Here is a 62,551-nt window from a genome sequence, read left to right as displayed (position 1 = left end):
TGAGAGGCTGGCTATTTCCTGGTTGCTTAGAGTTATTGGCTCTGGGGCTTTGAGTTCTTCTTGAGCCATATTTTGGACGTATCAGGAGCGGAGCCCTAAGTGTTCACCAGAGCACGGCAACTCAGTCACTGGGTTGTGATGCTGTACATGGGGGCAGGTCAAAGAGGAGAGATGGTGGTCTCATCTGCCGCCTCCCGCCGCTGCCGCCACAGCTGCCACCGTCACTGTGGCCTGCGCATGTTCCATCCCACTGTGTGCGAATGTGCGACCACGGTCTGTCTGCCCTGCACCCCAACTGGGTCCGCGCTGCCTTTGTGCCTGGGTCAGGGGATCTTTCCTGCCCAACCCTGCTTCGCTGCTGACTCTGCCCCTCTTACCAGTCCGGGTTGAACGGTTTGTTGTTGGACTTCCGTATAGTTCAATTCTTGGTTCTTTGGCTGTGTCTTTGTTTACTAAACCTTTGTTGCATTCAAACTTGGTTGTGGGAGAAGGTACAGTGTTTCCACCTATGCCTCCATCTTGGCGGAAGTCTTATTGTTCTTTTTTGATGTAAACACCCCATTTCCTTATGTTTCGTTACTGTACAATCTTCTTCTCAATTTCTATGTATAGATTTTCAGGGAACAATTTTAAAGGTTGCTGTTTTACCAGATATTATTCAAGTCTAATTCTAACTATTCATAAATATTTTTGCATTGGATTAACCTCATCTAAAAATTTCATATAAGGAGTAAAGGTAACTAAAATAAAAATTTGCTTACATCTATTATTTTTTATTTTGAATCTATTGTTTAAAGATAGGAATATGAAAATTACAAGTGTTGGAGGCAAAAACTGCCCAATGATCTAAAACAATTCTAGATCATTATGAAGTTACTTTCAGAACAAATGCATGTAGCTTACTTATTTCCAATGGGTCAGAGGCTAACAGTATAAGTGGAAATTCTCCAAATTAACTTCCATGTAGTATGCAAAACTATTAAAGGATTAATGATGAAAACATGCTAATTAGAAGTGAATATATTCATTTCTAAAACCCAACAGGTGATGGAAATGTTCTAAATTTAGATTATGGTAATGACTGTGCAACACTGTAAATATACTAAAATCTAAAGAATTGTATACTTTAAATGTGAATTTTAGAGTAGGTGAATTATATCACAATAAAGGCATAAAGAAAGAACCTCAAGAATAACTACAGGAATAATTTAGAACTTAAATCTATGAACAGTTTTGGGGTAGGAGTATTTTATCACCAACATTGTTTAGAAATTACTGGCAGTTTTATATTATTCTTAATTCTTTCCAGTGAGCCACATATAGTTTATAACCAGGGCGAACAGCATCCTTGGCTCTCCACTGGATCAATTTGTGTGTCCATAATTCTATACAATGTAATTGTGATTAAGTTTTACTCCTTTAGGGTCTAAACTCAGGGGCAGCTACATTATGACTACCCAGATGCTAAACCACACAGTAATCCAGGGGACTGTGAAATCTAGCATTAAATTGCATTTTCAGGGGTGGTATCTTTACAGTTTCCCTGACTCTAATACTGAATTTTCTGTGTTATATTTCCTACTCTCTCTCCCTCTCCCATTTCCTTCCTTAGCATTCTGTGTTAGAAATATCTGCAAATTATTCCAAGAGGCTTAATGTTCTTAAATCTGCCAGTTGCCTGAGACTTTTTTAAACACTAGCAGAATAAGGTGAGTTTTCTTTTTTAAGGTATGAAGTCTACAGCAGCTGTATAGCTACAACACCTACATTCACACTAATTCTATCTTGTTTTCCGGTTAAGGCAAGAGAAACTTCAATCCAGACACCCAAATTTGCTTTGTTTTGAGGTGCGTGGGATGTTAATGTTAAGATGTGACTCAGTTGCTTCCCATTGCCACCAGGGTGCTGGGATGCAGAGACTTAAGGATTTCACAGTGTATCAGCCACTTATGTAAGTGTACCGTTTATGGGATGTTTTTGTCAAAACCTAGAAACCGTGGCTTTCTTTACCTTTTCTATTCACTTGCCTTCTCCCTATTTCCCAACAGCACGGTTATCACCTAGCAAAAGGCCTCTGCCCAAAGTCTCATGCTATTTTTCCTGGTCAAAAACATACTTTCTCTTCACAGTTTCCCAGGTGGCTGTACTCATTTTACTTTCAAGTTTTACGAAGGGGACTGACCCCCTCATTTTCCCTCTCTTCTCGATTGTATTTCTGGGTCATCTAAAAGTATGTCCTTTTCCCCCAGGACACAGTGGATGGAGTTCTTTGACAAATGAAAGTCAGAAAGACAGGTGTATGAAGAGACTGGCTCAGAGTTGACAGTTCAAGGTCAACTGTATTTCCTTTTCCAGTGCTTTTTAGTTGTTGTTTTTTTTAATCTTTAGAGAGAGAGGAAGGGAGGGAAAGAAGGAGAGAAACATCTATGTGTGGTGATCTCTCTGGCGCCCCCTACTGAAGACCTGGCCCACAACCCAGGCACCTGCCCTGACTGGCAATCAACAAGTGACCCTTTGGATTAGAGTCTGGTGCTCAATCTACTGGGCTACACTAACCAGTGTATTTCCTTAATTGAAGGGCAGACAATTTTGCATTTTAATGTTTATGAATGTAGGATATTTAACAACTCGTGCAGTTTTGTATCATATGTATACTGGTACCTGCCTCTGAGGATGGTTAGGGGGATGAAAGGTGATCCTGTGTAAATTGCACTTCACTGGTGGGAATTCTTTCCTGATACACATTTTCCTTCGAGAAGGTAGAGGAGGCCGTTGGACTCTGTGGGAACATGAGACATTATTTTTGTTTTGGTTAGACGTGGGTTTGTGTAAGTGTGTGGATGTCTTTTACTCACGGAGCTCAGCGGCAATAGCTCGCCTCTGCAAGAGGCCTTTGCCCTGTTAGCGAGAATAGGGTGGGCGTCCGCGGTGGAAACTGCTTCCAAGATGGCTCACGTATGTGGGGTATAGCATCGTTTTTAGTGTGTATTTTACTGACGTATATCTTACCTACTACAAATTCACCAATTAAAACGTACGTTTCAAACATTTGTCATGAATTTATCAAGTGCAACCATCAGTACCATCCAGTTTTAGCATCTTTTCATCACTCCCCAAAAGTTCATTTGTGCTTATTCACAATTAATCCTTAGTTGTGTCCCCAAGTCTGAGCAACTACTGACCTGCTATATTATGGTCTGTATGAATTTACCTTTGTTTGACATTCTACATAAATGGAGCCCTGGCTGGTGTAGCTCAGTGGATTGAGTGCGGGCCTGAGAACTAGAGGATCGCGGTACGATTCCCAGTCAGGGCACATGCCTGGCACATGCCAGGGTACATGCCAGGGCACATGCCAGGCCAGTTCCCAGCAGGGGAACCATGAGAGGCAACCATACATTCATATTTCTTTCCTCTCCTTCCCTTCCTCTCTAAAAGATAAATAAATAAAGTATTTTAAAAAATAAATGGAATAGTATAATATGCAGGTCTTTTGCATCTAGCTTTTTTCACTGATTATGTTTTTGAAGTTCAGCCATGTCGCAGCATGTGTCAGTAGTTTGTTCCTTCATATTGCTTTAATGTTTTATTGTATGGGCATACCACATTCTGTTTATTCACCATAGATGGACGTTTAGGTTGTGTCCAATTTTTAATCATTATGAATAATTGCTGCATCATATGGCGAAGTTTATGTTTTTGTTAAGAAACCATCAAAATATTTTTCCAAAGTGGCTATACCATTTCACATTCTCACCAGCTGTGTGTAAGACTTGTGGTTTGTCCACATCCTCTCCCACACTTGTTTGTCTTTAATAAGCCATGTGTTTTTAAAATTGTCATGTAAAAAAACCCACGTAAAATTTAGCATCTTAACTATCCCTAAGTGTGCAGTTCAGCAGTGCCGAGTGCCCTGACATTGCACAATCCGTCTCCAGAACGCTCTCATCTTGCAAAACTGAAACTCTATCTGCATCAAACAACTCCCCTCCCCCCACCCCTAACAACCATCATTCTACCTTCCGTTTCTATGACTTTGACTGCTCTAGTTACCTCAGATAAGGGGAACCATACTGTATATGTCTTTTTGTGACTGGTTTACTTCATTTCATGTAATGTCCTGGGATTCATGCATCTTGTAGCATGTATCTGAATTTTCTTCTTTTTTTAAGATTGAAGACATACAGGTTTGCTAAAGTAATTGTGGTGTTAGATAGAAATATATTAGCCCCAGGAGCTAATGAGATGGTCCATTCTATCCTAATACAGTGTAACAAAAAGTTGAAGGCATGGATTTTTGTAGGCTAAGGAATGCTGTGTTTATCATCCTTAGAGTTAAACAAAGTCCCCCTTGCAGGTACAGGGGAGGGAAAGAAAAAGAAAAAAGAAAAAGGAAAGAAAAGAGGAGAATAACGTTGAAGAGGAAAGGTTTTTAAAAAGGAGAAAGACATACAGATATGGAACTAGGAATACACACTTTATTTTATTTGCCCTTTGGCAGTCAGAAGTAACTGCTTGCCTTTTCACAAGATGCACACACACATGCACACATACACACATACATACATGTGTGCACATACACATATACACAATATAGATCTATATATAGGTCTATATTGTATATATGCGTGTATAGTTCTATATGTATATTTACCTATATGCATCCATTCATGCATGCATATATATATATATTGGTGTATAGACATTCAGATATGTATATATACATATAACCTGTATGTGTGTGTGCGTGTGTGTGTGTGTGTGTGTGTATGGATCCTCCTTTGAAGACTGGATTTTAGAGTCCGTGGCATTCTTAAAAGGTTATAGAGTTGGTTCTGCATTTACCACCTGTAATTAGATCCTGTTAGGCTTTGCAGAAAAGCACATCCAGCCATGATTCAGGGCACTTGAAATAAGTTTGTTAAAGGACTGTATCATGTAGATGTGTTTAACACCTTTTAGAGCATTAACATGCTCAATATTGTTTAAACTGGGGGGGGTAAAGTTACACACATCTCTCTTTCTCATTAAATTGTCATATATTGTCCTGGATTATTTAGAGAATTACTTAGAGAGTCAGGTACTCATTTGTTGCCTTTAAGAATAGTCATTATGATAACATGGCAATATCTGTTGACCAAAAAGGCCATTTAGATGTTTTTGTAAAATGAAAGGCACATTTTTCATTTTCACCAATAACTTTATTGACGTGGATATTTTGAGCATGTCGGCTGTCTCTCGCTATTGGCTTCCAGTGGGTTGAGGTCAGGAGTGCTACTAAACATCTTCCTATGTGTAAGACACCCCCATAGCAAAGAATCATTTGGCCAAAATGTCAGTAGTACCAAGAAACTTGGCAAAACGTTTTTGACATGCTCCATCAGTCACAGCACCTTCTCCATACACTGCACAAATCTTTTGTTTGCATTTAGTTGTGTTTTTTACCTTTCTTGAAATAATAAAGCATAAGATGCCAAAATGTTGCATATCTTTTCCATCTTCAATATTAAAATTGCTACACAAAAACTTACCAATTTTGATAAGTTTTTTAAAAATGCACGCTGTTACAACAGCTGTCACAATACAATCTAACAAAATTGTTTCAAATGAAGTTAAAGACAACTAAGCACTGCTAGAGGCACCTTATGGAATAATCCGAATGAACTTTTTGGCCTGCCCAATATTTTACAACAGTTGCAGAATTTCAGAATTGCAACTGAGAATTGCTCAGAATGCTCAGAGCAATAAAGTGTGGGGGTGAAGTTTCAAGGCTTCACCCAAAATATTTATATCATAGCCTAATATGAAAATTCATATCAAAGGACAAAAGGACAAAATTCTGAAAATACTTATGGAGAGGAAAGAGATTCCCCAGTGTCAGAGAAAATTGTTAAATGAAATTAATAACAAGAGAGAGAGAGAGATAGGTAGCTACCTACCTGAGAAGGAAGAACTCTGCAAAGTAGAACACATCTAATTAAGCAATAAAATTCTCTCTACATACAGCTTTCTGCTTTAGGACTATCACTGCCTTAATCTTTTTCACATTAAAAATTTGCAATCAGTTGATTTGGGACATTTTCCCATGGAAACATTCCTCAATTTAGAGAAGAAATTTGAGAGGTGAGGGAAAGCGGGGCTCTGCTACATTGTCATTGCTGCTTCTTTAAAAAAATTATACAGCCCTGCCTGGTGTGGCTCAGTGGATTGAGTGCCAGCCTGCAAACCAAAGGTCGCTGGTTCAATTCCCAGTCAGGGCACGTGCCTGGGGTGTGGGCCAGGCCCCTAGTTAGAGGAGTGCACAAGGCAACCAACTGATGTTTCTCTCACACGTTGTTTCTTTCCCTCTCTGTCTCCCTCCCTTCTGCTCTCTATAAAAGTAAATTTTAAAAAATCTTTGACAATTACACAAATGAGCCCTGGCTGGTGTGGCTCAGTGGAATGAGCACCAGCCAGCGAATCAAAGGGTTGTTGGTTCATTCCCAGCCTGAGCACATGCCTGGGTTGCAGGCCAGGTTCCCTGGTGTGGGGCACATGACAGGCAACCACACATTGATGTTTCTCTCCCTTTCTTCCTCCCTCCCTTCCTCTCTGTCTATAAATAAATAAATAAAATGTTTTTAAAAAATTACGCAAATGAATTCATCTAGCCCCAGCCAGGTAGTTCAGTTGGTTAGAGTGTTGTCCCAATATACCAAGGTTAGATCTTCCAGGGAGGTTTCTTCCTCGGCTTACTGGCAATGAGCTACCAGCAACTAGTGCTTCCCCATAAAGGCATTCTCTGAACACGATTTCTGACGTGATATTCAAACAACTACCAGCTTGGGAAGGCAACTCCCCATAGCAGCTGGTGCCCAAGCCCAGACTATTTATCTCCTATTTACAAGGACACTCTTATGCTTTCCCCATGAAAAGGAAGAACAATGTAGAGGTTGGATCCCACTTTCTGGAGCACAAAATCAGTGCATAAAGCTAGCCTCTCTACAGAATAAGGCCTTGTGGGGTGTTTCAGAAGCCTCTTCACCCCAAAGTACTTCAAACTTCCTAAAGCTGATTGGACCCTGGGTGGCCACCTTAATCCAAGGGTCGTCTATCTATACTTTGTTCACTAGTGACAATTTATACCTTGGTGTAAAACAATGAGTTGCCTCAGTGAGAGTCTTCCTTTTAGGGAGATGAAATGGGGGTACCAAAAAGTGTGGCCATTTTAGCAGCAGAAGCAGTTGCTGGGAGATTGTCAAAAAGAGGAGTAAGGATGGTGCAAACTCAAACCTTGTGTAGGAGGAGCTAAGGGAGCACTGGGAGAAGGATGTCAAGCCAATCAGCAGAGAGAATTGAGACCCTGTAATAAGGAAAGTAAGAAAGTAGCCAGGCTCTAGACTTATCAGAGTCATCTTCTTCTTCTCCTTTTCTTTCTTCTTTATTATTATTACTATTATTATTATTATTATTATTATTTGGCAGAGGGAGAGTGAGACTTCCAAATTAAGTTTTAGATCTCATTGATTATTTCTATCATTTTTCACTATCCAATTCCCCTGTACATTTCTTTTTAACTTACTTGAGTGGATTTTTTTTTGTTTGTTTCTTGCTCTTTGTAAGCCGTTACAGTAGTAGCTACTGTTTGAGTTTCCTGGAAAGCTTTCCTCCACCAGGAGAAAAAGCCACCATGTAGTAATGGACTGGCTTTCCTAGAAGAAAGGTGACCATGTCCAGTAAGGTTTTGGAAATATAAGGCTGAAATAGAGGTGAGAGTTTTGTCTGGAAAGAGATTTTAAAGTCATCATCACATAGACAACAAATAAGGAAATGATTTTTATAGAGCACTTTCAACATATTAGGTACTATGTTTGGCACATTATATATATTAATGACAGTTAATTTTTACAATAATATATCTAGAGATTATTATCTCTACTGACAGGTGATGAAATTGAGGCTTAGAGAGTTTAAGTGGCTAGGCGAAAGTCAGCTGGTGGGTGTTCAGAGCTGGGATTCCATCTCAGGGTACTGGTCAGTCTACAAAACCCACGTTCCTCCGACTGCCCTGGGTGGCCTCCCAGTTTATAGCAGGGCGCAGGGTCTTTTAGGAAGACGTGGATGTTGAGAAACCAGTGTTTGGAATTCTGGGGCACCCTTAAAAAGAGGAGCTAGTGACAGAAAACGGAAACTCAGGGAAGTAGAAGACCCAGCTAACATGGTCCTGTGGAAGCCAGAGGTGGTGAGTGTTAGGAAAAGTATACAGGTGGCCCACAATCAAACAGTTCAGAAACGTCGCAGAGGGTAAGTAGCGCATTGGATTCGGTAATTAGAAAAACTCAAGCGTGACATTGGTGAAACCCGATTCTGCTTGTGCTGAGAGCAGAAGCCAAGTTTTAATGAGCACACAAGTTCACAAGAATTAAGGGATTTAGGAGTGTGAGTTGACTTCCCTGGGCACGTACCGTCAGCGGAAGGGAAGGAGGCAACGGTGAAGGCGAAGCTCAGAATTCAGAATTCTAAGCGAAGCAGACAGGCGAGATTAGCATTGCATAAAGGAGGCGCCTTTTGCAATAGGAACTAGGTAGGTATGAGACTGTGCACGCGTGGAGGGTGAGAAATTCATGTATTTGAGTGAAATCTGTAAAAATAACAAGATCAGCTATAGCACATTAGAAATTCCTGTAAGCGCTTTACAAACTAATTTATTGCCCCCACTGCCCAGAGCGGGACCGCCAGGTGCAGTAACTGGATCCAGATCAAACTGCGGAGACCCAGCGCAGCCCCAGGCAGCGGTGAGTCACCCGGCCGCGCCCGGGCCGGCGCAGAGGCTGGGCTCGAACTACACTTCCCGGCATGCCCGGAGGGGCGGGGCGGGGCGCGGGCGGGGAGAGCGCAAGCGCCTTCCCAGAAGTAAAAGCGGAAACAAAAGAGTCTGCCGGTGTCCCCACCCGCACAGTCGCGCACACTCGCGCTCGGGCGCACACGGAACAGGCACAAGCTCCCGGAGCGAGCCAGCGAGCGGCGAGCCGGGACCCACCGGGCTGAGCCCGCCGAAGGATCAGCGAGCCGTGCCCGCAACGACCCCCGCGCCCCCGAACCCCGCAGCCGTCCCCTGCCAGCCGGTGTCCCCGTGTCCTCCCTGACCCATGGCGCTGAAGCGGATTCAGAAAGTGAGTGCTGGGGGCAGGCCTGGGGTGCTGGGGTGGCTTCGGTCCCTACCCGCACTGACTCGGGCGGTGTTCCCCAGCGACTCACCGGGAGGGCACGGGATGCGAGGGCGAGCAGGGGCGGGTACCCGCGGCCGTAGGCGCGGCCCGGGCCAGCGGCACCGGGCAGGTGATGTGGGAGCAGGAGTCGTCCCGGGTGGCTGGAGGTGCTTGGACCCCGGTGCTCGCGCTGGACCTGTGCCCTGAGCCCCTGTCGGGAGACCATCCTACTCGGTCTCCAGATCTGAAGCTTCAGATATGAAGCTCCCGAAATCGGGGCTTCATAGTCACCGCTGGATTTTTGCCCTACACTGGGCTAGTTTTGGCCTCTGTCATGCTGTGTTTTCTTTTTGCTGTTTATTAATCCCATTCTCTTTTATGTTTTTGCTTCCCCGGCCTCCCGATGAGGTCAGGGAAGGCGTGGTGGGCCTGCAGCCCTTTTCCTCGGAGCTGTTGGGTTTGTTCTTTCTCTCCTTTGCGGTTGGCTCTTGCTCAGATACCCGAATGGGCTGGAAAAGCCGATTTGGGGCCCAGAAGCCAGAGAAGCCTCCTGCTCCTTCTATTTTGGTGCCTCTCTTGCTGCCACTTTAGGTCACATAGCTGTAGTGAAAACATAGTTGCTGGTACACAAGATGACCTCCTGGCTGTGATTCACAGTGAGGCAGCCAAACAGGCTTTTTTCCTCCCTTTCATGATAAACTTACGTGTAAAGTTTGAGACACAACAGAAACTGGCGCAATTAAATTGTTTGATGCTTTGACACATGGGTTTAGAATGAGGAAGAAATGTATATATTCATTCAAGAAATATCTGTTCCAACTGTAAGGAATTATCTTGTGCATAATATTTATTGCTACTGTATCAGATGTGAACATCTTACAATATTGGGGTTGGGGCATTTTCCTTCTGTTCAGTTTTACTTGTTGTTGAGTTAGTGGTCTGTTCAGTAATACCAGTTTTAGGTTTTACAGTTATAGTTCACGTTCATGAGGAGAACATTGAGAATTTGTTGTTGAAATCAGGAGTGAGTTCAGCAAGTTAAGCCAAGAAGGGACTGCCTGTTTTATAAGTGATTGCAGAAGAAATCAGTGCCTACCAAAATTTTTATTAACATGTTATCAAGAGAGCAATGATAGAGATGTATACATTATATTCTTAGTCACCACTGGTGACATCTTCTGTTACAGAGGACAGCAACTTTCAGACCTACCCAATTTTTTTGTTTGTTTCAAATCTATGAGTCACTGTTATTTTTTGTGCCTTTAAGGCTTCTCTTACTATAAAGCATATCTAATTAGCATTTATTAATATGTTTTCTGGTTTGGAAATAATGCAGTCACACTTTTTTTTTTACATACAGGCAACCTATTTTTTAAACCCCAGCCAGAATCTTTGCCATACCTTATGTACTTATTAATGATAATGTAATATTGGCTGACACTTAAATAATACACCTTTTCCAAGAATATTGTAAAATTCTATTTCCTCCTTCCTAGCTATGATCATTTTTCATGAGACTTTGCATATACAATGGCTTTTAAATAGTGTAGAATTTGTCCACAGTAAGTAGGACATCAAAGAAAATGGATACTATTTGTAAATACCATACTGGGCAATTGTCATTCACCATGCTGAACTAATGAGTTTGACTTACATTTATAAAGTGACATACACACAAACCATATTTTTATAGTTACAGTTATTTTTAGTTTACAGGAGGGTTGACTGATTAAAAAAATGACTTAGAATTGATGTCAGACTTTCAAAAGCTGATATTTGGGAGAAGAAATTGGAGATCATATAACATCACATCTCCACATGTCAATCTTTGGCTTTCCTTTCCTGTTATCAGAAGACTTCACTTGCACAAATTGCCTTTCCACTAATCACATGTTCAGACCATTCCCTCAAACTTTAGGGGGCATTATTTTGTTTGATTTCCCACTTTTCCTCCTCCTTTAGCCACTTGATTGGAAGCCAGTTCCAGGTAAGATGTACTGGTTGTCGTATATACAGCTATGAAGCTCTCCTTGATAGCGTCAGTAGACAGGTTCTTATTTGTGTCTTGCATATTCCCACTGCAGAAGATGCACATTAACATTTAGCCCTTCTTTTTGAGCATTTCAGAGTAACACTGTTGTCCCTTGTCAGGTAGCTTGTTTGGTTGGACATCGGCATGATATACCAGGTGGCAGGTTTGATCCTCAGTTGGGGCACATGCAGGAATCACCTGACGGAAGCATGGAGGAGTGTAACAGCAATTCGATGCTGGTCTCTCAGTCTTTCTCTTTCTCTGTCTCTCTCTCTCCTTGCCTCCCTCCCTCTCTCTCTAAAATTCAATAAAAATAAATTAATTAATTAACACTATCAGATACCTTCTAGTCTCATGGGGTTGTGATTTTTCTGTATGTAAAGTAGCAGCAGACTTGAGAGCTGTGTATGGCCCCAGAGAACTCTGAAGTAGTGAAGTGGAGCCGAGCAAAGGGCAGGGGCGTACCAGAATCCCTTGTGGGATATTTTCAGACTGTCCCCTCTGCAGTAAATGGAGAGCTGGGGTGGAAAGGTTGAGAATCAGTGAAGTTCTACCCACATTGTTCAAAGGCCTGGGGTAGAGAAGTACTCCGTCCAAGTTAATTTGTTAAGAAGTTATTTGACATATTTGGGAATGTTAAAAAGTTTATGACCTTATGTTTTTCACTTCATTTGGAAATACTAAATATGCTTGAATTAAAATTGTATATACAGTATATACAAAGCATGTGGGTATAAATGCTTAAAAACATTTTTATACTAGAGTATGTTAAATGATTTAGTACTTTAATGTAGGCATCTAGTGCCAGTTTTGCATGTCAGCTCATAAATTTACACAGACATGCCCTATTTTTAGATGCAGTGGAAGATGTTATCAGTCACCTAAATCACTAAAGGGAAAAAGTTCAAACAAAGTCTGGGGAAAGATACCTAAAACATGTCTGAAAAAAGAGGGCAGTGTGCAGCTGGGCATATGTTATTGCCTGAATTAATTTCTAAGTGTTTTTTCTGTCAATATTTTCAAATCTTGATAAACTTGATTGGAAATCATTTGAAAAATTACTTTATATCATAATACTGAAAGCATTGAAAACCAGAAGAAAGGAAATCAGAGTACAGACATTATGATCATCCTCGTATGTAGGTGACTCTTGAACAACGTGTTCGAACTGTATGGGTCTCCTTGAATGTGGGTTTTTTTTTTTCCAGTAAATACCTGTACTGTTTTTGATCCACAGTTGGGAGTTTGTGGGTGTGCAGGGCCAACTGTGTACCAGTTTATATCCTGGACTTGAGCATCAATGGATATTGGTATTGTGGGGGATTCTAGAATCAATCCTCTGTGGATAAGGGACAGCTCAAGTTTTGAGGAAGTAAAAAGTTATGTGTGGATTTGGTTTTCAGATGTGTGAGGTTTGGTGCCCCTAACCCCTGCATTGTTCAAGGGTTAACAGTATTTCTTCTAGATTGTTATTTTGTCTGATAAAGAAGTTGAAGCAATTAACATATGATATGATATGATAGGCTTGTTGCCTTTTTGATCTGTATTTTGAAAAGTGAAATAGAGGTTTTGATTTGCAGATAATAGCAACACAGATAACTGTTTCTTAATGTATAGTTCTGTCCCCAAAGTGGAAAATTTATTTTTTAACAACATAAATATATAAACATAGATTACAATATAACTTTATCAATGTTTCAAGCTGCTGCATTTTTTAATTTGTGTAATTCTGTATTAAACCATTTATATTAGTCTAGAAAACTTTAGGACACTTAAAAATAACAACAAACCCATCTTTCTGTGGATGGAGCTTCAAATGGCAGAAGAAGATCTGTTTTGTATTCCTGGCTCTGTGACTCACTAGCTTGTTTCCCTGTCCTTACAATGATGCTGCTGATAAGTACAATTAGAGTGTATAATATATAGTGGTTACTTTGTGCTGGACACTATTTTAAGTGCTTGACATATATTAATTAATTTAATCCTTAGTGGGCCAAAGAGGTAGACATGATTATTATCCCCATTTTTTCGATGATGAAACTGAGGCAGAGTTGTTGAGTAATGTACTCAGAATCACATCTAGTAAGTGGCGATGCTAGGAGTTCAAACCAGACACTTGGCCCGAGATTCCCTGCCTTAACCATTTTAGTACATAGCTTCTCTTATCCAGATGGACTTATATCTCATATCTATTGTGCTTAAATTGAAGGATGTATAGAATCAAATGAGTTTATGGATGTAAGGGCTTTGTCAACTGTTCTAGTCCAATGTAAGTGGCATTATAATTAAGACCTGGGCATATTCAATCACTTTCACTGTTGCATCACTCAGGGTGTTGATTACACATTGTGAATAAATCTCTGCTTTGAAGTGATGTGTGCTGGATCTTTTAACGTGTGAGTCAATAATGTAACTTTGTTCTGTCACTTAAAAGTTTTCTCCCCCTAAGCTTTCAGAAGAGTTGTTCTGTCAAAAGTGTCATTTCTTTGTGGAGTTTTCATTTGAGCAAGCAGTTTATGAATTGATGTAGCTGTTTAGTTCCTCTGGGGGCTTTGGAGAGAGTCAGCTGTTCAGGTTGCAGGTGTATGTTAGTAGGGCTTTCAGATTACAAGGTTGGATCTCAGTCTCCAGGGTCTTTCAATAGAGAAGCATGTAACTTCAAAAAAATTTTAAAGGATTAAAATAAAACAGTATTTATGCTTCTTGGTCAATAAATGGCTTGCTTTGAGATAAGAGGAAGGAAGTGTTCTTTTTTAAAAAGCCACTGTGTGAATTTTTCTGAGTCTTTGTAATTAAGCTCAGTCTTCTTTTTGCCTCTGGTACCAGGTAGTTTTCTTCCTTCATCCCTAAAAGGTGTAAAAAGATGAGGTAGCCTATTAATAGTTAAGGAGTTCTGAAGTTCCTTCTCTGTGGAAATAAATACCATAGCTCTAAATAAGGCTGTTTATGCTTATTTTAGGAGGCCAGGCACATATTAGAAAAACCAAACCTAGCAGGATGTGGGTTTACCTCCAGAAAAAGCAGAGTAGAGTCCTTACTTGCTGTAGTTCCCTGGAAAACACAGAAAACATTCAATGAATGCCACTAATCAAAATGAGAAGCCTTATACCTTCCATCAGACTGAGGTAGTGGTTGTCTACAATGTATTAGCTCCTCTTTTCCCCGCCTCCTTTTTAACAGCGGATGAATTGATGTTTTATTTCATTAAGAACAGGTATTGAGATACTGTCCTCTCTCTTAACCGCCTGATGCCGGACGAAAAGGTACTAGGATATATAATGTAACTCAGGAGTCCGGAATTGGCAGGGTCCTCAGGCCACCTCAGAATATCTGCCTGAGGGCAAAACAGGTTTTACTTCTGGCCTGCCTTAGTTTAGATGGCCTCTAAGAAGCTGAGGTTTTTCTGCCTTTGATTTGGTTCTGGGATGAATCTGTGAGGCTCCAGCTCCACATATTAGGCAGTAGTAAGAGTAAGAGGCACTTGTTCCAGGCCTTGTCATCAGTATGGGGAGGAAGCCTGGTCCTGCAGGAGGACGCCTGCAGTCTGGTGCTGCCCATCAGATCACCGCCGTGCTCTAGCTTCCTGTCTTGCCTCTTTCCGGATGTTTCCACTGCTGTTCTCTGTGCAGACTATCCTGTTTATGTGGCTTTTCTCCTTTGGTGAGCAGGTTGCTTATTAGAGTCCTAGTCTACTTTCAGACTTAGGAAAGCCTTTCCAACAGGGATAAGGTGAGGGATTGGTTCTTCCATCTTAAACTTGTGTAATAGTAAAAAGAATCGATGGTTTTTCACTCCAAGTGGCCAGCCTCCTTATGGGAGCAGTTTGGGTGGTTCTAGAGGGGACCATGCAGACCTGGTGGTGGGGCTTGTTCTCCTCTAAACCAGTAAAACTCTGGCCTGCGTTTTTGCTTCCTCGAATTTTAATGTGTTGTATTTTAATTTTCATTTAATTAAAAATACTTTCTCTTTCACTTTTGACTTCTTGTTCAGCCCTTGAGTTGTTTCCCAAATATGTGGGCTTTTACAGATAATATTCTGTTATTGATTTTTAATTTAATTCCATTGTTATCAGAGAAGATGTGTTATGAACTCCTTTTAAATTTTTGAAACTTGTTTTATGGCCCAGAATGTGGTCTGTATTTTTTACTTAATAATGCCCTTCAGGTGGTCAGCATAGCTTTTGAATGAACAGTATTAAATAATTTTTAGGCCTCATTTTGGCTGTGTCTGATTGTCATCTGTAGAACCTCGGTCATTCCCAAAAATTGAATGCCAAACTCAGGTGTATACCTTCCCACCGCCTTTTTACACTCTTATGAGCTTGCAGAAGAGGGTGATAAAATCAGTTTTATGGATCACAAACAGCATTCTAAAAAATGGAATGGAAAATGTTAATGCTTTGGCTATGGTGAGGGCGGTGTTGTTTCACGAAACTTGTGTATTATGTGTGCATGTTCCTGTGTGTGTCTGTGTGCGTACAAGAGGGGACTCCCCCAAAACCTGGAATTATCTTCCGGAGGGCAGGCCCCTTGTAGTGCAGACTTCCCCCTGCTAGATGAGTGTTCTAGGAACCCATCTGTATCAGTGTACCAGCCGGCATTGTTGTGAGAGGCTGCATTTGGCTTCAGTGAATTTTTTTTTGAAGACTCAGTGCATTTGCCCATTTCATGATGGGTGATTTACGAGCACACCTGCCCACCCTGTGCTAAGTGTTCATCTCTTTTCATCCCAAAACAGCATGAACCCCTGTGCCCTACCTTCCTCCCTATTCATCTGATCTCTGGGTTTGTTTTTTTTTTCCTGGAAAAAAGTCCTCAAAGGTAAACGTTTTGCCAGTATGGAAGAAGCAAAACAAAAAATGGCAGAAGCACTAAAAGGCATCAAAATCAATGAGTGAAAAAAACATCTTGATAGGTATATCGCATTAAACAGAGTATTTTGAAGGTGACTGAAGTTTAAACATGTAAGAATAAATACACAATTTTTTATAAATAAATTTCAGTTTTGAGGGGGAGGTATCCCCTTGTATGTGATATGTATACAAGGTTGTCATGTATTTCTTATTATGAATTGCTATAAGGAGGGTTTGAAAAAAAATCACTGTATCACTTGTTCCATAGCATAAGATTCTTAGGTAGAATCAGTATTCTCAAAAACACATTTCATGTATTTATACGTTATGTATATATAGAAAGAGCAAATGAAGTATACACATACAAATGCACATACACATCTACTTATACAAGTATATACAAATAATGTAAAGTGTTCTAGCCTTAGAAACAATTTTATTTCATACAAACTGTCAATGCTAATTCCTTTTTACTACAAGTAGCAGCCATTTAAAGTAAAGACCATGGACTAAATAGTATGTGCCCATGGATTTTCTTTAAAAATCCTTATCCAAGGATAATTTTTTACATTGATTTGAGAGAGAGAGGAAGGGTGTGAGAGAAACATCGGTTGATTACTTCCCATACACACCCTGACCATGGATTGAACCTGGAACCTTTTGGTGTAATGGGATGATGCTCCAACCAGCTGAGCCACCGGGCCAGGGCTACAGAGGCAGTTTACAGTAACTAATGTACAACCATACGTATTCAAGAATAGTACTGGGTGGTACTAAAAGAGATTAATTTATTATGAATGTAATTCCTAAGTATCTGTTGGCACACCAGTTATTAGGGATAGAGCTGTAAGAAGTGGTGCTTAATAACAAATACTTGGTGAATATTGTCAGGTATGTTTATGTTTTAAGTAGGTTTTAAGAAATACCCTGCCAGCTTCTTTTCTTTCATTTTTTTCTTTCTTTTTTCCCTGAAGCACCACCTTTCTTCGTTACTATGAAGTAAATAGTAACCTCTGATAATGTTTCATTCAAGACGCTCTATGTTGCATGTTCCATTATGTGTCAAAATTCTATTACATATTTGCAAAGTTAGATATATTTTCCTTTCATGTTTTTCTTGCCTCTCAGAGGTCTTTGAACACACTCTCCTTAGAAAGGTATGAAGTCGTGCTCATTTCTAACCTTTATAAAGGTTACAAGGCTCCTGGGAAAAGATAAAAAGAATTCCTTTTCATCCCCTCACTCGTCACACTTTTGTTTCCTTTGAGCGTGGCTGAAAATGTGCAAATGGCTTAATTCAGTGTGGTGTATTGTTGGCTCTAATGCTACTTGAAAATAATGGGCTCGAGTTAGAACAGCCTTCAGAGGAGTTCTGTTTTGGGGTGGGAACAGTGCGAGGGTGAAATGAAAGTCAGATGGCCTGAGCCTTTGTCCTAGCTTTAGCTTTGTGACCTTGGCCAAGAAACTCATTGTCTTTGTTTTCTTTATCTAGAAATGTAATGGGTTGAACTAGGTAATTTGTATGGGTATAATTTTAGGAACACCTAAATAATGTTATTTGCTGTTTGTTCAGCAAATAGCAAAAATGGTCACAAAAATAAATACTGAGCATGGCACTGTGCTCTGCTGCTATATGAAACTTGAGTTAAAATTCTGTTTACTTTGAGATGTCAGAATTGAACTAAATGTTAACATCTTTATGTATAATAAAATATTAATGAGTGTGTAAAGACATATTACTCTTTGAATAAAGAACAGTTATCTGCGATGCAAATGAGGTGTATTTCTGTTTTTGTACTGGTAGCACAGCATGCTTTTCTGACTCCATTCAGCTTCTGTTGGTTTCACAGGTGTCTTTGTACTTGAAATATTGTTTTCTCCCTGTATTTAGATAACTGCCTTACAACTTCATGCACTTATGGGGGACTCTGTATTTAAGGCATGTACAAAATGGAATAAGGAGATAATGTAGAAAAGTAACCAGCATTACCTAAGATACTTAAAACAAATAAAGGTAAGAAGTGTATCATAACAACACTGTAGCTTGAGGAAAGTGCCATAGAGAAAGTACAATATATTTGAGTAGGAAGGAAGTCAAAGGTGAGGCAGACCAAATTTATTTGGGGAAAAGAAGAGAAAATTCTATGGAGAAGATGAAATTGGTTGTGGTTTTGGAAGAAAGGGTAGCCCTTTTTTTTTTTTAAAGATCTCATCCATTTTTTTCAGAGAGAGGGCAAGGTAGAGAGAAAGAGAGGGAGAGAAACATCGACGTGAGAGAAACATCAATCAGTTGCCTCATGTATGTGACCTGACCTAGGACCAAGCTCGCCATGCAGTCATGTGCCCAGACAGGAAATCCAGCAGGCAACCCTTCACCCTGCAGGATGACACCCAACACACTGAGCCACATCAGTCAGGGCTGAAGGGGCAGCAGTTTTAAAGACTGGACAACCAGGTTCACAGAGGAAGGTACAGAAGTGAAGGCACTAGGGCACAGGCGGCACACCCAAGGCCTGTGGGCCCCATCTGGTCCTCCACTTTGTTTTATGCGACCCGGCACCTTGTTTCTACCTGGCAGCAGCGCCAAGCTCTTGCTTAACTGTTAAGGAGTAGTTACATTTATACAGTCCTAAAGTTACATTCGGCCCTTTGAAGGCAACCACGAAGCTGATGTGACCCCTGGTGAAAATGAGTTTGACACCCCTGTACTGGAGAGTATGTGGTTTATATGGGAAGGAACAGATAATCCTGCTTTGGGGAAGCATTTAGGGAATAGTAGGCCATAAAAATTCGTACCATGGAAGGCCTTGAAGACCCATGCTGAGAAATGTGAACTTAATGCAGAAGTTTGGGGAAACCAGCAAAGGTGTTTTTTTTTAAGATTTTTTAAAATTTATTTATCTTTAGAGGGGAAGGGAAGGAGAGAAATATTAATGTATGGTTGCCTCTCGTGAGACCTGTGCTGGGAACTGGCCTGCAACCCAGGCATGTGCCCTGACTGGGAATTGAACCGCGATCTTGTGGTTCACAAGCCCATGCTCAATCCACTGAGCTACACCAGCCAGGGCAGCAAAGGTTTTTGAATGAGGAACTAATTGCTAATCACAGTGTAGGTATGCATTCTTGCCCTCCTAGAATACAAAATTGTTTACCATTTGTAATTGCAAATTTGATAAATGTCATGAAAAGGGAAGTATAGGATAGTACTCTGGGAATATAGTGGGGACCCTTTAAAAAAGAGGTCAAGGAAAACCTACTTAAGGAAATGGTGTGTAGGATGAGCCTTGAAGATAAAAACTAAAGTAGGTAAAGTGAGTGGGTGGGTGTAGTATGGATGGTTGGAATCTTCTGTCTAAAGGGAAACCATGTTTCAAACTAGAGGCAAGATAGCATTTGGGGGAATTAGAAGTCGTTATGACAGGTGCAGAGCAGTCAGAGGAAAGTACGCAGGTGCGAGGCCACAGAGAAGGTGTCAGACCCTGGAAGGTCTACTGAGCCATTTTAATCAGGGACTTCTATATCTTACAGTAAGGCCAAGGAAAAGCATCAGAAGAGTTTGATATGGTACTTTAAGATGATTATTGACTGGGATGTTGATAGAGAAATAGGAGGACAAAGCATCAGCAAAGATGTTATTGTATTTATTCAAGTGAGATTTAAGGAGGTGTGAGCTAGGGTGTCAGCTGAGGACATTTGGAAAGAGGGGCATGTGAGAAAAATAATAGGGTGTTTGCCATTTAACATTCTTGAGTTGGCCGTACCCACACAGCCCTTGACTCAGGTCAAGTCTGGGCTCGGTGGTCTAAGCAGTCTCTTCCTCCTACTACCCAGTCTGTCCCAGACACTTTGGTAGTGTCACCCTTGTGCGAACCTCTGTCTTATGCTAAAATGCGCCCCCTCTGGCTTTTCTGACTCCTATGCCTTTTGGACTTTGGTTTTTCTATGTGATGGGCTTACTTACTCGTGAGACCCTTTCAGTGCAAGGGATCTGGGTTGAAGGAGAACCTGAACAACTTGGCACTGACTAATTAATGTGAGGGGGTGGCAGGGCAGGAAGGCGCCTGGAGGGAAGACCGAATCAGATGAGGATTCCAGGGTTTACAGTTTGGGGTAGTGGAATAAGTGCATTTTTACTATAATAAAGTAGACTCAGATACAGTTTTTATTGAAATACCCTGCATTTGTGTAAACTATATTATTATTTATGCAATTCCTATGATTGAAATGTTACATATAAAGGGAGGTGATCCAGAATCTTCTCTTTAAAAGGAAGCTAAGTTTTAGACTAGAGGCAAGGGAGCATTTGGGGAAATTAAAAGTCACTATGGCTGCTGTAGAGAGCATTGTGCGTGGGGGCGGGGAATGTGGCTGAAGATCTGCAGCACCGGGAAGGTGACGCCCCTGATCCTGACCTCACACATTTCTTCTAATTGTGCTCTTTATAATTCAGTCAATAGATGTCACTTTGACGCTGCAAAGTCAATAGCATCATTGCTTTTTCTCATCCTCTTTTGTGTGGAGTTTGGCTGCATTCTTATTATTATTCTTAATAAATAGTCTTTGCCAGAGATACTTGATCCAAAGAGGCAGGGAAGCAGCCAGGACCAGTTTGTTGAAGTGAACTTGGCTCCTATAACTTAGCTCCTTGAATGTCATCAGCATCTTGAAGTCTTCCAGGAAGAATCTACATGATTTAAAATCAAGATGTTCTTTAATTTAAGGCCTTAAAGAGGGTCTGTATTTGGAGACATTTCAGACAATCATTTGACATCTCTCTATTGAAATAGCTCTAGTCAGCTGGATAAGGAGATCAGAGGCTGAACTGTAGACCCATGAAATATTTATTTACAGACAAACCGAATAGTTCATACACCCCTTTAGAGACAACATCAGAAATGCAGCCCAGCTTGAATCACTGTCTTGTTTTAGGATTTTTTAGACAACGATGGTTGTGTCACATTAATTAATTGCCTGTTGAGCCAGCATTTTTGAGCTAATGCTTTCATACACTTCGGATTCAGTAAATCTAGATTTTGGACTGTAAATCCTTCACTATGCACGGACTGTTTAATGTCCTTTACACACACACAGCAAAGTATGTATTCTTTTGCAGAGTTTAGACCTTCTAAATGTGGAAGCTGGAGAAGAACAAAGCATTTTCAGTCTGGTCAGCATAATTTTTTAGAGAATATTTACTGGATACTGTCATTGTAAGTCTGATGGTAAATGAGGCAGCTCTGACTTGTTAGCTTTCATTCTCGCTGTTCAGATCGGACTGTTTCCCTTCTGGGAGCTGCGAGATTAATGCAGGCCTCTCTTCTCTTACATTCCCTTCTTTGTTTCCTTTTATATGTTTACTTTCTTTGAATTAGCCTGCCTCATCTACTTTTAGATTTGAAGGCCCCCAGAGGCAGGAACTGTGTCTAGGTTGGTTTTACGGAGAACACTCAGCATATTGTGGGGGTGTTATAAACATGCCATCTGTGCCAATTTGAAATTCAGTTTCAGACCTTTCAGTGCTTTTCTTTGTGTTTAGTTGGTTATAGAAATCTGAACTAGAATAGTCCAGTAAGTACACATTTCTGTGGGCTGACAGTGCTCACAGTCTCAGTTCTAATATAGGGACAGTATCTTATAATCTACCTTTGCTTACTATATCGTACATATATTTTTGAATTTAGATACCCTAAATACCATGTTTTGCTGTGTATAATGCACACTTTTTTTTGCCCAATTTTTTGAGGGAAAAATAAGGATGCTTATCATATGTGGGTAGTAGCAATTCTGTATCTATATAAGTGTTTTTTAATTCTTTTATTTATGCTTCTGAGTTAAAAGAATAACTCTAGAAAGCAATAACAGTATGTGTATACCAAATAATACCCTAGAATATGATAGTCTGATTTGTTTCTAAATATAAATAAATAAGGGAATTGAATTAAAAAATTTAAGTGAAAGATTTTTTTTCCCTGAAAGCTTGGGCCAAAAACATGGGTGTACGATATACATGGCAAAATACAGTAGTTTTTTAATTTGAGTATTAATCACATTAGAATAGAAAATTGCTTCCTTGATGTAGGTTGCTTTTGTCTAGGGTATCCTTTCTCTGCTTTGATGATAATTACTGTTTGATCTCTTTTTAGGTATAAGGTTGGTTTGTTTTAAGTTTACTCTTTCTCAAAGGAGAATAAGGGAATTAGATGAACTACGTATTAAATTTTAGATTTAAAAGTTAGTAGAAATGCAACAAAGATACACACATAGATATACACACAAAATATGTGTATATATATAATGTGTTTACTATAACAAGTTCTTTTCTTTTTTTAAATATTTTATTTATTTATCTTTAGAGGGGAAGGGAAGGAGAGAAGGAAGAAATATCAATGTATGGTTGCCTCTTGTGGGTCCCCTGCTGGAAACTGGCCTGCAACCCAGGCATGTGCCCTGACTGGGAATTGAACCAGCGACCCTATGCTTCACAGGCCCATGCTCAATCCTCTGAGCTACACCAGCCAAGGCAACAAGTTCTTTTCAAATATGGATTTATAACTGTTTCATTATTTGATAGTCATCTTATACATTATACAATTTGTATATATTTCTCTTAGGTGTGTACCTCACAGTAGAATTCTGGGTCATTGAGAATTCCCATGTTCACTTTCAGTGTTTACTGTCAAACTTTTCCTCTTCTACCAGCAGCGTGTAAGATTTCCAGTTGCTTCACATCTTTGCCAACATTTGTACTTTCTTCTGCCGTTTTCTTTAAAAAAATTTTGTATTGAATTTATAGGGGGGAACATTGGTTAATAAAAGTACATAGGTTTCAAGTGTACAATTCCGTAATGCATCAACTGTGTAACGTATTGTGTGTTCACTACCCAGAGTCAGGTCCCTTTCTGTTACCATGTGTCCCCTCTTTTCCCTCTTCTGTCTCCCCCTGCACCCCTTTCCCTCAAGTAATTCTCATGTCATCTGGTCTAAGAGTTTTGTTTGTTTCCTTGTTTGATTTTGCTTAATCCCTTCACCTTTTCACCCAACCCCCCAAGACCCCTCCCCTCTGACAACTGTCAGTCTTTTTTTCTTATCTGTGAGTCTGTTTCTATTTCATTCACTAAATTTCACTTAGCATAATACTCTATGCTGCTGTAAAAGGTAAAATTTTTGTTATGGCTAAGTAGTATTCCATTGTGTAAGTACACCACAGCATTTTTACCCACTCATCTACTGATGGGCACTTGGGCTGCTTCCAAGTCTTTCGCTATTGTGAATGTTGCAGTGAACACGGAGGTGCATATATTCTTTCAAATTGCTGTTTCCGGTTTCTTTAGATATATTTCCATAAGTGGAATTACTGATCATAAGGCAGTTACATTTTTAATTTTTTCAGGAAACTCCATACTGTTTTCCACAGTGGCTGCACCGGTCTGCGTTCCCACCAACAGTGCACTAGGGTCCCCTTTCTCCACATCCTCACCAGCACTTGTTTGTTGACTCACTGATGATGGCCATTCTGACAGGTGTGAGATGGTACCTGACTGAAGTTTCAGTTTGCATTTCTCTGATGATTTAGCGACATTGAGCATCTTTTCATATGTCTCTTGTCCATCTGTATGTCCTCTTTGGACAAGTGTCTATTCAGATTCTTTGCCCATTTTTTAATTGGATTGTTTGTTTTTCTGGTACTGAGTTGTATAATGCCTTTATAAATTTTGGATATTAACCCCTTATCAGATGTCTCATTGGCAAATATGTTCTGCAATTCAGTGAGTTCTCTTTTCTTTTTATTGATGGTTCCTTTGCTGTGCAAAATCTTTAGTCTTTTTCATTTTAATGATTCTGTTAGATATGTGGAGGCATAGTATTTGGGTTTTAACTTGCATTCCTTTGATGGCTAATGAATCTGAGCCACTCGGATATGTACAGGGTGAGGCAAAAGTAGGGTTACAGTTTTGAGTTTGAGGAACAGAGTTTATTCTTGTATTATTATTCATTAATTATATATATTTATTAATGATTTTTAAAAAGACTTTGTTTATCTATTTTTAGAGAGAGGGGAAGGGAGGGAGAAAACAAGGAAGAGAAACATTGATCACCTGCCTCACAGCCCCAGTTTGGGACCTGGCCCACAACCCAGGCATATACCAAGACCAGGAATTGAACTGGTGACCCATTGGTTTGCAGGCCAGTGCTCAATCCACTGAACCACACCAGCCAGGGCTATTAATGATTTTTTTACATGAACAACTGTAAACTTACTTTTGCCTAACCTTGTGTATTGACCATTTGTATAGCCTCTTTCATAAAGCACCTATTCAACTCTGCCTTCGAAAAATTGATCTGTAGGAATTTAATTTTTTTAACATTCTGAATGTGAGTCTTTTGTCAGATATATCTTAATTTTGTGGCTTGCCTTTTCACACATTTAATGTGTCTTTTGATGAACAGATGTTCTGAATTTTAATCAAGTCCTAATTTTCCATTTTTTCTCTCATGACTAGTGTTCTTTGTGTCCTGTTTAAGAAATCTCTGCTTGCCCCAAGGTCATGGAGATATTTTCTGTTTTCTTATAAAGGTGTTATTATTTTACCTTTTATATGTGCATATATATTCTTTCTTTCTTAAGGTATTTGTTTATTTATTTTTGGAGAGATGGGAAGGGAAGGAGAGGGAGAGAAACATCATTGTTTGAGAGGTGCATCAATAGGTAGCTTCTCACACACCTCCCACTAGGGACCGTACCGAGGCCTGTGCCCTGACGGGGAGTCAAACCTGTGACCTTTTGCTTGGTGGATTGGTGCCAAGCTAACTGAGCCACACCAGTTGGAGTGCTACCATTTATATTAAACCTATGATCAATTTGGAATTGATTTGTGTGTATGATTTGAGGTGAGGAAGGTCAAAGTTTATTAATTTTTCTGTATGGATACCTGATTGACCTTAGCACTATGTACTGAAAAAAATTTCCCGTCTCCCTTTGCTAGAATGTGTTTGCCTTTACTTTTAATTTTTGAATTCCAAGTTTGCTGTTATTTTCTTTCCATTTTCAACACATTGATGACATAGTTAAAATAAGTGCTTATGCCCCACTCAGATGTCAAACACTGTCACTGTTGCTTCTACATCAAAAGTACTCTTTTGTATTCACAGCTGATAATGTCCTAGGTTGCGTTTAGAGGATATGCTGTCCACTTCTTTTTCCTGCAGCCTTCTGTGAGGAAGCTCTGTGGAGCCCTAGAGGGCCCGCTCCCATTGACGTTTATGTGAACGGCACCTATTGGAGTCTGCACACACAGCCTGTGCAACAGCAGCCCTGAACGCCATTTGTAATAATTGACAAGTACAAAATTGTTAACTTCTACTGTGCTCCAGCAGTCTGCCTTTTAAACTGTAAGGGTTGTTTTTTATTTAAGTGCAGTATTATAGGATACCACAAGTTTAACGAGGTAGAATAGGAAACAAATTCTGAGGCAACTCATGTGGCTTTTCACAATTTACCAGATCTTACAGCTTTACTTTTTAATGTTTCATATTTGTGTTTATTTTTTATTTAGAAGGTAGTTTGTGGCAGCGAGAGTATTTTATACCAGTTTCTTACTATATCATGTTTCTCTCCTAGGAGAGACTTTCCTGGATTCCCTAGAGTGTCACAAACTTTAATGAACACATTCAGAAGATGACCCTTGAGGCTCATAGCTACTCTTACATCTATTTTCTTGGAGATACAATTACTTTTAAGCTTCTAAGAATCCAGAGGGCCTTTTTCCTATACCTTTTAAATCGCATCTTACGGATTTTCTTACAAATCAGTTCTTGAATTTCATGTCCCAGTTTAATCATCAACAAATGTGCCCGACCGGTGACTTGGGAGGATTTTTATTAGCATCATAATCTGATACAATCAGATTAAACCTTTAAAATATATGGGAGTGTGTAGTTGGGATGAGAGTATGAAATCAGAATCCTGACCCCTGTTAGAAGGAATCCGGAAGTGCTTAACAAACCTCTGCGGTAATCAGTCCAGCTGGTCCAGTTGAGCATGGAACTGCGACAACACGCTGCGCCCCACACTGCGGCTCCGTCTGCGGGCAGCTCTGGACTGGGGCCAGCCAGCACTTGGAAGGTGACCAACTTCGAGACTGGGTCAGTGCAGCACAGACCCCCAGCTCCTGGGAAAAGCAACCCAAAGCGGTGTCCTGAAAGTAGTTCAGCAGTATTTAAACAAACAATAAAGGCGGAATATTTAGAGTTTTGAGGTCTTCTACACTGGAAAAGCCAAAACAAATTTCTAACAGAAATTTTGTGTGGCTTTGGACACTTTGCTGGAATCTCATATATTCTGTATAAATCAAAAATAGTTGTGGTAGCATTTATTTTTAATACCCTAATGTTTAATATTCTTTTGAGATTCATTTTTTAGGTGGTGTTAGCTGTTATTTACAAGGCCACTGGTGTTTTTAAGTGACCTGCAGTATTCTCCCCTAATTCCTGTTAGGATACTCTTTTTTATAATCTATTATATGCAATCTGCATATCTATGTTGGGAGTAATTAATTCTCATTCTATTGGCAAATCTAATCATTTGCATTTCTAAAAGATAGAAATATGAGGTAGCTGTATCATTCCTTGAATTTTATTGCTTAACTATATATCAGACACCTTATAAAAAAGTCACTGCGGTAAGTACTGTGGAGAAAGACATGAATAAAATGCGTAAAAGTCCCAATTTTATAGAAAGTATTCTGGTGGAAAAGGAAGACAGGGAGGAAGCTAGTATTCCTTAAGCATCTGGTGTACATGCCAGGCATTGAGTTAGGTACTTTACTTAACATGTTTTTCTTTAATTCTCAGTATAGTTCTTCAGTGTTACCAGTGATATCCCCAAATGAGGCACTTGACAGACTCAAAGAGGCTAAGTTGCCCAAGGCCACACAGCTAGTGAGGTTCAGTAGCAAAGCCATATTTGATACAGTTTTGACTCTAAGATTCATGTTTTTCAAATGGCCATTGGGAAAACAGCTACTGTTAAAGAGGATGAGTAAAATTTGTGCGTAAGAAGATAGAAGGAAGGCTGTTTTAGGAGAAAGAAAATTATAAAGGCCAGAAAACTTAGCTATGTACAGGGAACATGCAAATACACTAGATTTCACAAACTCTTTGGTCTCTGGGGCCCCTTTATATTAAAAGTATTGAGAGTCTCAAAGAGCTTTTGTTTGTATGTATTACATCATTAATTTTTACCATATGAAAACTAAAAACATAAATTTAAATATATTTATAATTTAAAAATAATGATAAACTCATTATATATTAATCTAAATAAAATTTCTATTAAAACAACTATATTTTCCAAAAAAAGTAGAAGTGCATTGTTTTATATGTGTTCAGATCTCATGAGAGTCAGGCTTCTAGATGACAGTTGAATTCTCGTATCTGCTTTAATGTTACTATATATCACATTATTAAACTGGAAAATGCCACTGTATACTCATGATACTTTGAGTGAAAGAGGTAGATAGCATCTTACTTTTATTATGAAATTAATTTTGACCTCACAGACCTCCTGAAAGTGTTTTAGAAAACCCAGGGGTGTTCTTTGGAGAATTACCAGGCATGTTTGTGAAGGGGAACCCAATTGAAAGTGTAAGGTCGGGACAAGGTAAAGAAAAGACCTTCATTGGTTGAGTTTAATCTTTAATAAGCAGTGAGGAGCCACTGAAATTTTCTAAGCAGAAGAGTGAAATAAAGAGTCATGTTTTTAAAAGATTACTATGCAAGTAATGTAGAGTATTGGGAAGCAACTATCGTTGAAATGTAATTGATTTTTGAGGTAACTATGGTAAGCTATGTAATTGGCATCGCAGTAGAATGTATTGTAGCATCTTCATCTGACTATATGCGTATACAAAGAACCGGAGAAAGAAGAGCTGAAACAATGCTAAGATTTTGAGCCTGGTGACTGGGAGATTCATATTCCATTTAAGATACAGGGAACACAGGAAAAGAATCATGTTGGGGAAACATGATTCAAAACCGTGAATTGTTTTCAAATGTATTTTAAAAGTTTTTGTATTTTTATTTTGAAATAGTTTTAGTTTTACCCAACAAGTTGCAAGAATAACAGAAAGTTTATAGATATCCTTCACCTAATTTACCCTGATATTTACAACTTGTATAATTAGTGTACAGTTATCAAAATGAAGAAAATAACATGTACAATACTGTAAAGTACAGACCTAATTCCGATTTCACCAGTGTTTACACCTTTTCCTGTTTGAGGATTCAGTTTGGTGTCACATGTTAGATTTAGTTGTGTCACTTTAGTGTCGATAGCCTCTCATCTGTGACAGTTCCTCATTCTTTTCTTTAAAAAGTGCTGTAATGAAAAGAGAAGATGCTTACATGTGGTGAAAAAAAAAGCAGTATCAGTTTATCTCTTTTAAAATGCCTAAGAACCTGAATAAAATCACTATTTTTAAAGTGTTACAAAAGTGTTGTACAAAATTGAAATTTATGTAGAAGACATAAACAAAAAGTGACAACCCACTCCCAGAGATAACTGCTGTTAATAGTTTGGTGTGTATTCTTTTATTTGTTTTCTATGAATGTGTGTTTATATATTTTGGAATCTAATGGGCATACTCTACTACAGCTTATATTTTTCACTCAGTAACTATATTATATTCACGTGACATTCTTTTTTTTTTTCTCTTTTTTTAGAGAGGGGAAAAGAGGGAGAAAGAGAAGGAGCGGAACCTACATCAGTGTGGTTGCCTCTTGCACGCCCACTGCTGGGGACCTTGCCCACAGCCCAGGCGTATGCCTTAGACTGGGAATTGAACCTGGGACCCTTTGCTTTGTAGGCTGGCACTCAGCCACTGAGCCACACCAGCCAGGCCTCACACAACATTCTTTAATGTTAATATAGAGAGATCTATCTCATTCTTATTAGTGGCTGCACAGTGTTTCATAATATGGCTGTATCATGAAACCATTCCCTTACTGATGTACCTTTAGGTTATTCTCAGTTTTTCATAATTATGTATGTTTGGTTATTTGGGCAATTCATGTGACGTGAAATTAGTTCAGAGACCATATGCATTTTTCACTCTCACAGTTATTACTAAATTGCCCTCCAAAAGTTTGTATCTCAATTTACATTTTTTCCAACAATGCATGGCATGCTTGTTTTCCACCAAAGCTTGGATGGAAGTAACCTAAAGGGTGAAGAATAATTTGGCTTGAGTAATGGTCTTGTGTGTGTTTGCCTACTTATTTGTTGCTCTTTTAATTTTTTTCCCCACAAAATACTTTTTCTTTTATAAAAAGCACACACCAATAGAATACTTAATTAAAAGTGAATGGTTTTAAATATTTTGTCTTTAAGACCTTTGCTTTTAATCAGCATGGGATGAAAGCATGGCCGTGAAGGCCTGGACAAGAACCCTGAGTGATGAGTGAAACGGTTACCAGAGGCTACCTGTGGCGTGCATCCTGGATTTTAGGGTAGTGGGCATCAGTGTCATAAACTCTTCTTTAGAAGGGGCTTCCGTTAGCTGTGACTAATGTGTAGGTAAGTCTTGGCTCTTATGAGGATCCTATAGACTTGAGCAACTTACATAATTCAGTGTTAATTCTTAGAGTGGAGAGGGAAACGGGGAGAGATTATTAGTCCTAACATTTCCTTCTAGAATAACATAACCACTAAAATATTTTTGATACTCCATATATGTCTGTGATGCTACAAGCTTATAAATGAGGATACTAGTTATAGCAGAGAAAGCATAAATCAGATAAGGGGATTTCTGAGAACTCCGAGTAAACTCAATCAAAAGGGAGAATTTAACAAGTGTAAGTGGCCCTTGATTTCTTTCGTCTTATCTAAAAGTACACTGGCTGCCCTGGCTGGTGTGGCTCAGTGGGTTGAGCGACAGCCAGTGAACTAAGTGGTAACTGGTTCGATTCCCAGTCAGGGTACATGCCTGAGTTGCTGGCCAGGTCCTTGGTTGGGGGCATGTGAGAGGCAACCCATCGATGTTTCTCTCCCTCTCTTTCTCTGTCCCTTCCCTCCTCTCTAAAAAAGGAAATAAAATCTTGAAAATAAATAAATACAGGTACACTGCTGAGCAGACTAAGATTTTTAAAATAGATGGAATTTTGGTTTGTTGGTTATAGTTTTTATATTATATTTTTACCTTCTAAACACATCTCAGAATTCTTTATCTTTTTTCACATTCAGGATCTGTATTTTTAAAAAATATTTTATTTATTTATTTTTACAGGGGGGAAGGGAGGGAGAGGAGGAAACAGCAATGTGTGATTGCCTCTCGCACACCCCCTACAGGGGACCTGGCCTGCAGCCCAGGCATGTGTCCTGACTGGGTATTGAACCAGTGACCCTTTGGTTCTCAGGACAGCACCCAGTCCACTGAGCCACACCAGGCAGGGCAAGATCTGTATTTTTAAGGGTGGTTATATATTGTACCTTTTGTTTCTCTTGGTCATTCTGTCTCTACCTATGCACTGTACTTTTAGTTACTTATTTCCAAACAATATAATGGCATATGTTGAGACATGATTTGACAAAGGGACAGAACATTAGAAATTTAGACCCTCCTAAAAAGTCTAGGATAAGTTCCTCACCAAAGCATTAGTCTTGTTATTAGTATAGTAATGGTCAGTGTGACTATTAAGAATGTTAGATGTTTGATGTACCATCAGCTGTTTCTTTCCTATAACAAATGAGCTTTCAGTAGACAACTTACAAACCTGGCCTGTGTAGGAGTTCCGTTGTTCGATGTTCTCTCTCGTCCTTAGCTCTGACTTCTCTTTACCAAGGTGGTAGAATCAGGGCACAAAAATAAAAGAACAAGATAACTTTTATTTTTCTGTAATATTATAATGGGATTTGAATAACTGTCTGACATTTGAAATTTGAACATGACCCGAGGCTGTTCTAAGTAAAATAGAGTTTGGGGTTTTTTGTTAATAAACAAAATTAATTTGTATGTATGATTTATTCACATATACATTATCTATGTAAAATATATGTACATATGAATTATTAACAGTTTTTTAAACCACAGAGACAGTATTTTCTAATTAACTAGTTTTCTAGTTAAAATGAGGGGAAAAAATCTCATTTATCCATTTACACTAATGTTTAGAAAACTCTACATGAGGACCATTTTCAGAAGCAGTCTCCGAAAAAAACAAATTAGAAAACTGAAATAAAGCACAGTCCTTCTAAACTGGGGCTGTCTGTGACTTGGGAACTGCTCCTTCCCCAGTCATTTAAACTAGCTAAATAGTTAAATAGTTAAATAGTCTGCTACTAGAGAATTGGATGGTTATCAATTTATCTTATCTTAACATTTATTTGAATGCCTAGAGACTGCTACATACTTTACATGTGTCATTCCACTTGTCATAGAAACTGTGGGTAAAAGTAGGAATACCTTTATTTATGTGAAAGAAAACTAAGATTAGAAGAGGAAAAACATGTTTTGCCTAAGGTCATGTGGCAAGAGTGTGAACCTCAGAGCCTTGCTTTTTAACCACTATTGCGAAGTCAAAGATTGAAATCTTTCTCTTTATTGCTTAACTATACCCAGACCAAAGGAGCTGCTAACTCAGTTAAATCTTGTCTGGAAGAGAAGCATTGCACCAGCTGTGGTAAAAACAGCAACAAAACCAAAAATGAAAGTACCAGGGTAGACTGGAAAACTTGGAGGAAGGAGACCTGAGTCTGCACTTGGCTCAGTTACTCAGCTCATATCACTTTCTCAGTAAGGCCTTCCCTCCCGTGTCCTCGGCTTGTTTATCGCTATTGCAACACTGAACTCATTGCTATAATTACCGTATTGCAGGGAGTCTAAGGCGGACATCACTTTTATTTTACTTTACTTTTTTCAGGGATTATTGTTGTTTTCTACTTTATTTTTATTTTTATTTTGTAAAGTTTATTTTTATTGCATTTTCCCCCATTACCATTAATCTCCTTATACCCTCTTTCACCTCCACCGACCTCTCTCCCCCTGCCAGTCACCACACTGTTGTCCGTGCTCATGAGTTCCTTTTCCTTTTTGCTTGATCAACTAAGCACCACCCTCCCAATAGCTGTTTACCCTGCTCACTGTGAGTCTGACTCTATTTTGATTGTTAGTTCAGTTTGTTCATTAGATTCCATCCATATATGAGTAGACTCGTGCGGTATTTGTTTTTCTTTGACTGACTTATTTCACTTAGCATAATGTGGATGCATCTTATAATTGATGGTGTCTTAAAATTAATTGGCAGCATTCCTCCTTAATTATTGGTACGTAAAATAAGGATGTGGCTTATAGTGGGTGGCATCTTAGATTTGACGTAGTATATGTTTACATGTGCTCCCATGAAATGTTTACATCATTCCCACAGTTTTAAGTACCAGGTGTGTACACTGATTTTCTGATTTCTAGTCCAGTCCTCTTTTAAGCTGCAGCCCTATACATTCAACCAAATTTCCTCTTGCTGTCACGGGGATCACAGGTTTTATACGTATGCTTTGCAAATCAACTTGTCTTTTTTTTTTTTTAGATTTTATTTATTTATCTTTAGAGGGGAAGGGAAGGAGAGAAGGAGAGAAATATCAATGTATGGTTGCCTCTCATGAGTCCCCTGCTGGGAACTGGTCTGCAACCTAGGCATGTGCCCTGACTGGGAATCGAACCGCGATCCTGTGGTTCGCAGGCCTGAGCTCAATCCACTAAGCTACACCAGCCAGGGTGCAAATCAACTTGTCTTATAGTGCTCCGTCATCTCAGTGAATGACATCTACATTTTTATGTTTTTGAAGCTAGAAAGTTTGGCTGTTAGGGGTTGAATTCCAGTTCCACATGTAATATGCTGGTATTGTGAGCACACAGTGAAGCGTGTCATCTATGTTCTCCATCTGTAACGTGGGGGGCATAATCACACCTACCTCTGAGGATTGTTAGAGCAGTAAAACATCAAGTAAGTGTTAGGTGCTGCTAACACACGTGTACACATCCGTGACTTCTCCTTACTCTGCACATGTAATTACCATCACATCCTGTGATGGGCAGACTTTTCATGATAACTCAGGTACACCCACTCTTATCTTACTGTCACTTCTCAAGTTCAGGTCCTTGCCCCCCCCCCCTTTTTTTTGCCTGTAGTAATTAATCTTGTAGTTGCTCCTCTTTCCCATCTTGAATGCTGTCAGTACTTAGACCAGTAGAGCCATCTTTTAAGTCAGATCATGGCATTTCTTAAAACCCTTCCCAGTGCGCTGGTATGAAGCCCCAGATTCTTACATGGACACGTCGTTCTCAGTTTTCTGAACGGCCTCTGTCTACTTTTTCAACCACATTTCATGCCACCCTGACGTGCATTGTCACTCACTGCTCCCAAGACTCACTCGCACTCACTTCCATTTTAGCTTAAGTCCTTCTTCCTCAAGACATTCCCTGATCTTCCAAAACTAAATTAGGTTCTTCAGTCTTAACGTATAGTTCTTTATATAGCTCAGAGGCGATCGGTTTCTTCCCCACTGAAGATCTTTGCTGGGGGGCTGTCTTATGCATTGGAAGATGTTTAGCAGCACCCTGGCCTCCACCCATGAAAAGCCAATATGCAGGATGCAGGAGACAGCCAGCATACTCATAATACCCAGATCAGTAAAGTTACTGGTAAAAATGAAAAATGTGTCTTTTATTTTATTGAAAAAACCATAGAGACTTTTTGGCCAACTCAGTGATTTCTCCAAGGTCATAGAGCTAGTTATGGTAGAACTAGACCCCCAACTCGGGTTTGGCCAACTCTAAAGCTGTGTCATTTGTATGATCCTTTCCTCGCTTCCTTGAGAGCAGAAGTGAGCGTATGAATCAATGTTCTAGGCTTCCAAACACGGCCTGACCGTTCTCCTTCCTTTCCATTTGACCTTCGGGTTGTTCCTTAAATAACCATCTCTCTGTGTGTCATCATTCTACCAAGTTAGGTGATAAACCTGTTGAAGTGACACCTATTTCTTATGTACTGTCGACCTGGTTCTTATATAAATTACCTTGCCTATAGTAGATACTCATTAATTACTTTTGTCTTAGGGATGTGAAAGAGAAACAGTATTTTGACCCACTTAATTTTTTTCAAGGTTTGGAGCTATCTCATGAAGGAATTTAATGCTTTATTCCCTACTCTTCTTCCAGTCAGTGACAGAGTACATTTTGTTTTCTTTTTTTCTATGGTAATGCAGAGTTTTATTATTCTGTCTATTAAAAGCTAATATTTGAGAACATTCACCATATTAATGGAGCTTAATCCAAGACAAGTTAAGCTTACTATTTTCAAAATATTTCAATACTGAATATTAATAGGAGTCATAATTATGTCAAAATTGTGTCCAAAATTATAATGTTTGATGTTAGTCTACATATAATTAATTTTGTGATGTAAAATTCTTTGCCTGTAAGGAGGAATGTTTGGTTTACTTCACTGATAGGAACATCTCTTAATGCTGGGCTGGCTGTCTCTTCGTATTTCTCCTGCTGGTGATATTTAGCATGGTTATCTGTGATTCTTGAATGGAGTCGAGTGGGGAGCTACTCACCATGTTTACTCCAAAGAGGACCACATACCCAATTGCTATAGTAATGAGGCGGCACAGCGGCAGTGCAACCGCCCAGTACTGTTGAGGCCCAAGGGTAAAGCCTAAAGCATTTACCCAAGGTTCAGGAATAAAAGCCCACATGAACTATATCATAAAGTCAAATTGGGAGCTTAAGAAAAGAACACAGCCCTAAATTGCTCTTTCTGTCAATGGCGACCAGGAGCCCAGGGGATGTGAGGAAAAGCTGGGCAGGACGTGGAGAGCGAACCACATTTTGTTTTTGTATTTTGAACTGAACTGCCTAAAATGGTTTCAAAGTGAAATTGATAGTTTGTGTCTTCGTGGATTATTGTGCTTGTTTCCTTGGAAAAAGAGTTAACCTTAGGTATTTTTGTTTTGCTTTAGGAATTAAGTGATCTACAACGCGACCCACCTGCTCACTGTTCAGCTGGCCCTGTGGGAGATGACTGTAAGCTTTGCTTTATTACTAGCATTTTGCTACCATAAATGGTATAGGTTTGAACATTTGTTAATGACTCCAAACTCCTTTGTTTGTTTCAGTGTTCCACTGGCAAGCAACTATTATGGGGCCTGTAAGTATGATTCATATACATGAAATTAACCCCCTCAGCCATACTTCATTTTCGCCATTTCACCTTTGATCCGATGTTTGTGGCTAAGGTTGAATTTTCTTGTATCAGAGTCACTTAGGAAGCAAAATGTGATTAAAGGGTTTGATAATTTTCTACACCACTGACGGCAAATATTTGCTAGGGTCATTGTGACGTGTTTTCCTTCGCCAAATCCTCTATCATTGCTCCTAGGAATGGATCACCTACAACGTGCAGCCAGACTGTGTGTTTTATTAAACACAAAAGCCAGTTGTTCAGAACTGAGCACCATTATCCTCACATCAGGAGTTTTAGTGGGTTGGAGATAAGTCTAATTAACCCAGTAATGGAATTCCTGCAAGTATCAAGTACCAGTTTGTAGTAAGTTTCATCTCTTCCTGTTCGTGAGAGAGAGCTGATAAAAGATTTCAGTGGGTCTTTCTTTGCTACCTCTTGGGCTTGCTGCTTTTAGTTTTATTGGATTGTCCAGAAGTCAAAATTACCTGCTATGAGTGGCTTCTCTCAGCACTTACTGCCTTTAAGATTATTTTTTTCTACACCCAAGAGGCAGTTGTCACTAGAATGCAGCCTTCCTTCCTAGGAGCAAAAATCGGATTGTATAAAATGAGCACTGACAGCTCACATTCTGCTTTCTGGGAAACACAGTGACATGTTTCCATGGACATCACGCTGCCCCCTCCCAGAAGAGCTTTATCTAGTGAGCCACAGAGTTCTTAATCATATTGCCTGGGTTTCACTTACAAAACAAAACAGTTACTGAATTTTCAGAGCCGGAGTCCTGGGCAAGTATCTCAATTACTAAATTGTTAAGTTAACCTTGTAAAGTGTAAAATGCAACATATTTATTAAAATAGCAATGTTTAATAAGAATCTAGGTATTTGTTTCTCATGCATATTTACTAAGAACTTTCAAAATACTGTCATTTAAAGGCCCATCCTTACCACTTGAATTGTATCCCTTCAAAAATATTTTTTAGGTAATTACATGTAGTAAATGGTTACAATTATGTTACTCATACCACTTTTATTTTAATAATGTAAATATGTCACTCTGTAATATCTTTTGAAGATCTAAACAGACCATGGCTTTCAATTGTAATTTACTTGTTCTCTACAATCCTTATAATATTTGATGAACTAGAATTAAGGAACACGTATAACAAGAAAAATATGCAGTGCAGCCCCTTATTATATATGCAGAAAATTAAAAGGAAGTAATGACAGTCTTGCTATTAAAACCAAAATGTTAATATAACATGGTAAATTTAATGAGATATAAAGGAATTAAAATACAATTTTAGGTAATTTTGCTATCTAAAAGATAATTTTAAAAATTAATTTTTTCTTCCTTGCTTGTAACATTATATATTTCTGGTTGCCATGAAGGTACCTGGCCACATTTAAATTCCTCTCGTTGGTTCCTAATTTGATAATTCTGTGAATATTGAATGTATTAGTTTTGTTTGGGGCACTTTTGCATTTTTCACATTATTTTATAAACTGTTACTAAGTGAAGACTTGAGGTCTAAATTGCGTAGTGGTGTCCCTTAGCCTTCCCTTTTCATAATGTGGTCTCTTAGTTCATCTCCATTCTTGCCCCTTAAAGGGCCATCAGAAAGTAAGACTCAGAAGTAAGAGGTGAACAGCAGCCCCAGCCTTTTTTTGTCCTGAGTACCGCTGCAGAGAGTTACCCTTCTTCACAGCGGGCAGGTGTGTTGTGTCCTGATGCTTCAAAGTGGGGCTTGTCAACAGAGTTGTTAGGGCAAGTCACACCACTGCGTGTTTCCTCTTTTTTTTTTTCTGTTTTAAATTCTGTGATGTCAACGTGATTTGAACTTATGACAAAATGATGGCATGTTTTTCCAACTGATGTGTTTTGGGGACAGGGGGATCGTTGTAGGTTGCCAACTAAAGGTAGCACTCAAACACTGATGCACGTGTTTTGTGATTTCAGCCTGATAGCGCGTATCAAGGTGGAGTCTTCTTTCTCACTGTACACTTCCCGACAGACTATCCTTTTAAACCACCAAAGGTATTTTTACTTTTATGATTGATGTGATTCCTATGTCAGGGATAGATCCAGAGATATTTTTAGGGTGCCCAAGGCAGGTTAGAATGTTCAACTGCGGTGTGAAACTACCAAGTCTAAAATATGTTTTCTTGCTTAAATGTTGTATTATATTTGTAAAACAAAAGGCAGTATCTGTTATGCTATAAACTGCGTTCATTACTTTCCTTAGATTTCTGTAGTTTGGGTTTTATGGTCAAGAATATGGTTTTTCCATTTAGGGGATTATCTCTCCAAAGTCAGTTCTTTTTTTTCAGTTTTGTATTCAACAAGCATTTGTTGAATACCTATCATGTTCTCTTATATTGGGGAATACAAAAGAAAATACGACACAGTCCCTTCTTTAGTGTGGTAAGAGATATAAAACCATGTTCTTATTCAACTTAATTTAGATTAGATCTAAAGAGGAAACAAATGATGGGGATATCAGAAGGGAGAAACTCATAAACAAATTCCGTCATTGAGGAAATATTTATTTATTTATTTATTCCAAATGATAAGAGAAAGTTTATTTAGACCGTTGTGGAGGCAGTAGAAGTGGACCAGCTGGGCTGAGTGGGCTCAGGAAACAAGTTACAGAAGCAGAAGGGTCCTGGGAGCCTGGGACAGGGAGAGGCAGCGGTAACTGGCCTGGAGGGCGGGGGGGGGGCAAGGTGTGGGCATGCCCCCAAGAGGGACAGTGTGCAGGAAATAATCATTTTAGATTTTGAAGAACACCTTAATAACCTTATATACGAACACTATCGCCACAACTCTTGTTTGTAGATGATTAGGATTCTTTTTGGATTTCTGAGGACAGGTCACAAGCTGAAGGCCCTCAGCTTTCCCCTAGGACAGGGTCAGCCCCTGTTTTTAGAGCCTAGTGTCACTACTGCGTGTCACTGATAATCAAATTAGTAAAGGGATTACTTTGAAGGCTCGTCAAAGCCGTGGTTAATTACTTCAGGTGCTACTCAGCCAGTCATACCAGCTATTACAGACTTACTGATTTCACTCTCCAGAAATATTTCTCGGTTTCTCGCTGGGGCAGGCGGGAGGTGGGGAGAGGTAAAACGAACCATTTGCTTTCCCATTCCCAGTAGCTAAAACTATGTGTGCTCAAAGTAGATGCTCAGTTTGCCTCGAATACTTTACTAGGGTTGTGTAAAATTGAAGAAATTTCACCCTAAAGTAGATTGGTTCTGCTTGTTCATCGTTCATGGATTGTCATATTTTTATTTTGTTTTGTTTCATTTTTAGATTGCTTTCACAACAAAAATTTACCATCCAAACATAAACAGTAATGGAAGTATTTGCCTTGATATCCTGAGGTCACAATGGTCACCAGCTCTGACTGTATCAAAAGGTAATTTCATTTATGAGATGTATAATAGTTGATAATAGTGAGACAGGAAAAATACGGCAGAAGTATATTAAAGTCCAAAGTTTTAAAAAAACAGTTTACTGTGTGTTTTCCTCCTTTGATTTTGTCTTGCTTTCATCACTCTGACAAGTATTCTCTGGAGCTTTTAGCACTTGGCTTGGTTGCAGGGTGTTGGTGGGCAAATCTAAATGTTGAAATAAGAGTTAGAGCTAGAAGTTTGGGGATAAACCTCTTGACATTTTACCCTTTAGTTTTGGCTTTATATTTAAAAGAGGGAGAATAAACAAGTCAATACAGTCATACCCCAGTGCTCACCAGCTTCAGAACTCGTCAAAAACCCTGTACCCATTGCATTTTGATGACAAAGAATGTTTTGGCACTCGGCGCTTGCTGGGGACTTGTCGCACTTGCTAGCACTTGTATGAATCACAATGCCACCTCGCAAGAGGAAAAGCCTTATCACTCGTCACTTGCCCAGTACTCTTCAGTTTTGGCACTTGTCACAAACAGTTCTGGAATGAATTGATGATGAGTACCAAGGTGCCACTGTGTATGATTTTAAGGCCAGTTGCCCCATTTATTAAATGGAATTATTAACATAATGATTAAAGCTTTATATCTGTTTTACAAATATATCAGATTAAGCCAATAAAACAAGTGATTTAAAATGATAGATATGTTTCAGTTTGTATGTGAAATAGACTTTAGAATAATATAGTACATATAACATATTACTCTAACCCAGCAATTTTCAACCCTTTTCATCTCATGGCACACATAAACTAATTGCTAAATTCTGTGGCACACCAAAAATATATATTTTTTCAATCTTACCAAAAAATATGTATATAAGGGGACCCCCCCCCAAAATCCAGAATTATCTTCTGGAGGGCTATCCATCCCCTTGTAATATAGGCTTCCACCACAGGTGAGTATTCACCTAGAAACCCTTCTATATCAGTGTACCAGCTGGTGTTGTTGTGAGAGGCTGCATTTGGCTTTAGTGAATTTATTTTTTGAAGACTCTTTCAATGTGTTTGCCCATTTCATGATGGGTGATTTATGAGTGCACCTGCCCACACTGTACTGAGTGTTCAGCAGTTTTTGACCCAAACGGCAATGACCTTGGTGCCCTACTTTCCCTATTTACCCAGTCAGTCTTGCCCCAAGCAACTTTATTTGTTTCTTGAAGAAAAAAGTCCTGAAAGGGAAACATTTTGGAAGAGTTGAAACAAAAAATGGCAGAAGCACTAAAAAGCACAAATCAAAGAGCTCAAAATCTGTTATGAGCCATGGAAAAAATTCTTATTAGGTATATTGCATTGAATGGAGAGTACTTTGAAGGTGACTGAAGTTTAAACATGTAAGGATAAAGACACACTTTTTTAAATAAATAACTTCCACTTTTTGGGGGGGGGGTCTGTTTTATCTGACTGTCTAAGGGACAGGTCAGTGCTCCCGACTGAATAGTGAGGTGTTGTATCATTAAAACTTCTTGCAGCACATCCTCTTGCTGGTACACTGGTTGAAAACCTGCTGCTCTAAACTTTGAATAATTAGTATTGTCATAATGATTGAAATGTACTCCATGTGAATTCTTAACTTCCAATAAACTGTAACATCGTTCTTTTATAAATTATCAGATGTGTACATCTGAAGCCATTTTTGTTTTCTTGGCCAGTACTGTTTGCTGTGCCAGCCCTCCTAATCCGTGTCTTGTTTCTCTAACAGAAAATAATCCAACAGTTGGAAAATACTGATTTGAGTTAGAAGCATCTGTCCCTGAAATAACTTCATAGTTTTTCCTTTTTATAAAATTTAAGAAAATTGTTTTTCTTGAAGGTTTCAGGGAGGGATCCATGGACTTTAAAAAAAATTTTTTTTTGATAAATGCTGTGTGAACATATAACTTGTTGTTTTTTTTTTTTTAAGTAATGAAGTTTAAAGACTTTACTTTCAGGGATCATTTCTATAGTTTGTTAAAAGTGATGAGGTTTAACCCTGATTGATGAGGCTCAGTTGCTTGGGCATTGTCCAGCAAAGCTAAAGGTCACCAGTTTGATTCCTGGCCAGGGCACATGCCTGGGTTGTGAGTTCTGTCCCCATTTGGGGTGTGTGTGAGAGGCAACCAGTCGATGTTTCTCTCTCACATCAATATTTCTCTCCCTTTCTGTCTCCCTTCCTTTCCCTTTCTCTAAAAATAAACAAATAAAACAATTTTTAAGCGATAAGGTGTAGGAAACAGAGTCTACAGCCATAATTATTTCAAGTATTAGGTAAGTAATAGCCCTTTAGGTCAGTTATTTATAAATGGCAGTTTTTCTGACCTAAAATGTTTGCATAAAATGTTCGTGTAGATTCTAGTGTCTTTTTAAAAATCTTTCACATAGTATAATGTTAGGCACTACATGTGTCACAGATAGGTTGAGAGACTGAATTAAGAGGCTCTCTCCCTGCCTCAGGTCTTGTCTTGCTCACAAGACATGAATTTAGGCAAGAGACGAACATGTATAGTGGAAATGAGACAGCAAGTTTATGAAATATGTACAAGCACAAAGCTGTAGGCAGGCACCCAGCTAGTCTAAATGCCCCAGGTACAGAGGAAAGAAATTGTTAGTAAGTTTGTTAGTATTTTAGTGAGTTTGTTCTATACACTTGAGCTGAGGATACAAGTGGGTACTTAGCTACTCAAGGTACACTGACTACTGGGGATCAGAAGTTACATACCTTAGCTAGCTTCCTGGTACCCCTCCTCCCGCCTCCCTGGGAATAGTATGCAACTGTGAAGGCTTTCTTTTTAAGTTAGTAAAGGCTCTTTGTCTTTGTTAGTGAAATTGTTACAGAAGCTCTCTTTCCCAGCTTAGAAGTTCAAGGACTACCCCGCCTTCCTGTACTGTTCCTGCTTGTGATGTTCAGGATGCCTAGCAATCTTAGTGAAATTGTTACAGAAGTTCCCTTTCCCAGCCCAGTCTCAAGGATGCCCCTTTCTCCTATGCTGTTTTTGCTTGTGATGCTCAGGACACCTGCAGAACTTTTCAAACCTAGCTGAGTTAATTGATGAGACATGTCTTTCTATAATTTTTAGTCTCTTGTATTAAGTTCTTTGTTAGATTGTAGTGGCGAGTGCCCTGCCTTTATTTCTTCTCTGGCCACTTGTTCCTAGCTGCTACCCAACCCAGATAGGAAAGATTCTTTGTCAAAGGGTTGTTCAAATTCATCTATCTTCCCTGGAGTGGTATCACAAAATAGAATTCACTGGGCATAAGCAGCTAAGTACTTACACATGTAGAAGAAATGGTGGACTGCCAGGTGTTGAGCTCTTACCTTTTGACATTGGTAGCTTTTTTTAAAGAATAATTAGTATTGTTGCCTTCTGGTAACTGTCCTTTAAGGACAGATTCAAATAGCCGCAGTTCCCTCATTGGTAAAATGGGGGCTGTAACAGTATTGCCACATAGGGTCCCTGTGCCCCTGCCGCATGGGCAGCACTCAAGCCAATGTCAGCATTCCTCGTTCCTTAGAACAGTTGAACTGTGTGTGTCATGGGGAAGTCGGGCCTGCGGTCTCTGAGCATCAGCATGGGGGCGACGAGGAAATCTGCCCTCTCTTATTTTGTAAGGTTGCTTATACTTGCTACCTAAAGTAAAGGTATTTTTAAATGCCTTATTTTTATTTTTTTGTGAGTTCAATTGGGAATTTTTCTGGAGACTTGAGCCAGATAATTGTGGTTTAATGTGCAATAAAAGATAAGGAAGAGGAATTAAGAATTAGTTTTAACATTAGTGCCCTTCGGTACCCTCTTTCTGTGTCATCTAAGAATCAGCTTTGCTTTATAAATTTACCTGTGGATTTTTAAGAATAGGAAAAGCTAAAGGAACATAGCAGGTGAGGCTGGAGATGGAAGGTTGTTCCAGAAATCCCACAGACCCCTCAGAAGTGGTGGCGCGAATTAAAGCAGAGGCCCCATTCTCTCCTTTTCACTGGGATTTGTTTGTGTGTGTAGCTGTTTGCATTAGTATTTTGATGTAATGTGGCAAAAAGCAATTACTTTTTAAACTTGCATCTATATTTTAAAGTATTTAAGTAATATAGTAACTATTCACATTATTTTTACACGCATGTGGTATATATTATGTACATGGAATAAAAGAGCCATCGAAAACAATCTTACAAAACTTCCTTTTTTGTAGACAATCTATATCGCTAAGCCAGCGTAAAAAGTACATGAACACAGTGCCCAAATGTTTTGGACTATTAACTATAATTGATTCTTTTACTTTGAATTGATTAAAACACAAATTTTCTGTATTTAAATACAAGGTCCAACACAAATAATACCCCTATTTTATTAGAAAATCTTTTATTACAAATCATAAGCATGTAATTCTATAGTACAACAATATCACACTCAAGCACATCATATGACATTCTAGGTGAAATGTTCAAAGTAATATTTTATAGCTTAGTACACCCGTATCATTACCCCACCAACCACACTCAGGCCTCACTTGTGCTGGACCCTGTAGAATAAAAAATGGACAGTTCTCATTAAAGTACAAAAGTATCTCTAAGAAACATCTAAAGTTAGGATGCTTTTCTAAAAAGTTTCTGATCACGTACCATTTGGGATGTGTGTATGTGTTACCAAAAATATTTTGTAGAGGATTCTTGAGCTACAAGGTTGTAATAGCTACTGTGGAGGTTCACATTTATATATATATAATTCTAGAGAAAGGGAAAGGGAGGGTGAGAGGAAGGAAACATCATTGTGTGAGAGAAACATCAATCAGTTGCCTCTTGCATGCACCCTGACGGGACCACCCAGGCACGTGCTGAAACTGGGAATTGAATCATTAACCTTTCATTTTGAGGGAGTAGTATGCCCAGCCAACTGAGCCACACTGGTCAGAGTGAGGTTCAAGGGTTCCCCCCACCAAAGATTTTATTTATTTATTTTTAGAAGGGAAGGGAGGGGGAAAGAGAGGAAGAGAAACATCGATCAGTTGTGTTTCACATGCCCCCAAACAGGGACTTGGCCGATAATAACCCAGGCCTGTGCCCCAACGGGGAATCACACAGGTGACCTTGCGGCCTGCAGGACTGCACTCAACCCATTCAGCCACACCAGCCAGGGCCCCATTTTTTGAAGAAATAAAAATTCAGTTAGCATTTAAAACTTTAAATGTTCTAACAATTTTGTATTAGATACATTGTATAGTAATTTTAGAATTTAAAAAATTAAAAATACTTGCTACCAGCTATAGTCTAAAGTGTAATATGATATGTTCATTTTGTTTTCTTTATAACTTTATTGCCTATATTCAATGATTATTTTCACATATGTAATTGTATAAACAAGAAAGGTCATTATCTAATATGATGTTCTCTTTTAAATCTAGTTTTATTGTCCATATGTTCTCTACTTTGTGATCCTAATCCAGATGACCCCTTAGTACCAGATATTGCACAAATCTATAAATCAGACAAAGAAAAGTAAGTGTTTTATTTATTTCTGCTTGGGTACATTTCTTTGTGGTCTACCAAAATATAAGTATTACCAATGTATTTAATCAATACATTTAGTTATGCTTGCTATACTTAACATTAAGTTTGTTTTTCTTTCCAGTGGAGCAAACCTTTTGTTTTAAATTCTGTTAGTCTTTTTACAAAGAATCTTGTTCTGTTTCTCATGCTGTTTAATTTTTTACTTGTTAGTACTACATGCTTTGCATTTTTACCCAGTTGGTCATGTTTTTGGTAGGAAATAACTATATATAATTGTGGGGAGTAAATTTAAATGAAAAAATTTGATAAATTGGGAAGTATTGGATATTATATTCCTTACCTTTTCCCAGGAAGAGAAGTTATCCCTAAACCCTCCAAACTGACCTAGTTTTCAAGGTCATCTTGGTATGACTGGTTCATTTGCAATTTAGAAATAATGCTCATTGCATTTTATAGATTTTTATTCAATTTTTTTCACTTTATAAGTGAAAAAAACTTTATAAAGTTTTTATAAACTTTATTGTTTATAATTTAGGTATGTTTTCATATAGGTTGTAGAGAGACCCATCATTAAAAAATAACTTAAATTTTGTGCTTGTTTATGCATAAGGCTAAGTCACTGTGACATATATATAATTGCAATTGAGCATAGGAAGGTAGAGTACCCTTTTTTATATAGATAGGCCTTCTGAAAGATTCGATTTGTATGTGTTTACTGTATCCTTTTTGTATGCCTACAGATACAACAGACACGCAAGAGAATGGACTCAGAAATATGCAATGTAAAATCAAAAAATTTTTCATATATACCAGAGTACTGTAAAATCTAGGTTTTTTTCAATATCAGCGGTAAATTGAGCACTGTTTACTGTTTCATTGTACCATGAAATCCTTTGATTTTTATCCATTTTAAATGTATTTCTGAAGCAAGACAAAACAAACTTCCAAAAATACCCTTAAGACTGTGATGAGAGCATTTATCATTTTGTATGCATTGAGAAAGACATTTATTATGGTTTTTAAGATACTTGGACATCTGCGTCTTCATCTTACAAGATCTACAATGCATCTGAAAAGCAACCAAATTATTTTTTTGCTGAAACTAGATGTTTTTACATGAGAAATACTGTATGTGCTGTCTGTCGTCGGTTTTATAAATCTGTATTCAGATTTCATTTTTGTTAGCTCACTTTATAATTTGTATTTTTTTACTGTATAGACTAAATGTATTCTATTTACATGTATGTCATTACTTTTTTCCCTGTGAACAGTATTGAAGAAGCCGAACAGCTGATAACTAAATGAATTAACTGTTTGTCTCCCTTGTCTTAGGGTATTCTGTAGATCAGTTGCAGATTTCTTAAACCCGAATGATCTTTACACTGTAATTCTCATTATACTGATTATGGAGAAACACTCGTTTTGATTTTGTTATACTTGACTTAACTTTATTGCAATGTGAATTAATTGCACTGCTAAGTAGGAAGATATGTAACTTTTATTTGTTGCTATTCACGTTTGAATTTTTTTCTGTATAGGCCATATTACCATGACACCTTTTACAGATCTTAATGTAGCTTTTCCATATAAATAAAATGCTTTTTCTACTATTTGTCTTGATTACTTAAAAAGATTAAAAAATATAAGTAAGAATCATAAGTCTATGTAAAATTTTGCATGCAAATTAGTTCCAAATTGTGAGACTAAGGTCTGTTGATTGGCTAATTGATCATCATTAATTATATAAATTTTATTGCTTTAGGTTTGTGTCTGTTTACTCATTGTCAGTCTGAAGGATGATATACCCTGGTCCCTTGTTATAGAAGAAAATTTATAATTTTGGGGGGTTTGTTTAGATCATATCTGAAATGGGTTATTTACAGAAACACTAAGATTTGTGTGTATAAGGTAGTGTCACCCACACTGAAGAAAAGTCTTTCTTCAATTAGATCTGAAGACTAGGTCAGCTCATTAAAATAGTAGTCTAGATGTAGCTGACATTGTATTTCTTCACACTTTAAAGTTAGAAATTTAGAATTTCTAAAGTAGAATTTTAATGCCATCACAGTTTGAAAAAGAACATTCTTTCTTTTTTACTATAGAAGTTATAGAGAAAATTCTAAAATGATGCTTCCTGTTTTTATATATTGCCAGTTAAAAGTAGTTTAAATAAGCAGGTTATCTTTGCAGATTTTAAAGAAAGCTTGAAAGTTCTAATGTTTAACTTTGGAAAAAATACATCTCTAATTATCAGCATGCTTACCAGACTTGAGTGAGTGTCATTTTTAAGAAGAGCCGGAGTCTTTGGTCGTTGCGGTAGTTGTACAAGTGTGCAGGAGTCCGTGGTGGGTGTGGTCATTAGCAAGGCGTCTAGGTCACTGAAGTATTTTATCATGGTTCATTATCATTAAATTGCAGAATAACCAACTGTTAGAAAATGTGTTTTTATAAATGAATGTAAAATAATTACATGAATTGTGAAATGGATGTTGATGAAAATAGAGGTTTAAAAAGTAATTATATTAAGTGATGTCTTCAAACAGCCATATCATGCAAAACACTACTTCACTAGCTATATTATTATAAGCTGCATTCTCGCAGAATCTGAACACTCAACAACATTAGGTTTTAGTATTTAGTATATTTTGATAGTGAAGGGTTTTGGTTCATGAATATCTTTCACTTTTTTATAAACTTTCATTTGTGTGGCATTTATTTTTGGAAGTGTCCTTTTTTCTTTATTAAAGTTTTTGAAACTTGCCTAACTCTTGTTTGCCTTTGCTTACATCTGAATTGTACAGCCAGTCTCTTGAGGAGTGAGCACAAGTTTTATTTACCTCAGATCTTCAGAGCTCATTGGTGGCATAATGATCAGTCAGACTGCCATTGGGGTATGTTTTTGCCTAATTCTAACAAAGAGTACATTACTTAGCTTTTATAACTGTACGTCCCAAGCCAGGGGCTTTCCTCCATTGCTTAACCATTAACTTAAGGACCTCCTTTGAGCGAGGGAAATGGTTAGCCTTTTGGAGATTTAGGATCCTACCGAAGCCATGGGTGCTTCAAGATGTAGTTGAAAACTGTGTTAAAATTGGCCTCTCGTAATTGTCACATACAGTCAATCAGGAATACAGGTTCTAAGGGCAACCTCACCCTCATGCCCCAGCTATCTCAAAAGCACAGGATTCCTGAACTAGGTTTTGCACATGCCTATGTAAATCGTATATTATTGATTTTTGCTTTATTTTCCCCATCTCCCACCTCCCCACACTTCCATGAACTCTGGTAGGAAAAATTAAGAAAATTTCTTTGTAAATCACTACTTACCAATTTCAAGGGATCAAAAGGTATTAAGTGAGAAACACCAACCCGGTACACAAGGGCAATCCTAAGTGTTACTGTTTAAAAGAGTGACTTTTTGATAGAAACAATACCACGTGTAGTTTTTCACTACTCTATTTTGTTACAGTGATCTGCTTATTTTTGCACATAATTCAATCATTGATGTTTCACAGGATCCTGTTCTCTCACAGTTCTGTATTTTTATTTATTTTGAATAATTTTTTATAATTTTTTAAGTACAGTTGACATACAATATTATATTATTTTCAGGTGTACAACCCAGTGATTAGACATTTATATAACTTACAAATTGATCACCCAAATAAATCTAGTACTTACCTGACACCATTTTAAAATGGAAACACTGGGCAAATTCTTGAGGCTATTTATATCATGTTTATTTATTGGTGGTCAGTTTGATGTGAACTCAAAGTCCAGTCCAGTGAATGTTTTAAAATTTAATTTCTGCCGAGAATCACCAGTGTTGTTACTCATTCTTATAAGGACCAGCCATGGGAGATGTGATTAATGCTTTAGTCGTGGCCATATAAACAGAGCTTAAGTATATTCACATTGTGGAAGTTAGTCTGTTAAGATATAACAGTACTGCTTTTTTAAAAAGTTGATTTACAACTTTTAAATGATTGTCACTAAAAACAACAAATATGAATTTTTTAGAGTTCAGTTCTATCACTCTTTTAACTATAAACCAGAACTTTCAAAATTTTTTTCTTTAACTAGAGTACCAGCTGTGAACCAAAGGGTCACCAGTTTGATTCCCAGTCAGGGCACATGCCTGGGTTGCAGGCCAGGTCCCCAGTGGGGGCTATGTGACAGGCAACCACACATTGATGTTTCTCTCCCTTTATTTCTCCTTCCTTTCTCCTTTCTCTATAAATAAATAATTAAACCTTAATTTTTTTTTCTTTAGGAAGTTTAATTGTAATTTTAAATCCCTGAAATATAATACAGATTATTTGCTGAAGTTCTCATTTTTTATAGTGTTATCTTTTTTACCGTTAGGACAGCTGGATGGTACAGATAAGAAGGCAGGTAGAGATTCATCTAATTTCACTTGTGACAAACCTATGCACAGTCATTTCTATCTTTTTGGGGGGCGACTGAATGATAGCTGCAAACTCTTATTAAACTGTATAGTTGATAAGCTTTCACCAGGAATTTTTTTCCATAGTGGTGGTAACTGAAAAGTCATGGACAGCTGGTAGTTTTGGTTGTAGAAATAAGTTGTAATGCATCAGTCTTGTTGACAACCTAATAGTGCAATACCAGTTATCTGTCACCCGGACACTTCTGCTCCAGTTGTCCTGTTATACTAAGAATGTAGTTTGAAATTAGAAATGAACTGAACTAATAGGAAGAGGGAATATTACTAAAAGGACTAGCATTTGGGGGATTCATGTATAATAAAACACATTTAGTTAAATTTCTTTAAACATTTATTTTAACATTCTTATTAGGTTCTGCTGTTGTATAGGGAGGTATGTGCCTTTCTTCAGGAGGAACTTGCTTTTATTAAACTGATACAAGTTCTGAGTTATGGTTTCCCCAAATAATTGACTGATTGTGTTAAGATCTCAATGGGTCAGTGTAGTTGTGTATGTACATTTTATTGCTAATTCTCAATATATATAAATGTAAATATACATATGGGAACAGATAACACCAGTTGTGTTATCACTTCGGATACACTTGGCAGTCCCACGACCACCCATGCTTTCAGTGTGTCTGTAGAGTCACAAGTAGATTTCTCACTAATCACGTGGTCATACAGCTAAGATTTATAGTCACACGGCAAAGAGACACAGCTGGATGATCAGTGACGGGAAGAGAGCTGAGGCAGAGTCTGTAGGAATCCATGTGCAGGCTTGTGTGTTCTCTGGAGAGGCCACACAGAGTGCACTCTCCTGTCAACAGTGACATGCAGTAGCACGGGCACAGTGTGTGTCTAGGAAAGTCTGAAATGCAAAGTGCAGGATTTTTATTGGAGGCCAAACCACGTAGGTACCTATTGCCCTTTAAAATTCTAGTCTCCCAGAAGAAAAGCAGGTGTTCCTCATAAATCACATTATTTAAAAAGTCTAGTCAGCACAGCACAGCACACATGAAAAATATCACATAGTGAACACTGGAAAAGCCAAGCTCCTGGATGCCAGCTGAGGGCCAGCCGGCTAAGGGAGGCCTTCTGAGATGGGTCTACACCATTTGCTGAAAAGACTACTCTTTCCTTTTGGATGGTCTTGATACCCCTGTCGAAATCAACTAACCCTGGAGGTTGATTTCTGGACTCTCAATTTTCTGTTGATCTCCACACCTTATACGAGGCCAAACTATATTGATTACTGTAGCTTTGAACTAACCTTTGAAATTGGAAAGCCTGGGTCTTCCAACTTTGTTCTTCTTGCACACTATTGTTTTTAATGATTTACATCTCTTGGGAGTGCAAATGTCTTAGGATCAGCTTTTCCTCTTCTGCTGAGATTTTGATTGGGGGTTGTACGAAATCCATAGAGCAATTTTGATCAAGTTGACATCTTTTGTTCTGGTTATATGTTGCTGAATGTTAACTAAGGTGTAAAAGAACACTCATGTGTTCATGGATTCTGTTGGGTCAAGAGTTAGGAATAGGGTACAGTAAGGATGCCTTGCCCATTCCACGAAACTGAGGGCCTCTGCTGGGGGTGATTTAAATGGCTGGCGGCTGAAATCATCTGGAGCTTCCTCATGCCAATGTTGGCACTTAGACAAGTACCTAGTAGAGCACTTAGTCAAAGCCTGTCTGTGTGGACTTGAGCTTCCCCCAACATGGCAGCTCCAAGGAGCATCTGGAGAGCAAATGAGAAAGCTGCATGGCCTTTTAGGATCTGGCCTTTGAGGTAACGCAGTGGCACTTCCTGTGTCATTGAAGCAGCCCCAAGTCCTCAAATTCAAGGGAAGGTGACACAGATCTCCACTTTTCCATGGAAAAGAATTTGAGGCCATCACCACATTTTACTGTGCTTCAGTTGTCTTTAATTTCTGATTGTTTTGTAGTTTTCTGTGTTGAGAGGTACTGCACATTTTCACTGGATTTATTCTTAGGTACCTAATTTTTTAAACCTATTACAAAAGTTATTTTCATCTCATTTTTTAGTTGTGTGTTCTTACTATGCTGAAAAAATGTATATAATATTCGCCTTATATCCTACAACCTTGCTAAATTATTTTTAACCATTTGTAGAATTTTAAAGTGTTCTGCAGTTAATAGCTGTTACCTGCAAAATAGTGATAATATCTTCATTTTCAATCTATATACCTCATTTCTTTTTCTTCTTCCTTTAGCTATGACTTCCTGTATTGTTGAATACAAATAGTGATCGCTGACATCTTGATTTGTGAGGGAAAACTTTCATTATTTTAGTATGTTATTTTTTTAATATGTATTTCAAATGTTTATTTTTTATTTTTTAAAGGTTTTATTCATTTATCTTTAGAGGGGAAGGGAAGGAGAGAGGGACAGAAATGTCAAAGTATAGTTGCCTCTTGTGTGTCCCCTGCTGGGAACTGGCCTGCAACCCAGGCATGTGCCCTGACTGGGGATCGAACCTCGTCCATCTGGTTCGCAGGCCCGCGCTCAATCCACTGAGCTACGCCAGCCAGGGCAGTATGATATGATTTCATGATTTCAAATATGATCTTTGCTTCATATTACTAAGCTCCCTTCTATTTTTAGGTTATTAAGCATTTTTATTGTTGAGTTACATTTTGAATTTTATTGAATGCTTTTTCTACATATATTGACATTATTGTGATTTTTATCCTTTTTCCATTATTAAATGTAGTATAAATTATATTAACTAATGTTCAAATGTTAAATTATCCTTACATTTCTGGGCAGCTCTCAATTCTATTTGCTAGCATTTTGAGAATTTTTGCATCTGTGTTCATGAGAAAAGTCAGTCAATAATTTTCTTTCTTGAATATCTCTGTCACATTTGATAGCTCAGAGTATGCTGGCCTCATAAAAAGAGTTGGGCAATATTCCCTCTTTATTCTCTTGAAGAATTTGTGTAAGATTTGTTTTCCCAATTTTTTGAAAAATATCCTGAAGCTATCATGCCTAGAGTTTTTCTTTGTGGGGTGATTTTAATAATAAATCCTTTCTCTTTAATATATATAGAATAGACATTTTTTTATTTGTTACTCTTGATTTTGATGTGTTTTTCAAGGAATTTGTGTATTAGCTAGGTGGTGTAGAGTTGATATCCTCATATATAGTCATAATTTAAAAAAACTTATTTTTTTTTAAGTAGGGGACTGTAAATTTTATTAGTCTTTCAAAGAATCAACATTTGAGTTTTAGATTTTTCTACTGCACATTTGTTTTCCAATTCATTGATTTCCATACACAATTTTCTTTAGTTTTGATTGCTTAATTTATTTTTTAGCATCTTGAGATTAAACAGATAATTTTAGCCTATGTCTTTACATATTTTTCTCTAAGCACCACTTCAGTGGTATCCTATAAGTTTTGAGATAAAACTTCATTATCGTACAGTTAAAAACATTTTCTAATCCCTGTTTTGATTTTTCTATTTACCTTTGAGTAATAGAAATGTATTGTTTAATTCCTAGACAATTGGATTTTTTTAATTATATTTTTTGCTATTAATTTCTAGCTTAATTTCTCTATGGCCAAGAAACATAATCTGAATTATACTTCAATTGTTTGAAATTTGTTGAAGCCTGCTTTATGATCTAGCATGTGGTAAATTTTGATGTTTCATTTGTACTTAAATATAAATCTGGTATTAAGTATAGTGTTTATATATGTGTCAGATCTAGTTTATTGTGTTCACAATATTTGTTCTCATAGTCATTAAAGTGCTTAATTTATTTAAGCACTTTAAAAGGTGATATGTTTATGTTTCTCCTTCATGATTGTTAAATGGTCTATTAATTTATTTTATTATTTTTTAAAATATTTTTTATTTATTTTTAGAGGGATAAGGGAAGGAGAAAGAGTGGGAGAGAAATATCAATGTGTGGTTGCCTCTCATGTGTCCCCTACTGGGGACCTGGCCTGCAACCCAGGCATGTGCCCTGACTGGGAATCCAACCAGCGACCCTTTGCTTCACAGGCCCCTGCTCAATCCACTGAGCTACATTACATTAGCCAGGGCTATTAATTTATTTTTGCTTTAAAGATTTTGAGGTCAAAACTGGGCGCACACACACAGTATACCACACATGAAACGATGATGTCTTACTGGCACAGTGACCAGCTTCCTCACTTAGAAATTTTCCTTGTTCTGACTGGTGTGGCTCAGTGGATTGGGAATTGTTCTGCAAACTGAAAGGTCACAGGTTTGATTACTGTCAGGGCACATGCCTGGGTTTCGGGCCAGGCCCCTGATTGGGTGCTTGCAAGAGGCACCTGATCAGCGTTTCTCCTGCACATAGATGCTTCTCTCCCTCTCTTTCTTTCCCCCTTTCTACCTCCTTTCCGCTCTCTCTAAAAAATAAATAAGTACAGTCTTTTTTAAAAAATACTTATTTCTAATAAACAGGCCGTTGTCTTCTCAACACTATGAGACATCAGGGAATTATACTATGTTTGCAAGTTTTGTTCTTTAGCTTCCTGACCAACAAAGCTTGAGTCTCTGGCACATGTCTTAAGGAGAAAACTCGTTGTATGTTGAAAGTCCGTAGGTCTCCAGTTTTGTCACTGCAGTACTGTGTGACCACAGCAATGGTCTACTGCCTGTGCTAAGTCAAAATTCTCCACCCCTAGTCTGTACTCCAGGAGATGAATAAGTCTAAATACTCAGATGTTACCTCAGCATCTCATGGCTTCTGAAGCAATCTCATACCTTTTCAGTTACAATTTTTATATTCCAGTTTTGATTCTCAGTAGGACCATGTGTCTGAAAACAAATCCTCACCTCTTCATTGTTTAAATGCAGTGCTACTACAGCTTCCTGTCTTCTCTACCATCAGGCTGCCCTGAAATTCATCGCCCATGAAATGTCAGAGTATTTGTCTAACTCAAATCTGATCTTGTGGGCTGTCAGCTATAAATTTTTTTAATAGCTCCCAGAGCCTCTGCAGTGGTTTGCAGAGGGGTCTAGGAAAGAAAGAAGAAAGACGCTAACGCCTTTGGATCCTACACTTCTATTTTAGGAACCAAAATCAGATTTACATATCAGGGTCCTATGGGTTCTCCAGTTTGTTCCTTTTGTGTAAATCATGCACCAGCAGAGTAAAGTACCAATTATTTACAACTCTGCTGATTTGACCTGGATTGGGTCTCCAGACGCATCTTCCACTCCTTGCCCCTCACCCAACTTCCTGTAGTTCCCGTTGGCTCCCAGCCTCTTCCACGTCCAGTAGAGAGCCCTCATTCTCAGACTTTGGTCAAACTGCTCATTCTGCCTAAAATGCGCTCTTCAATCCATTAAAAAAATCTAATTCCCTGTTTCTTTTTCCTTAGCTGTTGAGGAAATAAGTATTCCTCACTGGCACTGCCATAACAGTATGCATCTTTCCCCCCCAGCTGTAATGAGATACAAGCTATATACAATATCATGTAATATAGGTGAACAATGCATTGACTTGATTTATGTATATATTGTGAAATTATTACCACTGTAGTGTTAGTTAACACTTTCATTACCTCACTTAATTACCATTTCTTTTTTGTCATGAGAATATTTAAGATCTACTCTCAGCAATTTAAAGTTTATAATATGGTGTTGTTAACTATGTACACCATGTTATAATTAGATCCCCAGAACTTACTTATCATATAACTGGAAGTTTGTACATAAACATGTCGAGGGTTTTCTCTAGGTTTCTCTAGGAATTTTACAGTTTCAAGTCTTGCTTTCAAGCCTTTAATTCATTTTGAGTTAATTACTGTGAGTGGTATAAGATAGGGGTCTAATTTCATCCTCTACATATGATTATCCAGTTTTTCAAGTACCATTTATTGAAGATGTTGTTCCCACAGAACACTCTTGGCTCCCTAGTCACATTTTAGTTGATCATATATGCAAAGATTCATGAATAGGCTCTTGATCTTTTTCTTTTTTTTCATCATGTTGCAATTTTAATTTGCATTTCACCAATGACTATTAATATTAAACATCTTTTCATGTGCTTAGGCTCTTGATCTTTTTCACTGGTCTATGTCTATTGTTATGCTAGTACCATACTGTTGACTAATAGAGTTTTGTGGTTTGAAATTAGGTAGTAGGATGCATCCAGCTTTATTCTTTTGCAGGGTTGCTTTGACTATAAGGGTCTTCTCTTGTTCAGTACAAACTTGTTTTTCGTAATCCTGTGAAAAAAGACATTGGGATTTTGAAAGATATTGCTCTCAGTGTATAGATGACTATGGGTGGTATGAACATTTGAATGATAGTCTTCTGATCCATAAACACAGGACAGCTTTCCATTTATTTGTGTCTTCTCCAATCTCTTCAACATCTTACAGATTTTAGTTTACAGATCTTGAACCATTCTTGTTAAACTTATTCCTAGGTGTTTGAGAGGGGTGGGCAAAAGTAGTTGTTTGTTTGGAAAATACTACACTAACTAACAGGAATACAGGAATAAGCTGTGTTTCGTGTACTCACAATTGTCAACCTATTTTTGCCTCCCCCTGTGTTGTTTTATATGCTCTCATGAATGGGATAGTTTTATTTCTTTTTCAGATATTTTGATATTAGTGCGAGGAAATGCAACTGATTTCTGTATGTTGATTTTGTATCCTGCAACTTGACTGAATTTGTTGAGTAGTCTACCAGGTTTTGGGTGGTGTCCTTGGGATTTTTTATGTCCAAGATCATATCATCTGCAAACTATGAATATTTTACATCTTCCTTTCCATTTTTTTCTTTTATTTCTTTTTCATGCCTGATTGATTTGGCTAGGACTACTGTGTTGAGTAGGAGTGTCTTATTCTTGACCTAAAAGGAAAAGCTTTCCAACTTCCACTGTTGAGTATGATGTTAGCTGAGGGCTTGTCATATATGGCCCTTATAATATGTTAAGGAATGTCCCTTCTATGTTCAATTTCATGATTTTATCCTAAAAGGTTGTATTTTTAAAATGTTTTTTCTGCATCAGTTGAGATGATCATATGCGTCTTATCTTTCATTCTATTAATGTGATTTATCACAATTATTGACTTGTGTATTTGAACCATCCTTGCGTCCAAGGGATAAATCTCACTTGATCAAGGTGTGTGATCTGTAAATGTGCTGTTGAATTCAGTTTGCTAATATTTTGTTCAGGATTTTTGCATTTATATTCATCAGGGATATTGTCCTGTAGTTTTCTTTTGCAGTTTGCTTATTTGCCTTTGGTATCAAGGTAATAGAGGTTTCATAAAATGCATTTTAGAGTGTCCCATGTTCTTCATTTTTTTTTTTGAAGTTTGAGAAGGGTTGCTATTAATTCTTTAAATGTTTGGTAGAATTCACCAGGGAAACCATATGGTCCTAAGCTTTTTTTTTGGTGGGGGAATTCTGATTACTGGTTCAATCTTCTTACTATTGGTTAGTTTTAATTTTCTATTTCTTCAGGCTCTGTGTTTCTAGATCATCCATTTCTTCTAGGTTCACCAGTTGGTTGGTGTGTAACTGTTCATAGTAGTCTCATGGTCCTTTGCATTTCTGTGGTTTTGGTTATAGCTCCTTCTCCATAGTTGATTTTATTTATTTGTGTCTTCTTAGTCTGCTAAAAGTTTTTCAGTTTTGAATTTCTTTGTAAAAGTCAGCTCTTAGTTTCACTAATTTTTTTAAAAAAATTTTTCAGGGCTGTACTTCATTTATTCTGGTCTGACCTTTTTTCCCCCCAAGACTTTATTTTTAGAGAGAGGGGAAGGGAGGGAGACAGAGAGGAAGAGAAACATCAATTGGTTGCCTCTTGTACACACCCCAGCCAGGGACCAAACCGGTAACCCAGACATGTGCCCTGACTGTGAATCAAACTGGCAACTTTTATCACTTTGTGGGATGATGCCCAACCAACTGAGCCACAGTGGTCAGAGCTTCAGGTCTGATCTTTGTTATTTCCTTTTTTCTATTAACTTTGGGCTTAGTTTGTTCCTCTTTTTTGTGGTTACTTTAGGTGTAAAGTTAGGTTAATTTGGAGTCTTGCTATTGTCTTAATATTTGTTTATCAATATAAAATTCCTTTTTAGAACTGGTTCCATTTTTTATGACTTTAAGATATATTTTTTTGTTTTTTATTTTTTTGACAAAAAATGTATTTTTATTGGTTATGTCACTATTTTTACAAAGTCAGGGTATTAATATTTATTTCTATTTTGTAACCCTAATTTCTTTGTTCTTTTGGTCTTAGTCTGTATCTTATTTATTTTTAAAATATATTTTATTGATTGTGCCATTACAGTTGTCCCATTCCTCCCCTTCATTCTCCTCTACCCTGCACGCCCCTCCCCCTACATTCCCTCCTTTACTTCATGTCCATGTGTCATAAGTTCTTTAGCTTCTACATTTCCCACACTACTCTTCCCCTCCCCCTATTTTCTCCCCACCATCTATGCTACTTATTCTCTGTACCTTTTCCCCCTTCTCCTCCTCCCACTCCCCTGTTGCTAACCTTCCATGTGATCTCCATTTCTGTGGCTCTGCTCCTGATCTAGCTGTCCTCTTAGTTTGCTTTTGTTTTAGGGGTGGTTGTTAATAACTGTGAGTTTGCTATCCTTTCACTGTCCATATTTTCTATCTTCTTTTCTTAGATAAGTCCCTTTAACATTTCATACAATAAGGGCTTGGTGATGATGAACTCCTTTAACTTGACCTTATCTGAGAGGCACTTTATCTGCCCTTCCATTCTAAGTGAAAGTTTTGCCGGATAGAGCAATCTTGGATGTAGGTCTTTGGATTTCATGACTTGGAATAGTTCTTTCCAGCCCCTTCTTGCCTGTAAGGTCTCTTTTGAGAAATCCACTGACAGTCTGATGGGCACTCCTTTGTAGGTGACTGTCCCCTTATCTCTTGCTGCTTCTAGGATTCTCTCCTTCATTTTAATCTTGGCTAATGTAATTATGATATGCCTTGGTGTGTTCCTCCTTGGGTCCACTTTCTTTGGGACTCTCTGAGCTTCCTGGATTTCCTGGAAGTCTATTTTCTTTGCTAGATTGGGGAAGTTCTCCTTTATTATTTGTTTGAGTAAGTTTTCCATTTGTTGCTCTTCCTCTTCTGGTACCCCTATAATCTGGATGTTGGAACATTTAAAGATGTCCTGGAGGTTCCTAAGCCTCTCCTAATTTTTTTTGAATTCTTGTTTCTTCCCTCTTTTCTGTTTGGTTGTTTCTTTTTTCCTTCTGGTCCACTCCATTGATTTGAGTCCCAGTTTTGTTTCCATCACTATTGGTTCCCTGTGCATTTGCCTTCATTTGACTTAGTGTAGCCTTCATTTTTTCATCTAATTTGTGATCAAAATCAACCAGTTCTGTGAGCATCCTGATCACCAGTGTTTTGAACTATGCATCTGATAGGTTGGCTATCTCTTTGTCACTTAGAAGTATTGGCTCTGAGGCTTTGATCTGTTCTTCTGTTTGAGCCGTAATGTTTTGGTCTGTTTGCACCTTTTATGTATGAGGAGCGGAGCCTTAGGTGTTCACCAGGGCGGGGCATCCCAGTTGCTGGGTTGTAACACTATATGTGGGGGTGGGGTCAGAGAGGGAACAATGGCATTTGTACTACTCTCTCGGATTTTGGTCCCCTCTGCTGCTTCCTGCAAGCAAATTGGGTCCTTCTGGTGCTGGTTCCCGGGTGGGTGGGCTTGTGTATGTTCTAGGACCCTGTGGATCTCTCCAGTGAACTCTCCTGTGAGGCTGGAAGCCTCTCCTGGCACCTCAACCCCAGAAAGTTTTTTCAATTGATGCTTATGGGTTTTATTTCCCATTGCTGGGACCCTGGGTTGCACGATATGTCTCACTGCCCATTTTTTGCCTGGTTTATCTGCTTGCGAATGTGTGTCCGCGGTCAGTCAACAACCTGGCTGGGTTTGCTGGCCAGGTCTAGCAGCCACCACCTTTTCCTGCCCAGACCCCTCTCTGCTGGCCACCAACTCTGCCCCTCTTACCGGTGTGGATGAATGGTCTGTTGTTGTCAGACTTCAGTACAGTTCAGTTTTCTGTCTGTTCTGGTTGTGTTTTTGTTTCTAAATCTTTGTTGTCCTTAAATTTGGTTGTGCGAGGAGGCACAGTGTTTTCACCTACACCTCCATCTTGGCCAGAAATCAACTTTAAGGTATTTTAAAATAGCCCTTTTGTTTTATTTCAACCATGGGTTTTTCAGGAGTGTGTTGTTTATTTATAAATCTTTGTGAATTTTCTAGCTTCCTATTTATTGCATTCTAGTTTCATACTACTGTGATCTGAAAAGATACTTGGTAAAATTTCATTCTCCTTAAACTGCTAAGATTCATTTTGTGACCTATGATGGTCTATTCTGGACAATGTTCTAAAAGCTTTTAAAAAGATTGGGTATTCTTCCAGGTCTGGTGTGGCTCAGTGGATTGAGTGACAGTCTGCACATCAAAAGAGTCACTGGTTCTATTCCCAGTCAGGGTACATGCCTGGGTTGCAGGCCAGGTCCCCAGTGGGGGGCATGAGAGAGGCAACCACACTCTGATATTTCCCTCTCTCCCTCCCTTCTCCTCTAAAAATAAATAAATAAAACATCTTTAAAAAAGTGTGTATTTTTGTGCTGTGGGGTGAAATGTTTTGTATATGTCTGTTAGGTCTGTCGGTCATAAAATATGTTCATATCCAACAATACCTTGTGGATTTTCTATCTGGAAGATCTACCTATTATGTTGAAAGTGGTGTTTTGAAGTTCTCTACCATTATTGTATTGTCTGTTACTCTCTTCAGAATTGTTAGTATTTGCCTAATATATTTAGATACTCCATTGTTGGTTGCATGTATATTTAAGATTGTTACATATTCTTGAAGAATTGACTCCTTTATTATTATATCATTATATAATGCCCTTCTTTGTCTCTTGTTACAGTTTTTGAATTAAAGCCTACTCTCTCTGGAATTAAGTATAGCTAGCTACTCTGGCTCTCTTTTGGGTTTCATTTACATGGAACATCCTTTCTGATCCCTTCACTTTGAACCTATGCATATCCTTAAGGCTAAAGTGAGTCTCCTGTAGGCAACATACAGAAGGCTCTTTAAAAATAAATTTGTCAAAATCCTGGCCAAGATGGAGGCATCTGATACTTTGACTCCTTGCATAATCAAAAGAAGGAAACACAAATTTAAAAACAAAAAATAAGCAGAACTGCCAGAAAATTGAACTGTATGGAAGTCTCACAAGAAACATTCACCCAGACTGGTAGGAGGGGTGGAGATGGGCAGCCAGGGCAGAGAAGACTTCAGGCAAGGTGGGGGCTGGAGGACTGGGGTGGGAGAGGCAGCGGCTGGATGACCAGGTGGTCACACATTTCCGTGCAGATAAACCAGAAAATGACTAGGGAGTGAGACAGCACAACCCAGGGTTGCAGTAAGGGAAAATAAAGCCCCAAAACCTCTGTCTGTAAAAAACTGTGGGGGTTGAAGCAGTGGTGGAAACTCCCAGTCTCGCATGAGAGTACACAGGAGAGAACCACAGGGTCCTAGGACATACCCAAACTCACCCTCTGGAGAATCATCACCAGGAAGACCCAATTTGCCTCTGGGTAGTAGAGGAAGTGACTGAAAACTGGCCAAGATCTGAGCAAGTAGCCTTGTTCCCTCTTGGACCCCTTCCTCACAATGTCACAACGCAGCAATGTGAGTTGCTCCACGCTGGTGAACACCTAAGGCTCCACCCCTTACTACGTAACAGGCATCTGGAGACAAAAAAACATGGCCCAAATGAAAGAACAGATCAAAGCTCCAAAAATAGAACTAAGTGTTAAAGAGACAACCAAACTATCAGATGCAGAGTTCAAAACACTGGTAATTAGTATCTCACAGAAATGGTTGAGTATGGTCACAAAGTAGAGGAAGAAGTGAAGGCTATGCAAAGTGAAATAAAAGAAAATGTACAGGGAACCAACAGTGAAGGGAAGGAAACTGGTACTCAATGATTTGGAGAAGAAGGAAGAAATAAACATTCAGCCTGAACAGAATGAAGAAATAAGAAAGCAGAAAAATGAGGAGAGGTATAGGAACCTCCATGACAACTTCAAACGTTGACATTCAAACCATAGGAATGCCAGAAGGAGAAGAGGAAGAGCAAGCAATGGAAAACTTATTTGAAAACATAATGAAGGAAAACTTCCTCAATCTGGTAAAGGAAATAGACTTCCAGAAGTCCAGGAAGCCCAGAGAGTCCAACAGACATTGGACCCAAGAAGGAACACACCAGTGCATACCATAATTACATTACCCAGATTAAAGATAAGGAGAGAATTAAAAGCAGCAAGAGAAAAGGAGACAGTTACCTACAAAGGAGTTCCCATAAGACTATTAGCTGATTTCTCAAAAGAAGCCTTGCAGGCAAGAAGAGGCTGGAAAGATGTATTTGAAGTCATGAAAGGCCAGGACCTACATCCAAGATTACTCTATCCAGCAAAGCTATCATTTAGAATGAAAGGGCAGATAAAGTGCTTGCCAGATAAGATCAAGTTGAAGAACGAGTTCATCATCACCAAGCCCTTATTATATGAAATGTTAAAGGGACTTATCTAAGAAAAAGCAGATAATCAATAATATGAATAATAAAATGACAACAAACTCATAACTATCTATTGAACCAAAAAACAAAAACAAACTAAGCAAACAATAGAACAGGAACAAATTCACAGAAATGGAGATCACCTGGAGGGTTATCAGTGGGGAGGGGGACGGGGGAGAATGGGGGGAAAAGTACAGGGAATAAGAAGCATAAATGGTAGGTACAAAATAGGTTAAGAATAGTATGGGAAATGGAGAAGCCAAAGAACTTATATGTATAACTCACGGACATGAAATAAGGTGGCTGGTGGGAGGGGTGGTGCAAGGCTGAGGGGAATAAAAGGGAGGAAAAAGATTGGGCAACTGTAGTAGCATAATCAAAAATATATAATTTAAAAAGTTCACCTAGTTACTCCATGTCTTTTATTTATTTATTTTTATACTTTTTTAAAAAGATTTTATTTATTTATCTTTAGAGGGGAAGGAGAGAGGGAGAGAAACATCAATGTATGGTTGCCTTTCATGCATCCCCTGCTGGGAACTGGCCTGCAGGGAACCAGCCTGCAACCCAGGCATGTGCCCTGACTGGGAATCAAACCGCTATCCTCTGGTTCGCACGCTTGTGCTCAATCCACTGAGCCACACCAGTGAGGGCTACTCCATACCTTTTAATTAGAGAATCCATTCCACTTACATTTAGCCCTGGCTGGTGTAGCTCAGTGGATTGAGCACAAGCCTGCAAACCAAAAGGATTGAGGTTCGATTCCCAGTCAGGGCACATGCCTGGGTGGCAAGCCAGTTCCCAGTAGGGAATGCACAAGAGGCAACTATACATTGATATTTCTCTCTTTCCCTTACCCTCTAAAGATAAGAAATAAAATCTAAAAAAAAAAAAGAAAGAAAGAAAGGAAACCTATTTTTTAAAAAATCCACTTACATTTAGAGTGCTTACTGATAGGCAGGGACTGACTTATGTCATTATTTTCTTGCCGTTTTGTAGTTTCCTTGTTCCTTTCTTTCTCTTGCTTCCTTCCTTTATGAACTGATGATTTTGCATAGTGGTATGCTTTGACTCCCTTCTTTTTATCTTCTGCGAATGTATTATAAGGTTTTGCTTGTGGTTACCTTAAGGTTTATACAAAACACCATATATGTGTGTCTATTTTATGCTAATAACTTTGCATACAAAGACTACCCTTTCATCCCTCTGCCTTTTATGTTTTGATACTACTATTTACCTCTTTTTATGTT

At 38.5% G+C, this 62,551-nt stretch overlaps 1 protein-coding gene and 1 pseudogene across 2 annotated transcripts; both read left to right on the top strand.

The window, feature by feature from the left end:
- The first annotated feature begins 4,173 nt into the window (after window positions 1–4,173).
- On the top strand, window positions 4,174–4,271 carry LOC118998531 (uncharacterized; annotated as a pseudogene).
- Window positions 4,272–8,913: 4,642 nt separating this feature from the next.
- UBE2D1 (ubiquitin conjugating enzyme E2 D1) lies at window positions 8,914–47,009 on the top strand. 2 transcript variants are annotated; one of them, XM_037062757.1, is made up of 7 exons: window positions 8,914–9,152; window positions 35,088–35,151; window positions 35,244–35,275; window positions 37,269–37,346; window positions 38,622–38,727; window positions 44,145–44,238; window positions 44,991–47,009. In XM_037062757.1, exons 1-7 carry the CDS (start codon window positions 9,129–9,131, stop codon window positions 45,034–45,036), a joined length of 444 nt encoding a protein of 147 aa, XP_036918652.1. In that variant the 5' UTR covers window positions 8,914–9,128; the 3' UTR covers window positions 45,037–47,009. The 2 variants fall into 2 exon arrangements, with proteins under 2 accessions (XP_036918652.1, XP_036918653.1); XM_037062758.1 differs by lacking the exons at window positions 8,914–9,152; window positions 35,244–35,275.
- Window positions 47,010–62,551: the final 15,542 nt, after the last annotated feature.

Source organism: Sturnira hondurensis, unplaced genomic scaffold (genome assembly GCF_014824575.4).
Source record: "Sturnira hondurensis isolate 20B ecotype Veracruz unplaced genomic scaffold, ASM1482457v3 Scaffold0014302, whole genome shotgun sequence".
Lineage (NCBI taxonomy): Eukaryota > Metazoa > Chordata > Mammalia > Chiroptera > Phyllostomidae > Sturnira > Sturnira hondurensis.
The sequence above is the reverse complement of the archived record's forward strand: the minus strand, read 5'-3'. Positions and strand labels throughout refer to the sequence as shown.

Bases quoted from the DNA above. Each gene is read 5' to 3' on its own strand.
- UBE2D1 (XM_037062757.1), top strand. From the start codon at position 9,129: ATGGCGCTGAAGCGGATTCAGAAA. The intron at 9,153-35,087 runs GTGAGTGCTGGG...GTTTTGCTTTAG, and splicing joins CGCTGAAGCGGATTCAGAAA to GAATTAAGTGATCTACAACG. The intron at 35,152-35,243 runs GTAAGCTTTGCT...TGTTTGTTTCAG, and splicing joins TGGCCCTGTGGGAGATGACT to TGTTCCACTGGCAAGCAACT.